The following is a 68,969-nucleotide window of genomic DNA, read 5'->3' as shown; positions in this document are numbered from 1 at the left end:
TGAAATTACAATCTATTTATATATTTTTAAGTTTAAAAATTATTCATTCCTCCAAATTATTTTCGGAAATATTTTGGAGGAAAATTTTGAAATTACAATCTATTTATATATTTTTAAGTTTAAAAATTATTCACTTCCTCCAAATTATTTTCGGAAATATTTTGGAGGAAAATTTTGAAATTACAATCTATTTATATATTTTTAAGTTTAAAAATTATTCACTTCCTCCAAATTATTTTCGGAAATATTTTGGAGGAAAATTTTGAAATTACAATCTATTTATATATTTTTAAGTTTAAAAATTATTCACTTCCTCCAAATTATTTTCGGAAATATTTTGGAGGAAAATTTTGAAATTACAATCTATTTATATATTTTTAAGTTTAAAAATTATTCACTTCCTCCAAATTATTTTCGGAAATATTTTGGAGGAAAATTTTGAAATTACAATCTATTTATATATTTTTAAGTTTAAAAATTATTCACTTCCTCCAAATTATTTTCGGAAATATTTTGGAGGAAAATTTTGAAATTACAATCTATTTATATATTTTTAAGTTTAAAAATTATTCACTTCCTCCAAATTATTTTCGGAAATATTTTGGAGGAAAATTTTGAAATTACAATCTATTTATATATTTTTAAGTTTAAAAATTATTCACTTCCTCCAAATTATTTTCGGAAATATTTTGGAGGAAAATTTTGAAATTACAATCTATTTATATATTTTTAAGTTTAAAAATTATTCACTTCCTCCAAATTATTTTCGGAAATATTTTGGAGGAAAATTTTGAAATTACAATCTATTTATATATTTTTAAGTTTAAAAATTATTCACTTCCTCCAAATTATTTTCGGAAATATTTTGGAGGAAAATTTGAAATTACAATCTATTTATATATTTTTAAGTTTAAAAATTATTCACTTCCTCCAAATTATTTTCGGAAATATTTTGGAGGAAAATTTTGAAATTACAATCTATTTATATATTTTTAAGTTTAAAAATTATTCACTTCCTCCAAATTATTTTCGGAAATATTTTGGAGGAAAATTTTGAAATTACAATCTATTTATATATTTTTAAGTTTAAAAATTATTCACTTCCTCCAAATTATTTTCGGAAATATTTTGGAGGAAAATTTTGAAATTACAATCTATTTATATATTTTTAAGTTTAAAAATTATTCACTTCCTCCAAATTATTTTCGGAAATATTTTGGAGGAAAATTTTGAAATTACAATCTATTTATATATTTTTAAGTTTAAAAATTATTCACTTCCTCCAAATTATTTTCGGAAATATTTTGGAGGAAAATTTTGAAATTACAATCTATTTATATATTTTTAAGTTTAAAAATTATTCACTTCCTCCAAATTATTTTCGGAAATATTTTGGAGGAAAATTTTGAAATTACAATCTATTTATATATTTTTAAGTTTAAAAATTATTCACTTCCTCCAAATTATTTTCGGAAATATTTTGGAGGAAAATTTTGAAATTACAATCTATTTATATATTTTTAAGTTTAAAAATTATTCACTTCCTCCAAATTATTTTCGGAAATATTTTGGAGGAAAATTTTGAAATTACAATCTATTTATATATTTTTAAGTTTAAAAATTATTCACTTCCTCCAAATTATTTTCGGAAATATTTTGGAGGAAAATTTTGAAATTACAATCTATTTATATATTTTTAAGTTTAAAAATTATTCACTTCCTCCAAATTATTTTCGGAAATATTTTGGAGGAAAATTTTGAAATTACAATCTATTTATATATTTTTAAGTTTAAAAATTATTCACTTCCTCCAAATTATTTTCGGAAATATTTTGGAGGAAAATTTTGAAATTACAATCTATTTATATATTTTTAAGTTTAAAAATTATTCACTTCCTCCAAATTATTTTCGGAAATATTTTGGAGGAAAAATTTGAAATTACAATCTATTTATATATTTTTCAGTTTAAAAATTATTCACTTCCTCCAAATTATTTTCGGAAATATTTTGGAGGAAAAAATTGAAATTACAATCTATTTATATATTTTTCAGTTTAAAAATTATTCATTCCTCCAAATTATTTTCGGAAATATTTTGGAGGAAAAAATTGAAATTACAATCTATTTATATATTCTTCAGTTTAAAAATTATTCACTTCCTCCAAATTATTTTCGGAAATATTTTGGAGGAAAATTTTGAAATTACAATCTATTTATATATTTTTAAGTTTAAAAATTATTCACTTCCTCCAAATTATTTTCGGAAATATTTTGGAGGAAAATTTTGAAATTACAATCTATTTATATATTTTTAAGTTTAAAATTATTCACTTCCTCCAAATTATTTTCGGAAATATTTTGGAGGAAAATTTTGAAATTACAATCTATTTATATTTTTAAGTTTAAAAATTATTCACTTCCTCCAAATTATTTTCGGAAATATTTTGGAGGAAAAATTTGAAATTACAATCTATTTATATATTTTAAGTTTAAAAATTATTCACTTCCTCCAAATTATTTTCGGAAATATTTTGGAGGAAAATTTTGAAATTACAATCTATTTATATATTTTTAAGTTTAAAAATTATTCACTTCCTCCAAATTATTTTCGGAAATATTTTGGAGGAAAATTTTGAAATTACAATCTATTTATATATTTTTAAGTTTAAAAATTATTCACTTCCTCCAAATTATTTTCGGAAATATTTTGGAGGAAAATTTTGAAATTACAATCTATTTATATATTTTTAAGTTTAAAAATTATTCACTTCCTCCAAATTATTTTCGGAAATATTTTGGAGGAAAATTTTGAAATTACAATCTATTTATATATTTTTAAGTTTAAAAATTATTCACTTCCTCCAAATTATTTTCGGAAATATTTTGGAGGAAAATTTTGAAATTACAATCTATTTATATATTTTTAAGTTTAAAAATTATTCACTTCCTCCAAATTATTTTCGGAAATATTTTGGAGGAAAATTTTGAAATTACAATCTATTTATATATTTTTAAGTTTAAAAATTATTCACTTCCTCCAAATTATTTTCGGAAATATTTTGGAGGAAAATTTTGAAATTACAATCTATTTATATATTTTTAAGTTTAAAAATTATTCACTTCCTCCAAATTATTTTCGGAAATATTTTGGAGGAAAATTTTGAAATTACAATCTATTTATATATTTTTAAGTTTAAAAATTATTCACTTCCTCCAAATTATTTTCGGAAATATTTTGGAGGAAAATTTTGAAATTACAATCTATTTATATATTTTTAAGTTTAAAAATTATTCACTTCCTCCAAATAATTTTCGGAAATATTTTGGAGGAAAATTTTGAAATTACAATCTATTTATATATTTTTAAGTTTAAAAATTATTCACTTCCTCCAAATTATTTTCGGAAATATTTTGGAGGAAAATTTTGAAATTACAATCTATTTATATATTTTTAAGTTTAAAAATTATTCACTTCCTCCAAATTATTTTCGGAAATATTTTGGAGGAAAATTTTGAAATTACAATCTATTTATATATTTTTAAGTTTAAAATTTATTCACTTCCTCCAAATTACTTTAGGAAATATTTTGGAGGAAAAAATTGAAATTAAAATCTATTTATATATTTTTAAGTTTAAAAATTATTCACTTCCTCCAAATTATTTTCGGAAATATTTTGGAGGAAAATTTTGAAATTACAATCTATTTATATATTTTTAAGTTTAAAAATTATTCACTTCCTCCAAATTATTTTCGGAAATATTTTGGAGGAAAATTTTGAAATTACAATCTATTTATATATTTTTAAGTTTAAAAATTATTCACTTCCTCCAAATTATTTTCGGAAATATTTTGGAGGAAAATTTTGAAATTACAATCTATTTATATATTTTTAAGTTTAAAAATTATTCACTTCCTCCAAATTATTTTCGGAAATATTTTGGAGGAAAATTTTGAAATTACAATCTATTTATATATTTTTAAGTTTAAAAATTATTCACTTCCTCCAAATTATTTTCGGAAATATTTTGGAGGAAAATTTTGAAATTACAATCTATTTATATATTGTTCAGTTTAAAAATTATTCACTTCCTCCAAATTATTTTCGGAAATATTTTGGAGGAAAAATTTGAAATTACAATCTATTTATATATTCTTCAGTTTAAAAATTATTCATTCCTCCAAATTATTTTCGGAAATATTTTGGAGGAAAATTTTGAAATTACAATCTATTTATATATTTTTAAGTTTAAAAATTATTCACTTCCTCCAAATTATTTTCGGAAATATTTTGGAGGAAAATTTTGAAATTACAATCTATTTATATATTTTTAAGTTTAAAAATTATTCACTTCCTCCAAATTATTTTCGGAAATATTTTGGAGGAAAATTTTGAAATTACAATCTATTTATATATTTTTAAGTTTAAAAATTATTCACTTCCTCCAAATTATTTTCGGAAATATTTTGGAGGAAAATTTTGAAATTACAATCTATTTATATATTTTTAAGTTTAAAAATTATTCACTTCCTCCAAATTATTTTCGGAAATATTTTGGAGGAAAATTTTGAAATTACAATCTATTTATATATTTTTAAGTTTAAAAATTATTCACTTCCTCCAAATTATTTTCGGAAATATTTTGGAGGAAAATTTTGAAATTACAATCTATTTATATATTTTTAAGTTTAAAAATTATTCACTTCCTCCAAATTATTTTCGGAAATATTTTGGAGGAAAATTTTGAAATTACAATCTATTTATATATTTTTAAGTTTAAAAATTATTCACTTCCTCCAAATTATTTTCGGAAATATTTTGGAGGAAAAAATTGAAATTAAAATTCTATTTATATATTCTTCAGTTTAAAACTTATTCATTCCTCCAAATTATTTTCGGAAATATTTTGGAGGAAAATTTTGAAATTACAATCTATTTATATATTTTTAAGTTTAAAAATTATTCACTTCCTCCAAATTATTTTCGGAAATATTTTGGAGGAAAATTTTGAAATTACAATCTATTTATATATTTTTAAGTTTAAAAATTATTCACTTCCTCCAAATTATTTTCGGAAATATTTTGGAGGAAAATTTTGAAATTACAATCTATTTATATATTTTTAAGTTTAAAAATTATTCACTTCCTCCAAATTATTTTCGGAAATATTTTGGAGGAAAAATTTGAAATTAAAATCTATTTATATATTTTTAAGTTTAAAAATTATTCACTTCCTCCAAATTATTTTCGGAAATATTTTGGAGGAAAATTTTGAAATTACAATCTATTTATATATTTTTAAGTTTAAAAATTATTCACTTCCTCCAAATTATTTTCGGAAATATTTTGGAGGAAAATTTTGAAATTACAATCTATTTATATATTTTTAAGTTTAAAAATTATTCACTTCCTCCAAATTATTTTCGAAAATATTTTGGAGGAAAAATTTGAAATTACAATCTATTTATATATTTTTCAGTTTAAAAATTATTCACTTCCTCCAAATTATTTTCGGAAATATTTTGGAGGAAAAAATGAAATTAAAATTTATTTATATATTCTTCAGTTTAAAACTTATTCATTGCCTCCAAATTATTTTCGGAAATATTTTGGAGGAAAAAAATGAAATTAAAATTTATTTATATATTCTTCAGTTTAAAACTTATTCATTGCCTCTAAATTATTTTCGGAAATATTTTGGAGGAAAATTTTGAAATTGCAATCTATTTATATATTTTTAAGTTTAAAAATTATTCACTTCCGCCAAATTATTTTCGGAAATATTTTGGAGGAAAATTTTGAAATTACAATCTATTTATATATTTTTAAGTTTAAAAATTATTCACTTCCTTCAAATTATTTTCGGAAATATTTTGGAGGAAAATTTTGAAATTACAATCTATTTATATATTTTTAAGTTTAAAAATTATTCACTTCCTCCAAATTATTTTCGGAAATATTTTGGAGAAAAATTTTGAAATTACAATCTATTTATATATTTTTAAGTTTAAAAATTATTCACTTCCTTCAAATTATTTTCGGAAATATTTTGGAGGAAAATTTTGAAATTACAATCTATATATTTTTAAGTTTAAAAATTATTCACTTCCTTCAAATTATTTTCGGAAATATTTTGGAGGAAAATTTTGAAATTACAATCTATTTATATATTTTTAAGTTTAAAAATTATTCACTTCCTCCAAATTATTTTCGGAAATATTTTGGAGAAAAATTTTGAAATTACAATCTATTTATATATTTTTAAGTTTAAAAATTATTCACTTCCTCCAAATTATTTTCGGAATTATTTTGGAGGAAAATTTTGAAATTACAATCTATTTATATATTCTTCAGTTTAAAACTTATTCATTCCTCCAAATTATTTTCGGAAATATTTTGGAGAAAAAAATGAAATTAAAATTTATTTATATATACTTCAGTTTAAAACTTATTCATTGCCTCTAAATTATTTTCGGAAATATTTTGGAGGAAAATTTTGAAATTGCAATCTATTTATATATTTTTAATTTAAAAATTATTCACTTCCACCAAATTATTTTCGGAAATATTTTTGAGGAAAATTTTGAAATTACAATCTATTTATATATTTTTAAGTTTAAAATTATTCACTTCCTTCAAATTATTTTCGGAAATATTTTGGAGGAAAATTTTGAAATTACAATCTATTTATATATTTTTAAGTTTAAAAATTATTCACTTCCTCCAAATTATTTTCGGAAATATTTTGGAGAAGAATTTTGAAATTACAATCTATTTTTATATTTTTAAGTTTAAAAATTATTCACTTCCTCCAAATTATTTTCGGAAATATTTTGGAGGAAAATTTTGAAATTACAATCTATATATTTTTAAGTTTAAAAATTATTCACTTCCTTCAAATTATTTTCGGAAATATTTTGGAGGAAAATTTTGAAATTACAATCTATTTATATATTTTTAAGTTTAAAAATTATTCACTTCCTCCAAATTATTTTCGGAAATATTTTGGAGAAAAATTTTGAAATTACAATCTATTTATATATTTTTAAGTTTAAAAATTATTCACTTCCTCCAAATTATTTTCGGAATTATTTTGGAGGAAAATTTTGAAATTACAATCTATTTATATATTCTTCAGTTTAAAACTTATTCACTTCCTCCAAATTATTTTCGGAAATATTTTGGAGGAAAAAAATGAAATTAAAATTTATTTATATATCTTCAGTTTAAAACTTATTCATTGCCTCTAAATTATTTTCGGAAATATTTTGGAGGAAAATTTTGAAATTGCAATCTATTTATATATTTTTAAGTTTAAAAATTATTCACTTCCACCAAATTATTTTCGGAAATATTTTGGAGGAAAATTTTGAAATTACAATCTATTTATATATTTTTATGTTTAAAAATTATTCACTTCCTTCAAATTATTTTCGGAAATATTTTGGAGGAAAATTTTGAAATTACAATCTATTTATATATTTTTAAGTTTAAAAATTATTCACTTCCTCCAAATTATTTTCGGAAATATTTTGGAGGAAAATTTTGAAATTACAATCTATTTATATATTTTTAAGTTTAAAAATTATTCACTTCCTCCAAATTATTTTCGGAATTATTTTGGAGGAAAATTTTGAAATTACAATCTATTTATATATTCTTCAGTTTAAAACTTATTCATTGCCTCCAAATTATTTTCGGAAATATTTTGGAGAAAAAAATGAAATTAAAATTTATTTATATATTCTTCAGTTTAAAACTTATTCATTGCCTCTAAATTATTTTCGGAAATATTTTGGAGGAGAATTTTAAATTGCAATCTATTTATATATTTTTAAGTTTAAAAATTATTCACTTCCACCAAATTATTTTCGGAAATATTTTGGAGGAAAATTTTGAAATTACAATCTATTTATATATTTTTAAGTTTAAAAATTATTCACTTCCACCAAATTATTTTCGGAAATATTTTGGAGGAAAATTTTGAAATTACAATCTATTTATATATTCTACAGTTTAAAACTTATTCATTGCCTGTAAATTATTTTGGGAAATATTTTGGGGGAAAATTTTAAAATTGCAATCTATTTATATATTTTTAAGTTTAAAAATTATTCACTTCCACCAAATTATTTTCGGAAATATTTTGGAGGAAAATTTTGAAATTACAATCTATTTATATATTTTTATGTTTAAAAATTATTCACTTCCTTCAAATTATTTTCGGAAATATTTTGGAGGAAAATTTTGAAATTACAATCTATTTATATATTTTTAAGTTTAAAAATTATTCACTTCCTCCAAATTATTTTCGGAAATATTTTGGAGGAAAATTTTTAAATTACAATCTATTTATATATTTTTAAGTTTAAAAATAATTCACTTCCTCCAAATTATTTTCGGAAATATTTTGGAGGAAAATTTTGAAATTACAATCTATTTATATATTTTTAAGTTTAAAAATTATTCACTTCCTCCAAATTATTTTCGGAAATATTTTGGAGGAAAATTTTCAAATTACAATCTATTTATATATTTTTAAGTTTAAAAATTATTCACTTCCTCCAAATTATTTTCGGAATTATTTTGGAGGAAAAAAATGAAATTAAAATTTATTTATATATTTTTAAGTTTAAAAATTATTCACTTCCTCCAAATTATTTTCGGAAATATTTTGGAGGAAAATTTTGAAATTACAATCTATTTATATATTTTTAAGTTTAAAAATTATTCACTTCCTCCAAAATATTTTCGGAAATATTTTGGAGGAAAATTTTGAAATTACAATCTATTTATATATTTTTAAGTTTAAAAATTATTCACTTCCTCCAAATTATTTTCGGAATTATTTTGGAGGAAAATTTTGAAATTACAATCTATTTATATATTCTTCAGTTTAAAACTTATTCATTGCCTCCAAATTATTTTCGGAAATATTTTGGAGAAAAAAATGAAATTAAAATTTATTTATATATTCTTCAGTTTAAAACTTATTCATTGCCTCTAAATTATTTTCGGAAATATTTTGAAGGAGAATTTTAAATTGCAATCTATTCATATATTTTTAAGTTTAAAAATTATTCACTTCCACCAAATTATTTTCGGAAATATTTTGGAGGAAAATTTTGAAATTACAATCTATTTATATATTTTTAAGTTTAAAAATTATTCACTTCCTTCAAATTATTTTCGGAAATATTTTGGAGGAAAATTTTGAAATTACAATCTATTTATATATTTTTAAGTTTAAAAATTATTCACTTCCTCCAAATTATTTTCGGAAATATTTTGGAGGAAAATTTTGAAATTACAATCTATTTATATATTTTTAAGTTTAAAAATTATTCACTTCCTCCAAATTATTTTCGGAATTATTTTGGAGGAAAATTTTGAAATTACAATCTATTTATATATTCTTCAGTTTAAAACTTATTCATTGCCTCCAAATTATTTTCGGAAATATTTTGGAGGAAAAAAATGAAATTAAAATTTATTTATATATTCTTCAGTTTAAAACTTATTCATTGCCTCTAAATTATTTTCGGAAATATTTTGGAGGAAAATTTTTAAATTGCAATCTATTTATATATTTTTAAGTTTAAAAATTATTCACTTCCACCAAATTATTTTCGGAAATATTTTGGAGGAAAATTTTGAAATAACAATCTATTTATATATTTTTAAGTTTAAAAATTATTCACTTCCTTCAAATTATTTTCGGAAATATTTTGGAGGAAAATTTTGAAATTACAATCTATTTATATATTTTTAAGTTTAAAAATTATTCACTTCCTCCAAATTATTTTCGGAAATATTTTGGAGGAAAATTTTGAAATTACAATCTATTTATATATTTTTAAGTTTAAAAATTATTCACTTCCTCCAAATTAGTTTCGGAAATATTTTGGAGGAAAATTTTGAAATTACAATCTATTTATATATTTTTAAGTTTAAAAATTATTCACTTCCTTCAAATTATTTTTGGAAATATTTTGGAGGAAAATTTTGAAATTACAATCTATTTATATATTTTAAAGTTTAATAATTATTCACTTCATCCAAATTATTTTCGGAAATATGCTGGAGGAAAATTTTGAATTTACAATCTATTTATATATTTTTAAGTTTAAAAATTATTCACTTCCTCCAAATTATTTTCGAAAATATTGTGAAGGAAAAAAATGAAATTAAAATTTATTTATATATTCTTCAGTTTAAAACTTATTCATGCCTCCAAATTATTTTCGGAAATATTTTGGAGGAAAATTTTGAAATTACAATCTATTTATATATTTTTATGTTTAAAAATAATTCACTTCCTCCAAATTATTTTCGGAAATATTTTGGAGGAAAATTTTGAAATTACAATCTATTTTTATATTTTTAAGTTTAAAAATTATTCACTTCCTCCAAATTATTTTCGGAAATATTTTGGAGGAAAATTTTCAAATTACAATCTATTTATATATTTTTAAGTTTAAAAATTATTCACTTCCTCCAAATTATTTTCAGAATTATTTTGGAGGAAAAAAATGAAATTAAAATTTATTTATATATTTTTAAGTTTAAAAATTATTCACTTCCTTCAAATTATTTTAGGAAATATTTTGGAGGAAAATTTTGAAATTACAATCTATTTATATATTTTTAAGTTTAAAAATTATTCACTTCCTCCAAATTATTTTCGGAATTATTTTGGAGGAAAATTTTGAAATTACAATCTCTTTATATATTTTTAAGTTTAAAAGTTATTCACTTCCTCCAAAATATTTTCAAAAATATTTTGGAGGAAAAAATTGAAATTAAAATTTATTTATATATTTTTCAGTTTAAAAATTATTCACTTTCTCCAAATTATTTTCGAAAATATTGTGAAGGAAAAAAATGAAATTAAAATTTATTTATATATTCTTCAGTTTAAAACTTATTCATTGCCTCCAAATTATTTTCGGAAATATTTTGGAGGAAAAAAATGAAATTAAAATTTATTTATATATTCTTCAGTTTAAAACTTATTCATTGCCTCTAAATTATTTTCGGAAATATTTTAAAGGAAAATTTTGATATTGCAATCTATTTATATATTTTTAAGTTTAAAAATTATTCACTTCCACCAAATTATTTTCGGAAATATTTTTGAGGAAAATTTTGAAATTACAATCTATTTATATATTTTTAAGTTTAAAATTATTCACTTCCTTCAAATTATTTTCGGAAATATTTTGGAGGAAAATTTTGAAATTACAATCTATTTATATATTTTTAAGTTTAAAAATTATTCACTTCCTCCAAATTATTTTCGGAAATATTTTGGAGAAAAATTTTGAAATTACAATCTATTTATATATTTTTAAGTTTAAAAATTATTCACTTCCTTCAAATTATTTTCGGAAATATTTTGGAGGAAAATTTTGAAATTACAATCTATATATTTTTAAGTTTAAAAATTATTCACTTCCTTCAAATTATTTTCGGAAATATTTTGGAGGAAAATTTTGAAATTACAATCTATTTATATATTTTTAAGTTTAAAAATTATTCACTTCCTCCAAATTATTTTCGGAAATATTTTGGAGAAAAATTTTGAAATTACAATCTATTTATATATTTTTAAGTTTAAAAATTATTCACTTCCTCCAAATTATTTTCGGAATTATTTTGGAGGAAAATTTTGAAATTACAATCTATTTATATATTCTTCAGTTTAAAACTTATTCATTGCCTCCAAATTATTTTCGGAAATATTTTGGAGAAAAAAATGAAATTAAAATTTATTTACATATACTTCAGTTTAAAACTTATTCATTGCCTCTAAATTATTTTCGGAAATATTTTAAAGGAAAATTTTGATATTGCAATCTATTTATATATTTTTAAGTTTAAAAATTATTCACTTCCACCAAATTATTTTCGGAAATATTTTTGAGGAAAATTTTGAAATTACAATCTATTTATATATTTTTAAGTTTAAAATTATTCACTTCCTTCAAATTATTTTCGGAAATATTTTGGAGGAAAATTTTGAAATTACAATCTATTTATATATTTTTAAGTTTAAAAATTATTCACTTCCTCCAAATTATTTTCGGAAATATTTTGGAGAAAAATTTTGAAATTACAATCTATTTATATATTTTTAAGTTTAAAAATTATTCACTTCCACCAAATTATTTTTGGAAATATTTTGGAGGAAAATTTTGAAATTACAATCTATTTATATATTTTTATGTTTAAAAATTATTCACTTCCTTCAAATTATTTTCGGAAATATTTTGGAGGAAAATTTTGAAATTACAATCTATTTATATATTTTTAAGTTTAAAAATTATTCACTTCCTCCAAATTATTTTCGGAAATATTTTGGAGGAAAATTTTGAAATTACAATCTATTTATATATTTTTAAGTTTAAAAATTATTCACTTCCTCCAAATTATTTTCGGAATTATTTTGGAGGAAAGTTTTGAAATTACAATCTATTTATATATTCTTCAGTTTAAAACTTATTCATTGCCTCCAAATTATTTTCGGAAATATTTTGGAGAAAAAAATGAAATTAAAATTTATTTATATATTCTTCAGTTTAAAACTTATTCATTGCCTCTAAATTATTTTCGGAAATATTTTGGAGGAAAATTTTAAATTGCAATCTATTTATATATTTTTAAGTTTAAAAATTATTCACTTCCACCAAATTATTTTCGGAAATATTTTGGAGGAAAATTTTGAAATTACAATCTATTTATATATTTTTAAGTTTAAAAATTATTCACTTCCACCAAATTATTTTCGGAAATATTTTGGAGGAAAATTTTGAAATTACAATCTATTTATATATTCTACAGTTTAAAACTTATTCATTGCCTGTAAATTATTTTGGGAAATATTTTGGGGGAAAATTTTAAAATTGCAATCTATTTATATATTTTTAAGTTTAAAAATTATTCACTTCCACCAAATTATTTTCGGAAATATTTTGGAGGAAAATTTTGTAATTACAATCTATTTATATATTTTTATGTTTAAAAATTATTCACTTCCTTCAAATTATTTTCGGAAATATTTTGGAGGAAAATTTTGAAATTACAATCTATTTATATATTTTTAAGTTTAAAAATTATTCACTTCCTCCAAATTATTTTCGGAAATATTTTGGAGGAAAATTTTTAAATTACAATCTATTTATATATTTTTAAGTTTAAAAATTATTCACTTCCTCCAAATTATTTTCGGAAATATTTTGGAGGAAAATTTTGAAATTACAATCTATTTATATATTTTTAAGTTTAAAAATTATTCACTTCCTCCAAATTATTTTCGGAAATATTTTGGAGGAAAATTTTGAAATTACAATCTATTTATATATTTTTAAGTTTAAAAATTATTCACTTCCTCCAAATTATTTTCGGAATTATTTTGGAGGAAAAAAATGAAATTAAAATTTATTTATATATTTTTAAGTTTAAAAATTATTCACTTCCTTCAAATTATTTTCGGAAATATTTTGGAGGAAAATTTTGAAATTACAATCTATTTATATATTTTTAAGTTTAAAAATTATTCACTTCCTCCAAATTATTTTCGGAAATATTTTGGAGGAAAATTTTGAAATTACAATCTCTTTATATATTTTTAAGTTTAAAAGTTATTCACTTCCTCCAAAATATTTTCAAAAATATTTTGGAGGAAAAAATTGAAATTAAAATTTATTTATATATTTTTCAGTTTAAAAATTATTCACTTTCTCCAAATTATTTTCGAAAATATTGTGAAGGAAAAAAATGAAATTAAAATTTATTTATATATTCTTCAGTTTTAAACTTATTCATTGCCTCCAAATTATTTTCGGAAATATTTTGGAGGAAAAAAATGAAATTAAAATTTATTTATATATTCTTCAGTTTAAAACTTATTCATTGCCTCTAAGTTATTTTCGGAAATATTTTAAAGGAAAATTTTGATATTGCAATCTATTTATATATTTTTAAGTTTAAAAATTATTCACTTCCACCAAATTATTTTCGGAAATATTTTTGAGGAAAATTTTGAAATTACAATCTATTTATATATTTTTAAGTTTAAAATTATTCACTTCCTTCAAATTATTTTCGGAAATATTTTGGAGGAAAATTTTGAAATTACAATCTATATATTTTTAAGTTTAAAAATTATTCACTTCCTCCAAATTATTTTCGGAAATATTTTGGAGGAAAAAAATGAAATTAAAATTTATTTATATATTCTACAGTTTAAAACTTATTCATTGCCTGTAAATTATTTTGGGAAATATTTTGGGGGAAAATTTTAAAATTGCAATCTATTTATATATTTTTAAGTTTAAAAATTATTCACTTCCACCAAATTATTTTCGGAAATATTTTGGAGGAAAATTTTGTAATTACAATCTATTTATATATTTTTATGTTTAAAAATTATTCACTTCCTTCAAATTATTTTCGGAAATATTTTGGAGGAAAATTTTGAAATTACAATCTATTTATATATTTTTAAGTTTAAAAATTATTCACTTCCTCCAAATTATTTTCGGAAATATTTTGGAGAAAAATTTTGAAATTACAATCTATTTATATATTTTTAAGTTTAAAAATTATTCACTTCCTCCAAATTATTTTCGGAATTATTTTGGAGGAAAATTTTGAAATTATAATCTATTTATATATTCTTCAGTTTAAAACTTATTCATTGCCTCCAAATTATTTTCGGAAATATTTTGGAGAAAAAAATGAAATTAAAATTTATTTATATATTCTTCAGTTTAAAACTTATTCATTGCCTCTAAATTATTTTCGGAAATATTTTGGAGGAGAATTTTTAAATTGCAATCTATTTATATATTTTTAAGTTTAAAAATTATTCACTTCCACCAAACTATTTTCGGAAATATTTTGGAGGAAAATTTTGAAATTACAATCTATTTATATATTTTTATGTTTAAAAATTATTCACTTCCTTCAAATTATTTTCGGAAATATTTTGGAGGAAAATTTTGAAATTACAATCTATTTATATATTTTTAAGTTTAAAAATTATTCACTTCCTCCAAATTATTTTCGGAAATATTTTGGAGAAAAATTTTGAAATTACAATCTATTTATATATTTTTAAGTTTAAAAATTATTCACTTCCTCCAAATTATTTTCGGAATTATTTTGGAGGAAAATTTTGAAATTACAATCTATTTATATATTCTTCAGTTTAAAACTTATTCATTGCCTCCAAATTATTTTCGGAAATATTTTGGAGAAAAAAATGAAATTAAAATTTATTTACATATACTTCAGTTTAAAACTTATTCATTGCCTCTAAATTATTTTCGGAAATATTTTAAAGGAAAATTTTGATATTGCAATCTATTTATATATTTTTAAGTTTAAAAATTATTCACTTCCACCAAATTATTTTCGGAAATATTTTTGAGGAAAATTTTGAAATTACAATCTATTTATATATTTTTAAGTTTAAAATTATTCACTTCCTTCAAATTATTTTCGGAAATATTTTGGAGGAAAATTTTGAAATTACAATCTATTTATATATTTTTAAGTTTAAAAATTATTCACTTCCTCCAAATTATTTTCGGAAATATTTTGGAGAAAAATTTTGAAATTACAATCTATTTATATATTTTTAAGTTTAAAAATTATTCACTTCCTTCAAATTATTTTCGGAAATATTTTGGAGGAAAATTTTGAAATTACAATCTATATATTTTTAAGTTTAAAAATTATTCACTTCCTTCAAATTATTTTCGGAAATATTTTGGAGGAAAATTTTGAAATTACAATCTATTTATATATTTTTAAGTTTAAAAATTATTCACTTCCTCCAAATTATTTTCGGAAATATTTTGGAGAAAAATTTTGAAATTACAATCTATTTATATATTTTTAAGTTTAAAAATTATTCACTTCCTCCAAATTATTTTCGGAATTATTTTGGAGGAAAATTTTGAAATTACAATCTATTTATATATTCTTCAGTTTAAAACTTATTCATTGCCTCCAAATTATTTTCGGAAATATTTTGGAGAAAAAAATGAAATTAAAATTTATTTACATATACTTCAGTTTAAAACTTATTCATTGCCTCTAAATTATTTTCGGAAATATTTTGGAGGAGAATTTTTAAATTGCAATCTATTTATATATTTTTAAGTTTAAAAATTATTCACTTCCACCAAATTATTTTTGGAAATATTTTGGAGGAAAATTTTGAAATTACAATCTATTTATATATTTTTATGTTTAAAAATTATTCACTTCCTTCAAATTATTTTCGGAAATATTTTGGAGGAAAATTTTGAAATTACAATCTATTTATATATTTTTAAGTTTAAAAATTATTCACTTCCTCCAAATTATTTTCGGAAATATTTTGGAGGAAAATTTTGAAATTACAATCTATTTATATATTTTTAAGTTTAAAAATTATTCACTTCCTCCAAATTATTTTCGGAATTATTTTGGAGGAAAGTTTTGAAATTACAATCTATTTATATATTCTTCAGTTTAAAACTTATTCATTGCCTCCAAATTATTTTCGGAAATATTTTGGAGAAAAAAATGAAATTAAAATTTATTTATATATTCTTCAGTTTAAAACTTATTCATTGCCTCTAAATTATTTTCGGAAATATTTTGGAGGAGAATTTTAAATTGCAATCTATTTATATATTTTTAAGTTTAAAAATTATTCACTTCCACCAAATTATTTTCGGAAATATTTTGGAGGAAAATTTTGAAATTACAATCTATTTATATATTTTTAAGTTTAAAAATTATTCACTTCCACCAAATTATTTTCGGAAATATTTTGGAGGAAAATTTTGAAATTACAATCTATTTATATATTCTACAGTTTAAAACTTATTCATTGCCTGTAAATTATTTTGGGAAATATTTTGGGGGAAAATTTTAAAATTGCAATCTATTTATATATTTTTAAGTTTAAAAATTATTCACTTCCACCAAATTATTTTCGGAAATATTTTGGAGGAAAATTTTGTAATTACAATCTATTTATATATTTTTATGTTTAAAAATTATTCACTTCCTTCAAATTATTTTCGGAAATATTTTGGAGGAAAATTTTGAAATTACAATCTATTTATATATTTTTAAGTTTAAAAATTATTCACTTCCTCCAAATTATTTTCGGAAATATTTTGGAGGAAAATTTTTAAATTACAATCTATTTATATATTTTTAAGTTTAAAAATAATTCACTTCCTCCAAATTATTTTCGGAAATATTTTGGAGGAAAATTTTGAAATTACAATCTATTTATATATTTTTAAGTTTAAAAATTATTCACTTCCTCCAAATTATTTTCGGAAATATTTTGGAGGAAAATTTTCAAATTACAATCTATTTATATATTTTTAAGTTTAAAAATTATTCACTTCCTCCAAATTATTTTCGGAATTATTTTGGAGGAAAAAAATGAAATTAAAATTTATTTATATATTTTTAAGTTTAAAAATTATTCACTTCCTTCAAATTATTTTCGGAAATATTTTGGAGGAAAATTTTGAAATTACAATCTATTTATATATTTTTAAGTTTAAAAATTATTCACTTCCTCCAAATTATTTTCGGAAATATTTTGGAGGAAAATTTTGAAATTACAATCTCTTTATATATTTTTAAGTTTAAAAGTTATTCACTTCCTCCAAAATATTTTCAAAAATATTTTGGAGGAAAAAATTGAAATTAAAATTTATTTATATATTTTTCAGTTTAAAAATTATTCACTTTCTCCAAATTATTTTCGAAAATATTGTGAAGGAAAAAAATGAAATTAAAATTTATTTATATATTCTTCAGTTTTAAACTTATTCATTGCCTCCAAATTATTTTCGGAAATATTTTGGAGGAAAAAAATGAAATTAAAATTTATTTATATATTCTTCAGTTTAAAACTTATTCATTGCCTCTAAGTTATTTTCGGAAATATTTTAAAGGAAAATTTTGATATTGCAATCTATTTATATATTTTTAAGTTTAAAAATTATTCACTTCCACCAAATTATTTTCGGAAATATTTTTGAGGAAAATTTTGAAATTACAATCTATTTATATATTTTTAAGTTTAAAATTATTCACTTCCTTCAAATTATTTTCGGAAATATTTTGGAGGAAAATTTTGAAATTACAATCTATATATTTTTAAGTTTAAAAATTATTCACTTCCTCCAAATTATTTTCGGAAATATTTTGGAGGAAAAAAATGAAATTAAAATTTATTTATATATTCTACAGTTTAAAACTTATTCATTGCCTGTAAATTATTTTGGGAAATATTTTGGGGGAAAATTTTAAAATTGCAATCTATTTATATATTTTTAAGTTTAAAAATTATTCACTTCCACCAAATTATTTTCGGAAATATTTTGGAGGAAAATTTTGTAATTACAATCTATTTATATATTTTTATGTTTAAAAATTATTCACTTCCTTCAAATTATTTTCGGAAATATTTTGGAGGAAAATTTTGAAATTACAATCTATTTATATATTTTTAAGTTTAAAAATTATTCACTTCCTCCAAATTATTTTCGGAAATATTTTGGAGAAAAATTTTGAAATTACAATCTATTTATATATTTTTAAGTTTAAAAATTATTCACTTCCTCCAAATTATTTTCGGAATTATTTTGGAGGAAAATTTTGAAATTATAATCTATTTATATATTCTTCAGTTTAAAACTTATTCATTGCCTCCAAATTATTTTCGGAAATATTTTGGAGAAAAAAATGAAATTAAAATTTATTTATATATTCTTCAGTTTAAAACTTATTCATTGCCTCTAAATTATTTTCGGAAATATTTTGAAGGAGAATTTTAAATTGCAATCTATTTATATATTTTTAAGTTTAAAAATTATTCACTTCCACCAAATTATTTTCGGAAATATTTTGGAGGAAAATTTTGAAATTACAATCTATTTATATATTTTTAAGTTTAAAAATTATTCACTTCCTTCAAATTATTTTCGGAAATATTTTGGAGGAAAATTTTGAAATTACAATCTATTTATATATTTTTAAGTTTAAAAATTATTCACTTCCTCCAAATTATTTTCGGAAATATTTTGGAGGAAAATTTTGAAATTACAATCTATTTATATATTTTTAAGTTTAAAAATTATTCACTTCCTCCAAATTATTTTCGGAATTATTTTGGAGGAAAATTTTGAAATTACAATCTATTTATATATTCTTCAGTTTAAAACTTATTCATTGCCTCCAAATTATTTTCGGAAATATTTTGGAGGAAAAAAATGTAATTAAAATTTATTTATATATTCTTCAGTTTAAAACTTATTCATTGCCTCTAAATTATTTTCGGAAATATTTTGGAGGAAAATTTTTAAATTGCAATCTATTTATATATTTTTAAGTTTAAAAATTATTCACTTCCACCAAATTATTTTCGGAAATATTTTGGAGGAAAATTTTGAAATAACAATCTATTTATATATTTTTAAGTTTAAAAATTATTCACTTCCTTCAAATTATTTTCGGAAATATTTTGGAGGAAAATTTTGAAATTACAATCTATTTATATATTTTTAAGTTTAAAAATTATTCACTTCCTCCAAATTATTTTTGGAAATATTTTGGAGGAAAATTTTGAAATTACAATCTATTTATATATTTTTAAGTTTAAAAATTATTCACTTCCTCCAAATTAGTTTCGGAAATATTTTGGAGGAAAATTTTGAAATTACAATCTATTTATATATTTTTAAGTTTAAAAATTATTCACTTCCTCCAAATTATTTTCGGAAATATTTTGGAGGAAAAAAATGAAATTAAAATTTATTTATATATTCTACAGTTTAAAACTTATTCATTGCCTGTAAATTATTTTGGGAAATATTTTGGGGGAAAATTTTAAAATTGCAATCTATTTATATATTTTTAAGTTTAAAAATTATTCACTTCCACCAAATTATTTTCGGAAATATTTTGGAGGAAAATTTTGTAATTACAATCTATTTATATATTTTTATGTTTAAAAATTATTCACTTCCTTCAAATTATTTTCGGAAATATTTTGGAGGAAAATTTTGAAATTACAATCTATTTATATATTTTTAAGTTTAAAAATTATTCACTTCCTCCAAATTATTTTCGGAATTATTTTGGAGGAAAATTTTGAAATTACAATCTATTTATATATTCTTCAGTTTAAAACTTATTCATTGCCTCCAAATTATTTTCGGAAATATTTTGGAGAAAAAAATGAAATTAAAATTTATTTATATATCCTTCAGTTTAAAACTTATTCATTGCCTCTAAATTATTTTCGGAAATATTTTGGAGGAGAAGTTTAAATTGCAATCTATTTATATATTTTTAAGTTTAAAAATTGAGGAGCCGGATCGTAGAACCGATTCTTCGCTCGAACTCACGCAGAAGTATTGTCCGCCCCTCCACTATACCATCAAATTTTAAAACTCATAAATAAAATATTTAAAAAATATTAGGTTATGCAGAAGAAAAAAATACATATTTTATCTATTTGAAACTTTTTTCTAAAATGTAATTTATTAGTACTAAAAAATTAAAACTGAAAAATTTTTTTTTCGAAAATAAATTACTTTTTAATAAATATATCGTCCTTTTTCGGTCAAATATTGACGAAATTTTGTGAAATTTTTTAAGCATACACAATATACACAACACAAGCCTACAAGCTATAAAAAATAAGAAAAATCACATTATTTATTTATTAAAAAATTTTAAAAGACGTCATTTACAAATAGAGGAATTTCACTTTTCAACACAAAAAAGTATGCGATGAATTTTCAAATTATGAAAACTTCTCGCGAGAAAGTTTTTCATTTACTAATCAGGAAGTTTTTCCCACAATTTCAAATTGATTCGAATATAAATAAAGAAAATACGAGGAAAATAGCGAAACCGTACTTTCGTTCGCAACGAGAATGTAAAAAGGCAGCCATGTTTGTCGTCGCAATGACACGCGCGCACACACACACACAGCAGCAACTAAGGCTCCCTCAAGTTGTTTACATATATGTGTGTGTGTGCGCGCGCGTGACGTTGCGACGACAAACATGTCATGGCTGCCTTTTTACATTCTCGTTGCGAACGAAAGTACGGTTTCGCTATTTTCCTCGTATTTTCTTTATTTATATTCGAATCAATTTGAAATTGTGGGAAAAACTTCCTGATTAGTAAATGAAAAACTTTCTCGCGAGAAGTTTTCATAATTTGAAAATTCATCGCATACTTTTTTGTGTTGAAAAGTGAAATTCCTCTATTTGTAAATGACGTCTTTTAAAATTTTTTAATAAATAAATAATGTGATTTTTCTTATTTTTTATAGCTTGTAGGCTTGTGTTGTGTATATTGTGTATGCTTAAAAAATTTCACAAAATTTCGTCAATATTTGACCGAAAAAGGACGATATGTTTATTAAAAAGTAATTTATTTTCGAAAAAAAAATTTTTCAGTTTTAATTTTTTAGTACTAATAAATTACATTTTAGAAAAAAGTTTCAAATAGATAAAATATGTATTTTTTTCTTCTGCATAACCTAATATTTTTTAAATATTTTATTTATGAGTTTTAAAATTTGATGGTATAGTGGAGGGGCGGACAATACTTCTGCGTGAGTTCGAGCGAAGAATCGGTTCTACGATCCGGCTCCTCAATTATTCACTTCCACCAAATTATTTTCGGAAATATTTTGGAGGAAAATTTTGAAATTACAATCTATTTATATATTTTTAAGTTTAAAAATTATTTACTTCCTTCAAATTATTTTCGGAAATATTTTGGAGGAAAATTTTGAAATTACAATCTATTTATATATTTTTAAGTTTAAAAATTATTCACTTCCTCCAAATTATTTTCGGAAATATTTTGGAGGAAAATTTTGAAATTACAATCTATTTATATATTTTTAAGTTTAAAAATTATTCACTTCCTCCAAATTATTTTCGGAATTATTTTGGAGGAAAATTTTGAAATTACAATCTATTTATATATTTTTAAGTTTAAAAATTATTCACTTCCTCCAAATTATTTTCGGAATTATTTTGGAGGAAAAAAATGAAATTAAAATTTATTTATATATTTTTAAGTTTAAAAATTATTCACTTCCTCGAAATTATTTTCGTAAATATTTTGGAGGAAAATTTTGAAATTACAATCTATTTATATATTTTTAAGTTTAAAAATTATTCACTTCCTCCAAATTATTTTCGGAAATATTTTGGAGGAAAATTTTGAAATTACAATCTCTTTATATAATTTAAGTTTAAAAGTTATTCATTGCCTCTAAAATATTTTCGGAAATATTTTGGAGGAGAATTTTAAATTGCAATCTATTTATATATTTTTAAGTTTAAAAATTATTCACTTCCACCAAATTATTTTCGGAAATATTTTGGAGGAAAATTTTGAAATTACAATCTATTTATATATTTTTAAGTTTAAAAATTATTCACTTCCTTCAAATTATTTTCGGAAATATTTTGGAGGAAAATTTTGAAATTACAATCTATTTATATATTTTTAAGTTTAAAAATTATTCACTTCCTCCAAATTATTTTCGGAAATATTTTGGAGGAAAATTTTGAAATTACAATCTATTTATATATTTTTAAGTTTAAAAATTATTCACTTCCTCCAAATTATTTTCGGAATTATTTTGGAGGAAAATTTTGAAATTACAATCTATTTATATATTCTTCAGTTTAAAACTTATTCATTGCCTCCAAATTATTTTCGGAAATATTTTGGAGGAAAAAAATGAAATTAAAATTTATTTATATTGAGACGGAATAATTTATTATTACGAGAAATATATTAAAATTAAAATAAATGATCAAAGTTTAAAATTATTCCTCACCCAGCGCGACCGGGTTCAGAGTTGCTGGGGCTCTATTTGACAAAATAAAATAAAATAAAGATTTAATTGCACGCGGACGCCAGTTAATTTATTAATTAAAATTAACAAAAGACTTGATCACAGGGAGGGAAGTTGGTGAACCCAAATACAAAATATAAAAATAAAATATTAAGCGACTTCCAGGAATATTGAGTTTATTACAAGAAAATAAAATAAAAGGTACATTAATCACTTACTTGTGTGTGATCAAATATGATCAAATATCGACTCTTTCCAATTTTGTTCAACAATATATAATTTGGTTAATGTCGATCTTTAAATACAATATAATTCCAATATTCGATCGGTCAAACAACTCAATACAATTTCTTATAATTTAACAAACAAGGAGATATACTCCAGCACATTAGACGTACGGACAAAGAGTGAGGAACGGACCCGACGATTTTCGGTAATGCGCCAATATATTGAACTATTGGCGCTTAGATCGATGTAAGGTCACAGGGGCGAGTTATTGACCTTTTTTCCCCAACCCTTATCCTAGGATATTTGATCATTTATTTCTCAAAATAATGTCAAGAAATATTTTCCCGTCACATTCTCCCCCTTCGGACTTGACGTTAGTTTGAGAAAGAAAACTGAATCTGAAATAACTCAAACAATCTGTAAATAATATCATTAACAAAACATTTTATAAAATAAACAAATAAAATAATAAATAAAAGTGATTAATGTCTGAAAAGAAATAATTAGTTGTCATGTTTGATTCTAAATTTATTTCAAGAAAAGAAAAAAAACAATTCCTGGAAGTTTCCTAATAATTGTTGTCGATTTTTAATTTTCTTTATTTATTGAAAAGAACTTACGTCGTAAATTACAATTATAGTATCAAAAATAAAACTTTCCTTTTAAGAAGGGTAAAACAAAGTAATACTATTTTTGCTTTGGTTCAGATCAATAAGTCATAAATGTAAATTAAGATAAGATCAAAGTTATTTAAAACAAAATTTGTACTCTCGTTTCGAGATCAGTCTTTGATCAGTCTATATGTCTAATTTTTGGGGTTCTTCTTGTACTTAGTTGGCACGATGACCTTGTATTCCTCTCCATCGGACAATTCAGGTCGAAGAGCCATCACCTCGTCAAGAGATTGATCAGCAAACTCGGTCGTCAATGATTGAACAGCTTGGCGACGTTTTTCCTCCGACAGATCTTTCTTTGAAGGTGTCATGTTGTTCGCTGGTTTTTCGATAAGAGAAAGAGCGTTCTCCCTGATCAAAAATGCCCTCACACGATTGACATAATCGTTTTGATTCGCAAAGTTTGCCTTGATCTTCCGGCGAAGCTGCTCCTCCGTATGCTCATTGATCAAATATTTATGATCAGATGGTATTGCCCAAGCTGGCAAGGTGACGTAGTTCAACCGAAGCCAGTCGACAAGTCCAGCGTAACGAATATTGCAATCCGGACATTCAGGACAATAGATGCACAGATCGTTAGAGCATCCTACGCATTTGTTTAGAGCCAACTCGTGCTCAACTCCATGAGGATATATGCAGTCAATGGTCTCGAATCCATCTGCTCCACAGATCAAGCAAAATCCAGGTCTCATCGGCATCTTGCACTCCGTGAAACGATGCTCGCGTGACCTGCAGTTCACGCACGCAGCAGTTCTTTGTTTGCCCGTCACAGAAACAAAGGTCTGAGTACCTCGATCAACTTTCTTAGCTTCCATCTTTTTAAGAAAGATCTCAGCTCTCTTCGTGATCAAATTTTTGAGCAGCTTTTCCGACAGCATCCTGCAGTCCACCATGTAAAGAGGCTGGAATTGATTTTCAGAATCAACCAAAGTCGGAACTCCCAATTCCTTCATGACATCCTGGAAAGTTGGAATGTCATTGATCGTATATGGCAAAGGTTCCACCTTTACCGAAGGAGCGATGACAGAATCAGTTCTATCGGTCATCCTCATCTGCTGACCATCCTTCCTCAGCATTGGCTTTACATCAGGAATGCGATTCCTCTTCTTATTTTCTGATCGAATATCAAATGGAGTCACCCTGACAGTATTTGTCAACTCGATCTTGGGTGGTTTCCGATTACGGAACTCGTTGATCAATTGTTGAGCATCCGCAGAAATCTCGTCAATGCGCCGCTCGCTCGTTGTACTTGACGAAGTTAAGTTCTCGTCAAAAAGCGAAGCATTGTCATTAAAGATCTGATCAATTTGGTCATCTTGACCCTTGAAGTCAGACACCTTCAAAGTCATTTCTCGCATCAGATCGTCCATCTGTTTTTTACAACGGACTAGTTTGTCCCATTGTTCTCCAAGATCACCTGCTTCTTCTGGATCAAAATTCGCAGCCATATCTCTGCTCATCCTTCCCTCAACAAGCAACCAATCAGACCTGAACTGTCCAAATTCGTGATGACCTCAGTCCTCCAGATGAATGCGCGCAGTTGATCGATCTACAAATAAATTTCATGACAATCGCAAACTTCGACGTGGTATTTTCAAATTAGAGACTGAATATTTGCCAACAACTTTACCATCTCTGTCTGACAGTTGGACTGTACCCGGACCATAAACTTTAGAAATAATAACTGGACCTACGTAACGGTGAGCCAACTTAGAGGAATAATTTTCAGCCCTATTGCTTAGCTTTTTGTTCGGATAATAAACCTCCATTCCCACCTCAAGTTCAACTGACAGTTTTCTATCGGCATTCGACTTGGCAAGCCGCTTTTCAGAATAATTCTGCAATTTACTTTCGACTTTATGACGTAACTCGTCGATTATTTTCATGCGATCAACCCAAGCCTTCGTCGCGTCATCAGCAATTTCGTCAGTACCCACCTCACAGTCGGTTGATTTTAATTCTCGTCTCGCGATAGCCTCATAACCATGATTCAAGAAAAATGGCGAAACGCGAGTACCAGTATGAGGTACGGTGTTACATGCAAATTGTACTTTAGACAAATTCTCGTCCCATTCTCTATGATCTTGATTTATATAAGCGGAAATTATAGGTTTTATCGTTCGATTTACTCGCTCTACCGGATTGCACTGAGGGTGAGCCAACGGGGTAGTGATATGCCTAACGCCTCTGGCCAATAAGTACGCTTTGACATCTTTATTTATAAATTCTTTCCCGTTATCTGTCACGATAGACTCCGGTATTCCCCAACGATCGAAAACGGTGTCAAGTATATTGACAACAATTTTTCCTGTTCGATGTCGGACCGCAAACAGTTCAATAAACTTTGTATATAAATCATGAACGACAATAATATCAGAATTTCCCTTTTTAGTTCGAGTTTGAGACACTATTGTGTCGATCGATAATTGAGCCCACGGTAACCGTAAGGATCGTGTAGTTAACCTAGCTTTAATAGGGTTTTGATTAAACTTTACCTTGATACATACTTCGCAATCTGAAACATAAGATTTGACATCTTGCGTCATGCCTGGCCAATAATAACTTTGACGAATTCTGTCAAGAGTTTTATGTGAGCCGAGATGACCTGCTTGAGGTAAATCATGATTCTCCCGAAGTACTGTCAATATATTTGAAGGCTTTACTACTTTCTTCCAAGGATTCTCATCATCGATCACAGCCTTTTCGAAATCTGGACGAAAATAGAACAATTCGTTATTTTCAATTTTCCAATCATCAAATCGACTGGGATGATTCTTTACTAAGTCAAATTTGGTTTCATACCAATTCTGATCGCAAATCGAAGCTAATTGAATTCGACCCTGTACAGCATCTTCTACAACTTTTTCCCAACCAGACGGATCTACATCTATATCAAACATACGCGAGAGAGCATCTGGCGCCTCATTTAAAGTACCCTTACGATGTTCAACAGTCATATCATGCTGATATAAATAACTTGCCCATCTAGCTAGACGACCTACAGGATTCTTGAGCCCATGCAACCATTGCAAAGCCTGGTGATCTGTGATGACGGTAAATGGCATGCCTTCCAAATAACACCTAAGCTTCTCAACAGCCCAAACAACTGCTAAGCATTCTTTTTCCGTAGTCGTATAGTGAAGTTCCGCACCTCTTAATGGACGACTCAAAACCTCGATCAATATTTCCCTTCCAGAATCAGGATCCTTCTGAACAAGGATCGCACCTAGACCAAAATCACTAGCATCAGTATATAAAATAAACGGCTGTCCCGGTAGAGGAACATAAAGACGAGGAGCATTAATCAGAGCCTTCTTTACTTCGTCAAAAGATTTTTGTTCAACTTCTGTCCATTTCCATGGAACTTTGACGCTAGTAAGCTTATTTAATGGACCCTGTATCCTAGCGATATTCCTTAAATGCCTGTGATACCAATTAACTAAACCGTTAAACTGACGCAACTTAGTCCTATCTGTTGGAACAGGAAAATTAATAATTGGTTCTACCTTCTCGGGATTGGGTCTCATTCCCAACTCGTCAACAATATATCCGAGAAACTTAACTTCTTTGCAGGCAAAACCGCTTTTCTCTCGATTGATTTGCAATTTAGCCTCGCGAAAAACATCAAAGACAAGAGACAAAATTTCGAGATGATCGTCGAAAGTCTCAGTCACAATGATCCAATCGTCAAGATAGGTAAATACCTGATCAACCCACTTATTCGGGAGTTTCCTTTCCACAAGAAGATCACGAAAACGCCTTTTCAATGTGTCCATCAATTTTTGAAAGGTTGATGGGGCTCCTGTGAGTCCATACGGCATTCTATTCCATTCTAATAACCCCTTCCCTTCAACGACAAAAGCAGTATACTTTCGACTATCTTCATTCATAGGGATTTGATGAAAAGCCTCACTCATGTCAATAGTCGAGATAAATTTAGCTTGATGTAATTGCGAAAGGATTGATCTCATATTATGCAAAGGATAAGCTGGCTTTTTGGTTTTACGATTGAGGGGTTGATAATTAATACAAAACCTCAATCCGCCATTGGCTTTCGGAGCAACGACTGGCGAAAAGGCCCAATCACTATTACTCCATCTTATATACCCTTTTTCTAACAAACGATCAACTTCCTGTTCTAAATACTTCCGAACGATCTCACTTCTTCGATAGGGTTTTTGACGATGTGGAATACTATCTTCCAATTCAATTACGTGTTCAACCAAATCAGTCAAACCAGTACTCTCTCTATCAAATTTTATAAATTCCTCATCAAGAAAATTCTTCAATCTCCCTGATTCATCTGTCGAAAGACTCTGAAGAAAACTAGAACCTGTGCGACGATGCGATAATGAATAGACATGTTTACCACCTGCTAAACTCCAACTCCTGTCAAAAGGATCAAGTTTGACTTTGAAATTCAACCAAAAGTCCATTCCAAGAATCAAATCACTTGATAACCCCGGCAAGATACTGAACCACTGAGGTCCATAAACATCGCCTATGTCAATCACAAATAATGTCCCACCTTTAGTTTTGACCACCGATCTATCACCTAACCTAACTCCCTTCTCAGAAGAAGAATCAGGAGTCAAGTCCTGTACCTGATAATGCTTCACGCGATTATAAGCTGTTTCGCTCAGAAATGATCTCTCACTACCACTGTCTATAATACCCAAAATCTTTTCCCCAAAAATGGAAACCGTAACCGGGATCCTGACAGTTTTTACCGGTTCTGAAAGAGAATCGCAAGGGCAATATACCCTCCTCTGGGCAAGACGATGCACCACGTGAGACGGCAATCCGAAAGGTTTCCAATTCCTTATCGCCTCGTGATCAATTTCGTTCGAAGGTGCGCCCTCTTCTAATTGATCACAATAAATAGTTGACAGATTTATGGAATTCTCAATTTCATTTTCTAACTCTTCGCAAACCAAGTCATCAAACTCATTCTCTGACTCAGAAGAACTAACCGAGTCACTATCAAACAAACTAAGTTTAATCACGGCTTGACGTGAGGTATCAAGCCGAGAGACTATGTCATCTGATCCTCTAGTCAATTCAACGCTCGTCGAAAAACAACAAGTCTTATCAAGATCCTTGGTCTGACCTATATTAGATGAAGAATTAAAATTCTTATCCTCCTCAAGTACGCCCTTTGGTTCAATAATTGGAGGTTCAACTACTGAGGGCTTTTGTCGTTTCCCTGATTATCGGGACAATCTACATTGGAATGACCTGTTTTTCGACAAAGACAGCAAACCAGTTGTGGTTTGGTTTTACAATAGGGGACTGTGTGACCTGTTTGACCACAATTTTGACAGAAAAACCTACTTTTATCCAATGGTTTAGAAGGTTCCCTACTATCACGCGATAATTGATCTTGTGTATTTGTCTTAGTCGAATGACTTGACTTTTCAAATTTCTTTAAATTCTGATCAAGTTTTTGTCGATTAATGGATTGGGTATTCCGTAACCCAGACTTGCTCTTTAAGCGATCGGATTCCCTACCATAAACAGCATTTAAACCAACTTCTTGATCACTATCAGAATGATCTTCAGAAGCATCAGTTGACTGTTCATTGTCAGAATCACTTTCGTCTCGAACAGCACACAAGTCCGACCTAGGTTTCGATCTAATTTTCTGCACGTCTGCTGAGCGATTGTAAATATAATTACGCTCATTGACATAGTGCAAGAATTCCCGATAATTCTTTAATGACAAATTCAAAATTTCAAATGTTAAACGAGGGTTAAATTTAGACAAGATCTGTTTTAACTGTTCCCTAAATCCTGGGGGATATTGCATTCTCTCAAAAACAAGACGCGCTTTACATGCAAACTCGGCTAAACTCTCTCCCTTGTCGACTTTTAAATCGCGAACCTCGAGAAGGAGATCGGCGTCATCCTTTTTGACGCCCCACTCAAAGCGAAACGCACGAGCAAAATCTTTCCATGAACGCCAATTTTTCTTGTTTACGAGGTACCAAGATCTGTACGATCCTTCAAATATTTTTGAAAGACAGGGGACAAACAGATTCCGATCTATTCCACTCGTACTCAGATAGTCTTTGAGGATTAGCAAGAACTGCTCTGGGTCTTTTTCTGTTTTTGGAAAAGAAATTTTCCATGAATTGACAATTCGACCGATTTGAATAGCGTTCGAATTCTCCGCACGAGGCTGCGGATGTAAGGAATTCAAACCATCCCGCGGTCTACTTGACAAATGACCTACAGATCTTGATTGATCAATTGACGAAAAACGATTTCGTACTTGTTGATCATCCTCACTAAAATCACTATCATTCCATGAAAATAATGAACCTACCCTACGGGCATTAGGTCCTATCGAATCACGATCTACTGTGTTTTCTCTATCACGGGACGGATTCAAATCACGTGGGTAACCGAAATTAAAATTGCCACCACCGACCCGCATGACATCACCCTGAGAAGATGTTAACATTTGTCGGTACTGTTCCTCAGTCACGTAAACTTCTTCGTCTATAAGTGTCCCGTCGGCCAGAGGTTTGCCGATTGTTATTTTTATTAATCGCGGAGGAACGATATTATTATTATTTATTCCTGCACGTAGGGGAATATTTCGACCGTTATTAATTTCATTGCCCGCTGGTTGTGGAATCTCATTCGAAAAACCAGGATCGCTATTGAAACGAACGCGTCTAGACTCATCCCCGACTTGAGTTTCATGAGGATACAAAGTTCCATTCTCGCGATTTGGACCAATATTTTGATCATCGAAAACCTCAGGAGTAACTGGAGGTTTATTTTGACGCGTATCTAACTCATTCAATTCTTCATCGGAAGAAATGGATTGCTGATTTGTTCGCGTCCCTCCCCCTTCAGAGCGTAAGTTACCCTGATTAGTTGCGAGATCAATTACGGTGTTACATTTGACAGTTAACGTATCTAAAGCCTGTTCCAATGCATCCATTCTTCGATGCATGGTTGACGTAATATACAACGGTGGCGTTTTACCCCTTCTCCTTCCAATGGACGAATGCATCGAAAAACCGTGAAAACTCCCTACACTATTCTGCGATGACGGTCTTGAAGTTCCCGGATTTTGATCAAATTGATCTCCCGAATTTATCGCGCCTGCGTTTGTAAGGGTCTCCAAAGGAGGATTTTCAATTTCCCGATTTGACGAATGTCCACTTGAAACTTGTTCAGTTGATCTTAAATTATCAGTTGTATTATTTTGTTCCCTTAACAACTGATTTCTATTTGGATTTCGTTTTGGGGGGGAAATAAACATTGACGTCATTGTAAGCAAAATTTACGTTATGCCAAGTCGATAACCGAATAAAAAAAAATTTCTTATTGATAAATAAATAAAAGCTTAGAAAAAAAAATTGCTTTTATTAAAAAAAATTTTTAATAATAAAATTTTTAAAGACAAGTCCCACAAAAGTTCGAGGTATATTATCCGATCCTTTTAAAATAATAAACAAAAAAAAAATTGTTGTTCAATAATAAATATTCGACAATACACTCAAAACAATAAAATAGAACTTTGCCTTAATAATAATTGTTAAGTTCAAAAAAAATCAATAACTTGACAATTTAAAAAAAATTTTATAAGTTATAAACAACAATTAATGAAAACAAGTCAAATAAATTATAAATTAATATATAAATAAAAAAATTAAATATTCTCTCTCAACAATTAGTCTGTGAGCAAGAGCAAGATCTTGTACTGTCAAAACAAAAATGAGGAGAACTAAATACCAAAAAAAAAAAAATTTTAAGTTATAATATTTTTAAAAAAAAAATTTTAAGTTATAATATTTTTAAAAAAAAATTTTAAGTTATAATATTTTTAAAAAAAAATTTATTATAACAATTCTTCAAGCAATCGACAAAACTATTAACAAGAGCAAGATCTTGAATTAATAGTACCGACCGCGAGAGAAAAAAAATCTTTCAAATTTATTAAAAAGATTACTTGACAGCAGAGCAAGATCTTATTGACAAGTAAAATACTTTGATCAAAATATACGTATGTTGAGCAGAAGATATACTTTGCGGAACACACAAAAAAAATTTTAATACAAGCAATTTATCTTGATCAAAATACCTATATGTAAAGCAGAAGATATACTTTGCAAAACATAAAACAATGGCAATATTCAAAAAAACTAACAAACATCGACAAGAGCAAGATCTTGAATCGGCAAAGTTCTATTGAATATTACGCTTAAAATTTTCAAAGGCCGATTTACGATCAACGCAAAATTTCGACACTTTGACAATACAAAAAAAAATTTCAAAGCAACAATGGCAACATTCAAAAAACTAACAAACATCGACAAGAGCAAGATCTTGAATCGGCATAGTTCTATTGAATGCTACACTTAAAACTTTCAAAAAGCTGGCCCACGATCAACGTGAAATTTCCAACAATTTAAACAAACACAAAAAATATTTCAAAAAGTTAGTTCGCGATCGACGCAGAAATTCTAACAATTTTGACAAAAAATTTTCCAATAATATTGTCGACAATAGCAAGATATTGTATCGACAAAATTTGGACAAAAACAAAAAAAAATTTTACAAGACAAAAATTTTCATCAAATTTAATTATTTTCTTGATGTAACAAGATACGATCACGAAAACAAAAATACAAAACTTTATTCAACGAAAATTTTGTCAAATCAAAATTATTATTTCGACAGAGCAAGATCTAATCGAAACAAAACAAATAAAATATGACTCTTTGTCCAACACTTTAAAATATACGTCACAATAATAAAATTTCAAAAAAAAAATTTTCACAAAATTTTTGTCAATTCACAAAAAAAAATAAAATTTCGTTATAAACAATTATAAAAAAAAATATTCAAAATTTCTAGAAAGTAGACTTTCAAAAAAAAAAAATTTTGACAAAATTATCAATTTGTTCAATATATTATTCAGTCCAATTGTCAACAGAATTACGAACTAAACACAAATAAATATTTCAACAATTCAAAATATAATTCACACAAAATATAAAATTAAAATCAAAATTGACGAAAAAAAAATTATTAAAATAAATCGTCGTTATTCCCAGTATGTCGCTGTGTACATAAGGCAAGTTTAGACCTGAGTCTGTCAAGGTCGCTCACACAAAAGAAATGTAAACACTCTGATCGCTTCCCGTTCAAACTCGCACTTTCTAATTTTCAAAATTTTTCACACAAATAAATTATAATTTTACTTTTCACACTTTAAGATAAAATTATTGGCAAAATTTACAATAAAAAAATCCAACGTCGCCCCACGTTGGGCGCCAAATGAGACGGAATAATTTATTATTACGAGAAATATATTAAAATTAAAATAAATGATCAAAGTTTAAAATTATTCCTCACCCAGCGCGACCGGGTTCAGAGTTGCTGGGGCTCTATTTGACAAAATAAAATAAAATAAAGATTTAATTGCACGCGGACGCCAGTTAATTTATTAATTAAAATTAACAAAAGACTTGATCACAGGGAGGGAAGTTGGTGAACCCAAATACAAAATATAAAAATAAAATATTAAGCGACTTCCAGGAATATTGAGTTTATTACAAGAAAATAAAATAAAAGGTACATTAATCACTTACTTGTGTGTGATCAAATATGATCAAATATCGACTCTTTCCAATTTTGTTCAACAATATATAATTTGGTTAATGTCGATCTTTAAATACAATATAATTCCAATATTCGATCGGTCAAACAACTCAATACAATTTCTTATAATTTAACAAACAAGGAGATATACTCCAGCACATTAGACGTACGGACAAAGAGTGAGGAACGGACCCGACGATTTTCGGTAATGCGCCAATATATTGAACTATTGGCGCTTAGATCGATGTAAGGTCACAGGGGCGAGTTATTGACCTTTTTTCCCCAACCCTTATCCTAGGATATTTGATCATTTATTTCTCAAAATAATGTCAAGAAATATTTTCCCGTCACAATATATTCTTCAGTTTAAAACTTATTCATTGCCTCTAAATTATTTTCGGAAATATTTTGGAGGAAAATTTTTAAATTGCAATCTATTTATATATTTTTAAGTTTAAAAATTATTCACTTCCACCAAATTATTTTCGGAAATATTTTGGAGGAAAATTTTGAAATTACAATCTATTTATATATTTTTAAGTTTAAAAATTATTCACTTCCTTCAAATTATTTTCGGAAATATTTTGGAGGAAAATTTTGAAATTACAATCTATTTATATATTTTTAAGTTTAAAAATTATTCACTTCCTCCAAATTATTTTCGGAAATATTTTGGAGGAAAATTTTGAAATTACAATCTATTTATATATTTTTAAGTTTAAAAATTATTCACTTCCTCCAAATTAGTTTCGGAAATATTTTGGAGGAAAATTTTGAAATTACAATCTATTTATATATTTTTAAGTTTAAAAATTATTCACTTCCTTCAAATTATTTTCGGAAATATTTTGGAGGAAAATTTTGAAATTACAATCTATTTATATATTTTAAAGTTTAATAATTATTCACTTCATCCAAATTATTTTCGGAAATATGCTGGAGGAAAATTTTGAAATTACAATCTATTTATATATTTTTAAGTTTAAAAATTATTCACTTCCTCCAATTTTTTTTCGGAAATATTTTGGAGGAAAATTTTGAAATTACAATCTATTTATATATTTTTAAGTTTAAAAATTATTCACTTCCTCCAAATTATTTTCGGAATTATTTTGGAGGAAAATTTTGAAATTACAATCTATTTATATATTCTTCAGTTTAAAACTTATTCATTGCCTCCAAATTATTTTCGGAAATATTTTGAAGGAAAAAAATGAAATTAAAATTTATTTATATATTCTTCAGTTTAAAACTTATTCATTGCCTCTTAATTATTTTCGGAAATATTTTGGAGGAAAATTTTGAAATTGCAATCCTTTTGTATATTTTTAAGTTTAAAAATTATTCACTTCCACCAAATTATTTTCGGAAATATTTTGGAGGAAAATTTTGAAATTACAATCTATTTATATATTTTTAAGTTTAAAAATTATTCACTTCCTTCAAATTATTTTCGGAAATATTTTGGAGGAAAATTTTGAAATTACAATCTATTTATATATTTTTAAGTTTAAAAATTATTCACTTCCTCCAAATTATTTTCGGAAATATTTTGGAGGAAAATTTTTATATTACAATCTCTTTATATATTTTTAAGTTTAAAAATTATTCACTTCCTCCAAATTATTTTCGGAAATATTTAGGAGGAAAATTTTGAAATTACAATCTATTTATATGTTCTTGAGTTTAAAACTTATTCACTTCCTCCAAATTATTTTCGGAATTATTTTGGAGAAAAATTTTGAAATTACAATCTATTTATATATTTTTCAGTTTAAAACTTATTCATTGCCTCTAAATTATTTTCGGAAATATTTTGGAGGAAAATTTTAAAATTGCAGTCTATTTATATATTTTTGAGTTCAAAAATTATTCACTTCCTCCATAATATTTTCGAAAATATTTTGGAGGAAAAAATTGAAATTACAATCTATTTATATATTTTTAAGTTTAAAAATTTATCACTTCCTCCAAATTATTTTCGGAAATATTTTGGAGGAAAATTTTGAAATTTCAATCTATTTATATATTTTTAAGTTTAAAAATTATTCACTTCCACCAAATTATTTTCGGAAATATTTTGGAGGAAAATTTTGAAATTACAATCTATTTATATATTTTTAAGTTTAAAAATTATTTACTTCCTTCAAATTATTTTCGGAAATATTTTGGAGGAAAATTTTGAAATTACAATCTATTTATATATTTTAAAGTTTAATAATTATTCACTTCCTCCAAATTATTTTCGAAAATATGCTGGAGGAAAATTTTGAAATTACAATCTATTTATATATTTTTAAGTTTAAAAATTATTCACTTCCTCCAAATTATTTTCGGAAATATTTTGGAGGAAAATTTTGAAATTACAATCTATTTATATATTTTTAAGTTTAAAAATTATTCACTTCCTCCAAATTATTTTCGGAATTATTTTGGAGGAAAATTTTGAAATTACAATCTACTTATATATTCTTCAGTTTAAAACTTATTCATTGCCTCCAAATTATTTTCGGAAATATTTTGAAGGAAAAAAATGAAATTAAAATTTATTTATATATTCTTCAGTTTAAAACTTATTCATTGCCTCTAAATTATTTTCGGAAATATTTTGGAGGAAAATTTTGAAATTGCAATCCTTTTGTATATTTTTAAGTTTAAAAATTATTCACTTCCACCAAATTATTTTCGGAAATATTTTGGAGGAAAATTTTGAAATTACAATCTATTTATATATTTTTAAGTTTAAAAATAGTTCACTTCCTTCAAATTATTTTCGGAAATATTTTGAAGGAAAATTTTGAAATTACAATCTATTTATATATTTTTAAGTTTAAAAATTATTCACTTCCTCCAAATTATTTTCGGAAATATTTTGGAGGAAAATTTTTATATTACAATCTCTTTATATATTTTTAAGTTTAAAAATTATTCACTTCCTTTAAATTATTTTCGGAAATATTTAGGAGGAAAATTTTGAAATTACAATCTATTTATATGTTCTTCAGTTTAAAACTTATTTATTTTCTCCAAATTGTTTTCGGAAATATTTTGGAGGTAAAAAATGAAATTAAAATTTGTTTATATATTCTTCAGTTTAAAACTTATTCATTGCCTCTAAATTATTTTCGGAAATATTTTGGAGGAAAATTTTGAAATTACAATCTATTTATATGTTTTTAAGTTTAAAAATTATTCACTTCCTCCAAATTATTTTCGGAAATATTTTGGAGGAAAATTTTGAAATTACAATCTATTTATATATTTTTAAGTTTAAAAATTATTCACTTCCTTCAAATTATTTTCGGAAATATTTTGGAGGAAAATTTTGAAATTACAATCTATATATTTTTAAGTTTAAAAATTATTCACTTCCTCCAAATTATTTTCGGAAATATTTTGGAGGAAAAAAATGAAATTAAAATTTATTTATATATTCTACAGTTTAAAACTTATTCATTGCCTGTAAATTATTTTGGGAAATATTTTGGGGGAAAATTTTAAAATTGCAATCTATTTATATATTTTTAAGTTTAAAAATTATTCACTTCCACCAAATTATTTTCGGAAATATTTTGGAGGAAAATTTTGTAATTACAATCTATTTATATATTTTTATGTTTAAAAATTATTCACTTCCTTCAAATTATTTTCGGAAATATTTTGGAGGAAAATTTTGAAATTACAATCTATTTATATATTTTTAAGTTTAAAAATTATTCACTTCCTCCAAATTATTTTCGGAAATATTTTGGAGGAAAATTTTGAAATTACAATCTATTTATATATTTTTAAGTTTAAAAATTATTCACTTCCTCCAAATTATTTTCGGAATTATTTTGGAGGAAAATTTTGAAATTACAATCTATTTATATATTCTTCAGTTTAAAACTTATTCATTGCCTCCAAATTATTTTCGGAAATATTTTGGAGGAGAATTTTTAAATTGCAATCTATTTATATATTTTTAGGTTTAAAAATTATTCACTTCCACCAAATTATTTTCGGAAATATTTTGGAGGAAAATTTTGAAATTACAATCTATTTATATATTTTTATGTTTAAAAATTATTCACTTCCTTCAAATTTTTTTCGGAAATATTTTGGAGGAAAATTTTGAAATTACAATCTATTTATATATTTTTAAGTTTAAAAATTATTCACTTCCTCCAAATTATTTTCGGAAATATTTTGGAGGAAAATTTTGAAATTACAATCTATTTATATATTTTTAAGTTTAAAAATTATTCACTTCCTCCAAATTATTTTCGGAATTATTTTGGAGAAAAATTTTGAAATTTAAATCTATTTATATATTCTTCAGTTTAAAACTTATTCATTGCCTCCAAATTATTTTCGGAAATATTTTGAAGGAAAAAAATGAAATTAAAATTTATTTATATATTCTTCAGTTTAAAACTTATTCATTGCCTCTAAATTATTTTCGGAAATATTTTGGAGGAAAATTTCGAAATTGCAATCCTTATGTATATTTTTAAGTTTAAAAATTATTCACTTCCACCAAATTATTTTCGGAAATATTTTGGAGGAAAATTTTGAAATTACAATCTATTTATATATTTTTAAGTTTAAAAATTATTCACTTCCTCCAAATTATTTTCGGAAATATTTTGGAGAAAAATTTTGAAATTACAATCTATTTATATATTTTTAAGTTTAAAAATTATTCACTTCCTTCAAATTATTTTCGGAAATATTTTGGAGGAAAATTTTGAAATTACAATCTATTTATATATTTTTAAGTTTAAAAATTATTCACTTCCTCCAAATTATTTTCGGAAATATTTTGGAGGAAAATTTTGAAATTACAATCTATTTATATATTTTTAAGTTTAAAAATTATTCACTTCCTCCAAATTATTTTCGGAAATATTTTGGAGGAAAATTTTGAAATTACAATCTATTTATATATTTTTAAGTTTAAAAATTATTCACTTCCTCCAAATTATTTTCGGATTTATTTTGGAGGAAAATTTTGAAATTACAATCTATTAATATATTCTTCAGTTTAAAACTTATTCATTGCCTCCAAATTATTTTCGGAAATATTTTAGAGGAAAAAAATGAAATTAAAATTTATTTATATATTCTTCAGTTTAAAACTTATTCATTGCCTCTAAATTATTTTCGGAAATATTTTGGAGGAAAATTTTTAAATTGCAATCTATTTATATATTTTTAAGTTTAAAAATTATTCACTTCCACCAAATTATTTTCGGAAATATTTTGGAGGAAAATTTTGAAATTACAATCTATTTATATATTTTTAAGTTTAAAAATTATTCACTTCCTCCAAATTAGTTTCGGAAATATTTTGGAGGAAAATTTTGAAATTACAATCTATTTATATATTTTTAAATTTAAAAATTATTCACTTCCTTCAAATTATTTTTGGAAATATTTTGGAGGAAAATTTTGAAATTACAATCTATTTATATATTTTAAAGTTTAATAATTATTCACTTCATCCAAATTATTTTCGGAAATATGCTGGAGGAAAATTTTGAAATTACAATCTATTTATATATTTTTAAGTTTAAAAATTATTCACTTCCTCCAAATTATTTTCGGAAATATTTTGGAGAAAAATTTTGAAATTACAATCTATTTATATATTTTTAAGTTTAAAAATTATTCACTTCCTTCAAATTATTTTCGGAAATATTTTGGAGGAAAATTTTGAAATTACAATCTATATATTTTTAAGTTTAAAAATTATTCACTTCCTCCAAATTATTTTCGGAAATATTTTGGAGGAAAAAAATGAAATTAAAATTTATTTATATATTCTACAGTTTAAAACTTATTCATTGCCTGTAAATTATTTTGGGAAATATTTTGGGGGAAAATTTTAAAATTGCAATCTATTTATATATTTTTAAGTTTAAAAATTATTCACTTCCACCAAATTATTTTCGGAAATATTTTGGAGGAAAATTTTGTAATTACAATCTACTTATATATTTTTATGTTTAAAAATTATTCACTTCCTTCAAATTATTTTCGGAAATATTTTGGAGGAAAATTTTGAAATTACAATCTATTTATATATTTTTAAGTTTAAAAATTATTCACTTCCTCCAAATTATTTTCGGAAATATTTTGGAGAAAAATTTTGAAATTACAATCTATTTATATATTTTTAAGTTTAAAAATTATTCACTTCCTCCAAATTATTTTCGGAATTATTTTGGAGGAAAATTTTGAAATTACAATCTATTTATATATTCTTCAGTTTAAAACTTATTCATTGCCTCCAAATTATTTTCGGAAATATTTTGGAGAAAAAAATGAAATTAAAATTTATTTATATATTCTTCAGTTTAAAACTTATTCATTGCCTCTAAATTATTTTCGGAAATATTTTGGAGGAGAATTTTGAAATTACAATCTATTTATATATTTTTAAGTTTAAAAATTATTCACTTCCTCCAAATTATTTTCGGAAATATTTTGGGGGAAAATTTTGAAATTACAATCTATATATTTTTAAGTTTAAAAATTATTCACGTCCTCCAAATTATTTTCGGAAATATTTTGGAGGAAAATTTTGAAATTACAATCTATTTATATATTTTTAAGTTTAAAAATTTATCACTTCCTCCAAATTATTTTCGGAAATATTTTGGAGGAAAATTTTGAAATTACAATCTATTTATATATTTTTAAGTTTAAAAATTATTCACTTCCACCAAATTATTTTCGGAAATATTTTGGAGGAAAATTTTGAAATTACAATCTATTTATATATTTTTATGTTTAAAAATTATTCACTTCCTTCAAATTATTTTCGGAAATATTTTGGAGGAAAATTTTGAAATTACAATCTATTTATATATTTTTAAGTTTAAAAATTATTCACTTCCTCCAAATTATTTTCGGAAATATTTTGGAGGAAAATTTTGAAATTACAATCTATTTATATATTTTTAAGTTTAAAAATTATTCACTTCCTCCAAATTATTTTCGAAAATATTGTGAGGGAAAAAAATGAAATTAAAATTTATTTATATATTCTTCAGTTTAAAACTTATTCATGCCTCCAAATTATTTTCGGAAATATTTTGGAGGAAAAAAATGAAATTAAAATTTATTTATATATTCTTCAGTTTAAAACTTATTCATTGCCTCTAAATTATTTTCGGAAATATTTTAAAGGAAAATTTTGATATTGCAATCTATTTATATATTTTTAAGTTTAAAAATTATTCACTTCCACCAAATTATTTTCGGAAATATTTTTGAGGAAAATTTTGAAATTACAATCTATTTATATATTTTTAAGTTTAAAATTATTCACTTCCTTCAAATTATTTTCGGAAATATTTTGGAGGAAAATTTTGAAATTACAATCTATTTATATATTTTTAAGTTTAAAAATTATTCACTTCCTCCAAATTATTTTCGGAAATATTTTGGAGAAAAATTTTGAAATTACAATCTATTTATATATTTTTAAGTTTAAAAATTATTCACTTCCTTCAAATTATTTTCGGAAATATTTTGGAGGAAAATTTTGAAATTACAATCTATATATTTTTAAGTTTAAAAATTATTCACTTCCTCCAAATTATTTTCGGAAATATTTTGGAGGAAAAAAATGAAATTAAAATTTATTTATATATTCTACAGTTTAAAACTTATTCATTGCCTGTAAATTATTTTGGGAAATATTTTGGGGGAAAATTTAAAAATTGCAATCTATTTATATATTGTGACGGGAAAATATTTCTTGACATTATTTTGAGAAATAAATGATCAAATATCCTAGGATAAGGGTTGGGGAAAAAAGGTCAATAACCCCCCCCTGTGACCTTACATCGATCTAAGCGCCAATAGTTCAATATATTGGCGCATTACCGAAAATCGTCGGGTCCGTTCCTCACTCTTTGTCCGTACGTCTAATGTGCTGGAGTATATCTCCTTGTTTGTTAAATTATAAGAAATTGTATTGAGTTGTTTGACCGATCGAATATTGGAATTATATTGTATTTAAAGATCGACATTAACCAAATTATATATTGTTGAACAAAATTGGAAAGAGTCGATATTTGATCATATTTGATCACACACAAGTAAGTGATTAATGTACCTTTTATTTTATTTTCTTGTAATAAACTCAATATTCCTGGAAGTCGCTTAATATTTTATTTTTATATTTTGTATTTGGGTTCACCAACTTCCCTCCCTGTGATCAAGTCTTTTGTTAATTTTAATTAATAAATTAACTGGCGTCCGCGTGCAATTAAATCTTTATTTTATTTTATTTTGTCAAATAGAGCCCCAGCAACTCTGAACCCGGTCGCGCTGGGTGAGGAATAATTTTAAACTTTGATCATTTATTTTAATTTTAATATATTTCTCGTAATAATAAATTATTCCGTCTCATTTGGCGCCCAACGTGGGGCGACGTTGGATTTTTTTATTGTAAATTTTGCCAATAATTTTATCTTAAAGTGTGAAAAGTAAAATTATAATTTATTTGTGTGAAAAATTTTGAAAATTAGAAAGTGCGAGTTTGAACGGGAAGCGATCAGAGTGTTTACATTTCTTTTGTGTGAGCGACCTTGACAGACTCAGGTCTAAACTTGCCTTATGTACACAGCGACATACTGGGAATAACGACGATTTATTTTAATAATTTTTTTTCGTCAATTTTGATTTTAATTTTATATTTTGTGTGAATTATATTTTGAATTGTTGAAATATTTATTTGTGTTTAGTTCGTAATTCTGTTGACAGTTGGACTGAATAATATATTGAACAAATTGATAATTTTGTCAAAATTTTTTTTTTTTTTTGAAAGTCTACTTTCTAGAAATTTTGAATATTTTTTTTTATAATTGTTTATAACGAAATTTTATTTTTTTTTGTGAATTGACAAAAATTTTGTGAAAATTTTTTTTTTGAAATTTTATTATTGTGACGTATATTTTAAAGTGTTGGACAAAGAGTCATATTTTATTTGTTTTGTTTCGATTAGATCTTGCTCTGTCGAAATAATAATTTTGATTTGACAAAATTTTCGTTGAATAAAGTTTTGTATTTTTGTTTTCGTGATCGTATCTTGTTACATCAAGAAAATAATTAAATTTGATGAAAATTTTTGTCTTGTAAAATTTTTTTTTGTTTTTGTCCAAATTTTGTCGATACAATATCTTGCTATTGTCGACAATATTATTGGAAAATTTTTTGTCAAAATTGTTAGAATTTCTGCGTCGATCGCGAACTAACTTTTTGAAATATTTTTTGTGTTTGTTTAAATTGTTGGAAATTTCACGTTGATCGTGGGCCAGCTTTTTGAAAGTTTTAAGTGTAACATTCAATAGAACTATGCCGATTCAAGATCTTGCTCTTGTCGATGTTTGTTAGTTTTTTGAATGTTGCCATTGTTGCTTTGAAATTTTTTTTTTGTATTGTCAAAGTGTCGAAATTTTGCGTTGATCGTAAATCGGCCTTTGAAAATTTTAAGCGTAATATTCAATAGAACTTTGCCGATTCAAGATCTTGCTCTTGTCGATGTTTGTTAGTTTTTTTGAATATTGCCATTGTTTTATGTTTTGCAAAGTATATCTTCTGCTTTACATATAGGTATTTTGATCAAGATAAATTGCTTGTATTAAAATTTTTTTTGTGTGTTCCGCAAAGTATATCTTCTGCTCAACATACGTATATTTTGATCAAAGTATTTTACTTGTCAATAAGATCTTGCTCTGCTGTCAAGTAATCTTTTTAATAAATTTGAAAGATTTTTTTTCTCTCGCGGTCGGTACTATTAATTCAAGATCTTGCTCTTGTTAATAGTTTTGTCGATTGCTTGAAGAATTGTTATAATAAATTTTTTTTTTAAAAATATTATAACTTAAAATTTTTTTTTTAAAAATATTATAACTTAAAATTTTTTTTTTTAAAATATTATAACTTAAAATTTTTTTTTGGTATTTAGTTCTCCTCATTTTTGTTTTGACAGTACAAGATCTTGCTCTTGCTCACAGACTAATTGTTGAGAGAGAATATTTAATTTTTTTATTTATATATTAATTTATAATTTATTTGACTTGTTTTCATTAATTGTTGTTTATAACTTATAAAATTTTTTTTAAATTGTCAAGTTATTGATTTTTTTTGAACTTAACAATTATTATTAAGGCAAAGTTCTATTTTATTGTTTTGAGTGTATTGTCGAATATTTATTATTGAACAACAATTTTTTTTTTGTTTATTATTTTAAAAGGATCGGATAATATACCTCGAACTTTTGTGGGACTTGTCTTTAAAAATTTTTATTATTAAAAATTTTTTTTAATAAAAGCAATTTTTTTTTTCTAAGCTTTTATTTATTTATCAATAAGAAATTTTTTTTATTCGGTTATCGACTTGGCATAACGTAAATTTTGCTTACAATGACGTCAATGTTTATTTCCCCCCCAAAACGAAATCCAAATAGAAATCAGTTGTTAAGGGAACAAAATAATACAACTGATAATTTAAGATCAACTGAACAAGTTTCAAGTGGACATTCGTCAAATCGGGAAATTGAAAATCCTCCTTTGGAGACCCTTACAAACGCAGGCGCGATAAATTCGGGAGATCAATTTGATCAAAATCCGGGAACTTCAAGACCGTCATCGCAGAATAGTGTAGGGAGTTTTCACGGTTTTTCGATGCATTCGTCCATTGGAAGGGGAAGGGGTAAAACGCCACCGTTGTATATTACGTCAACCATGCATCGAAGAATGGATGCATTGGAACAGGCTTTAGATACGTTAACTGTCAAATGTAACACCGTAATTGATCTCGCAACTAATCAGGGTAACTTACGCTCTGAAGGGGGAGGGACGCGAACAAATCAGCAATCCATTTCTTCCGATGAAGAATTGAATGAGTTAGATACGCGTCAAAATAAACCTCCAGTTACTCCTGAGGTTTTCGATGATCAAAATATTGGTCCAAATCGCGAGAATGGAACTTTGTATCCTCATGAAACTCAAGTCGGGGATGAGTCTAGACGCGTTCGTTTCAATAGCGATCCTGGTTTTTCGAATGAGATTCCACAACCAGCGGGCAATGAAATTAATAACGGTCGAAATATTCCCCTACGTGCAGGAATAAATAATAATAATAATATCGTTCCTCCGCGATTAATAAAAATAACAATCGGCAAACCTCTGGCCGACGGGACACTTATAGACGAAGAAGTTTACGTGACTGAGGAACAGTACCGACAAATGTTAACATCTTCTCAGGGTGATGTCATGCGGGTCGGTGGTGGCAATTTTAATTTCGGTTACCCACGTGATTTGAATCCGTCCCGTGATAGAGAAAACACAGTAGATCGTGATTCGATAGGACCTAATGCCCGTAGGGTAGGTTCATTATTTTCATGGAATGATAGTGATTTTAGTGAGGATGATCAACAAGTACGAAATCGTTTTTCGTCAATTGATCAATCAAGATCTGTAGGTCATTTGTCAAGTAGACCGCGGGATGGTTTGAATTCCTTACATCCGCAGCCTCGTGCGGAGAATTCGAACGCTATTCAAATCGGTCGAATTGTCAATTCATGGAAAATTTCTTTTCCAAAAACAGAAAAAGACCCAGAGCAGTTCTTGCTAATCCTCAAAGACTATCTGAGTACGAGTGGAATAGATCGGAATCTGTTTGTCCCCTGTCTTTCAAAAATATTTGAAGGATCGTACAGATCTTGGTACCTCGTAAACAAGAAAAATTGGCGTTCATGGAAAGATTTTGCTCGTGCGTTTCGCTTTGAGTGGGGCGTCAAAAAGGATGACGCCGATCTCCTTCTCGAGGTTCGCGATTTAAAAGTCGACAAGGGAGAGAGTTTAGCCGAGTTTGCATGTAAAGCGCGTCTTGTTTTTGAGAGAATGCAATATCCCCCAGGATTTAGGGAACAGTTAAAACAGATCTTGTCTAAATTTAACCCTCGTTTAACATTTGAAATTTTGAATTTGTCATTAAAGAATTATCGGGAATTCTTGCACTATGTCAATGAGCGTAATTATATTTACAATCGCTCAGCAGACGTGCAGAAAATTAGATCGAAACCTAGGTCGGACTTGTGTGCTGTTCGAGACGAAAGTGATTCTGACAATGAACAGTCAACTGATGCTTCTGAAGATCATTCTGATAGTGATCAAGAAGTTGGTTTAAATGCTGTTTATGGTAGGGAATCCGATCGCTTAAAGAGCAAGTCTGGGTTACGGAATACCCAATCCATTAATCGACAAAAACTTGATCAGAATTTAAAGAAATTTGAAAAGTCAAGTCATTCGACTAAGACAAATACACAAGATCAATTATCGCGTGATAGTAGGGAACCTTCTAAACCATTGGATAAAAGTAGGTTTTTCTGTCAAAATTGTGGTCAAACAGGTCACACAGTCCCCTATTGTAAAACCAAACCACAACTGGTTTGCTGTCTTTGTCGAAAAACAGGTCATTCCAATGTAGATTGTCCCGATAATCAGGGAAACGACAAAAGCCCTCAGTAGTTGAACCTCCAATTATTGAACCAAAGGGCGTACTTGAGGAGGATAAGAATTTTAATTCTTCATCTAATATAGGTCAGACCAAGGATCTTGATAAGACTTGTTGTTTTTCGACGAGCGTTGAATTGACTAGAGGATCAGATGACATAGTCTCTCGGCTTGATACCTCACGTCAAGCCGTGATTAAACTTAGTTTGTTTGATAGTGACTCGGTTAGTTCTTCTGAGTCAGAGAATGAGTTTGATGACTTGGTTTGCGAAGAGTTAGAAAATGAAATTGAGAATTCCATAAATCTGTCAACTATTTATTGTGATCAATTAGAAGAGGGCGCACCTTCGAACGAAATTGATCACGAGGCGATAAGGAATTGGAAACCTTTCGGATTGCCGTCTCACGTGGTGCATCGTCTTGCCCAGAGGAGGGTATATTGCCCTTGCGATTCTCTTTCAGAACCGGTAAAAACTGTCAGGATCCCGGTTACGGTTTCCATTTTTGGGGAAAAGATTTTGGGTATTATAGACAGTGGTAGTGAGAGATCATTTCTGAGCGAAACAGCTTATAATCGCGTGAAGCATTATCAGGTACAGGACTTGACTCCTGATTCTTCTTCTGAGAAGGGAGTTAGGTTAGGTGATAGATCGGTGGTCAAAACTAAAGGTGGGACATTATTTGTGATTGACATAGGCGATGTTTATGGACCTCAGTGGTTCAGTATCTTGCCGGGGTTATCAAGTGATTTGATTCTTGGAATGGACTTTTGGTTGAATTTCAAAGTCAAACTTGATCCTTTTGACAGGAGTTGGAGTTTAGCAGGTGGTAAACATGTCTATTCATTATCGCATCGTCGCACAGGTTCTAGTTTTCTTCAGAGTCTTTCGACAGATGAATCAGGGAGATTGAAGAATTTTCTTGATGAGGAATTTATAAAATTTGATAGAGAGAGTACTGGTTTGACTGATTTGGTTGAACACGTAATTGAATTGGAAGATAGTATTCCACATCGTCAAAAACCCTATCGAAGAAGTGAGATCGTTCGGAAGTATTTAGAACAGGAAGTTGATCGTTTGTTAGAAAAAGGGTATATAAGATGGAGTAATAGTGATTGGGCCTTTTCGCCAGTCGTTGCTCCGAAAGCCAATGGCGGATTGAGGTTTTGTATTAATTATCAACCCCTCAATCGTAAAACCAAAAAGCCAGCTTATCCTTTGCATAATATGAGATCAATCCTTTCGCAATTACATCAAGCTAAATTTATCTCGACTATTGACATGAGTGAGGCTTTTCATCAAATCCCTATGAATGAAGATAGTCGAAAGTATACTGCTTTTGTCGTTGAAGGGAAGGGGTTATTAGAATGGAATAGAATGCCGTATGGACTCACAGGAGCCCCATCAACCTTTCAAAAATTGATGGACACATTGAAAAGGCGTTTTCGTGATCTTCTTGTGGAAAGGAAACTCCCGAATAAGTGGGTTGATCAGGTATTTACCTATCTTGACGATTGGATCATTGTGACTGAGACTTTCGACGATCATCTCGAAATTTTGTCTCTTGTCTTTGATGTTTTTCGCGAGGCTAAATTGCAAATCAATCGAGAGAAAAGCGGTTTTGCCTGCAAAGAAGTTAAGTTTCTCGGATATATTGTTGACGAGTTGGGAATGAGACCCAATCCCGAGAAGGTAGAACCAATTATTGATTTTCCTGTTCCAACAGATAGGACTAAGTTGCGTCAGTTTAACGGTTTAGTTAATTGGTATCACAGGCATTTAAGGAATATCGCTAGGATACAGGGTCCATTAAATAAGCTTACTAGCGTCAAAGTTCCATGGAAATGGACAGAAGTTGAACAAAAATCTTTTGACGAAGTAAAGAAGGCTTTGATTAATGCTCCTCGTCTTTATGTTCCTCTACCGGGACAGCCGTTTATTTTATATACTGATGCTAGTGATTTTGGTCTAGGTGCGATCCTTGTTCAGAAGGATCCTGATTCTGGAAGGGAAATATTGATCGAGGTTTTGAGTCGTCCATTAAGAGGTGCGGAACTTCACTATACGACTACGGAAAAAGAATGCTTAGCAGTTGTTTGGGCTGTTGAGAAGCTTAGGTGTTATTTGGAAGGCATGCCATTTACCGTCATCACAGATCACCAGGCTTTGCAATGGTTGCATGGGCTCAAGAATCCTGTAGGTCGTCTAGCTAGATGGGCAATTTATTTATATCAGCATGATATGACTGTTGAACATCGTAAGGGTACTTTAAATGAGGCGCCAGATGCTCTCTCGCGTATGTTTGATATAGATGTAGATCCGTCTGGTTGGGAAAAAGTTGTAGAAGATGCTGTACAGGGTCGAATTCAATTAGCTTCGATTTGCGATCAGAATTGGTATGAAACCAAATTTGACTTAGTAAAGAATCATCCCAGTCGATTTGATGATTGGAAAATTGAAAATAACGAATTGTTCTATTTTCGTCCAGATTTCGAAAAGGCTGTGATCGATGATGAGAATCCTTGGAAGAAAGTAGTAAAGCCTTCAAATATATTGACAGTACTTCGTGAGAATCATGATTTACCTCAAGCAGGTCATCTCGGCTCACATAAAACTCTTGACAGAATTCGTCAAAGTTATTATTGGCCAGGCATGACGCAAGATGTCAAATCTTATGTTTCAGATTGCGAAGTATGTATCAAGGTAAAGTTTAATCAAAACCCTATTAAAGCTAGGTTAACTACACGATCCTTACGGTTACCGTGGGCTCAATTATCGATCGACACAATAGTGTCTCAAACTCGAACTAAAAAGGGAAATTCTGATATTATTGTCGTTCATGATTTATATACAAAGTTTATTGAACTGTTTGCGGTCCGACATCGAACAGGAAAAATTGTTGTCAATATACTTGACACCGTTTTCGATCGTTGGGGAATACCGGAGTCTATCGTGACAGATAACGGGAAAGAATTTATAAATAAAGATGTCAAAGCGTACTTATTGGCCAGAGGCGTTAGGCATATCACTACCCCGTTGGCTCACCCTCAGTGCAATCCGGTAGAGCGAGTAAATCGAACGATAAAACCTATAATTTCCGCTTATATAAATCAAGATCATAGAGAATGGGACGAGAATTTGTCTAAAGTACAATTTGCATGTAACACCGTACCTCATACTGGTACTCGCGTTTCGCCATTTTTCTTGAATCATGGTTATGAGGCTATCGCGAGACGAGAATTAAAATCAACCGACTGTGAGGTGGGTACTGACGAAATTGCTGATGACGCGACGAAGGCTTGGGTTGATCGCATGAAAATAATCGACGAGTTACGTCATAAAGTCGAAAGTAAATTGCAGAATTATTCTGAAAAGCGGCTTGCCAAGTCGAATGCCGATAGAAAACTGTCAGTTGAACTTGAGGTGGGAATGGAGGTTTATTATCCGAACAAAAAGCTAAGCAATAAGGCTGAAAATTATTCCTCTAAGTTGGCTCACCGTTACGTAGGTCCAGTTATTATTTCTAAAGTTTATGGTCCGGGTACAGTCCAACTGTCAGACAGAGATGGTAAAGTTGTTGGCAAATATTCAGTCTCTAATTTGAAAATACCACGTCGAAGTTTGCGATTGTCATGAAATTTATTTGTAGATCGATCAACTGCGCGCATTCATCTGGAGGACTGAGGTCATCACGAATTTGGACAGTTCAGGTCTGATTGGTTGCTTGTTGAGGGAAGGATGAGCAGAGATATGGCTGCGAATTTTGATCCAGAAGAAGCAGGTGATCTTGGAGAACAATGGGACAAACTAGTCCGTTGTAAAAAACAGATGGACGATCTGATGCGAGAAATGACTTTGAAGGTGTCTGACTTCAAGGGTCAAGATGACCAAATTGATCAGATCTTTGATGACAATGCTTCGCTTTTTGACGAGAACTTAACTTCGTCAAGTACAACGAGCGAGCGGCGCATTGACGAGATTTCTGCGGATGCTCAACAATTGATCAACGAGTTCCGTAATCGGAAACCACCCAAGATCGAGTTGACAAATACTGTCAGGGTGACTCCATTTGATATTCGATCAGAAAATAAGAAGAGGAATCGCATTCCTGATGTGAAGCCAATGCTGAGGAAGGATGGTCAGCAGATGAGGATGACCGATAGAACTGATTCTGTCATCGCTCCTTCGGTAAAGGTGGAACCTTTGCCATATACGATCAATGACATTCCAACTTTCCAGGATGTCATGAAGGAATTGGGAGTTCCGACTTTGGTTGATTCTGAAAATCAATTCCAGCCTCTTTACATGGTGGACTGCAGGATGCTGTCGGAAAAGCTGCTCAAAAATTTGATCACGAAGAGAGCTGAGATCTTTCTTAAAAAGATGGAAGCTAAGAAAGTTGATCGAGGTACTCAGACCTTTGTTTCTGTGACGGGCAAACAAAGAACTGCTGCGTGCGTGAACTGCAGGTCACGCGAGCATCGTTTCACGGAGTGCAAGATGCCGATGAGACCTGGATTTTGCTTGATCTGTGGAGCAGATGGATTCGAGACCATTGACTGCATATATCCTCATGGAGTTGAGCACGAGTTGGCTCTAAACAAATGCGTAGGATGCTCTAACGATCTGTGCATCTATTGTCCTGAATGTCCGGATTGCAATATTCGTTACGCTGGACTTGTCGACTGGCTTCGGTTGAACTACGTCACCTTGCCAGCTTGGGCAATACCATCTGATCATAAATATTTGATCAATGAGCATACGGAGGAGCAGCTTCGCCGGAAGATCAAGGCAAACTTTGCGAATCAAAACGATTATGTCAATCGTGTGAGGGCATTTTTGATCAGGGAGAACGCTCTTTCTCTTATCGAAAAACCAGCGAACAACATGACACCTTCAAAGAAAGATCTGTCGGAGGAAAAACGTCGCCAAGCTGTTCAATCATTGACGACCGAGTTTGCTGATCAATCTCTTGACGAGGTGATGGCTCTTCGACCTGAATTGTCCGATGGAGAGGAATACAAGGTCATCGTGCCAACTAAGTACAAGAAGAACCCCAAAAATTAGACATATAGACTGATCAAAGACTGATCTCGAAACGAGAGTACAAATTTTGTTTTAAATAACTTTGATCTTATCTTAATTTACATTTATGACTTATTGATCTGAACCAAAGCAAAAATAGTATTACTTTGTTTTACCCTTCTTAAAAGGAAAGTTTTATTTTTGATACTATAATTGTAATTTACGACGTAAGTTCTTTTCAATAAATAAAGAAAATTAAAAATCGACAACAATTATTAGGAAACTTCCAGGAATTGTTTTTTTCTTTTCTTGAAATAAATTTAGAATCAAACATGACAACTAATTATTTCTTTTCAGACATTAATCACTTTTATTTATTATTTTATTTGTTTATTTTATAAAATGTTTTGTTAATGATATTATTTACAGATTGTTTGAGTTATTTCAGATTCAGTTTTCTTTCTCAAACTAACGTCAAGTCCGAAGGGGGAGAATGTGACGGGAAAATATTTCTTGACATTATTTTGAGAAATAAATGATCAAATATCCTAGGATAAGGGTTGGGGAAAAAAGGTCAATAACCCCCCCCTGTGACCTTACATCGATCTAAGCGCCAATAGTTCAATATATTGGCGCATTACCGAAAATCGTCGGGTCCGTTCCTCACTCTTTGTCCGTACGTCTAATGTGCTGGAGTATATCTCCTTGTTTGTTAAATTATAAGAAATTGTATTGAGTTGTTTGACCGATCGAATATTGGAATTATATTGTATTTAAAGATCGACATTAACCAAATTATATATTGTTGAACAAAATTGGAAAGAGTCGATATTTGATCATATTTGATCACACACAAGTAAGTGATTAATGTACCTTTTATTTTATTTTCTTGTAATAAACTCAATATTCCTGGAAGTCGCTTAATATTTTATTTTTATATTTTGTATTTGGGTTCACCAACTTCCCTCCCTGTGATCAAGTCTTTTGTTAATTTTAATTAATAAATTAACTGGCGTCCGCGTGCAATTAAATCTTTATTTTATTTTATTTTGTCAAATAGAGCCCCAGCAACTCTGAACCCGGTCGCGCTGGGTGAGGAATAATTTTAAACTTTGATCATTTATTTTAATTTTAATATATTTCTCGTAATAATAAATTATTCCGTCTCAATATTTTTAAGTTTAAAAATTATTCACTTCCACCAAATTATTTTCGGAAATATTTTGGAGGAAAATTTTGTAATTACAATCTACTTATATATTTTTATGTTTAAAAATTATTCACTTCCTTCAAATTATTTTCGGAAATATTTTGGAGGAAAATTTTGAAATTACAATCTATTTATATATTTTTAAGTTTAAAAATTATTCACTTCCTCCAAATTATTTTCGGAAATATTTTGGAGGAAAATTTTGAAATTACAATCTATTTATATATTTTTAAGTTTAAAAATTATTCACTTCCTCCAAATTATTTTCGGAATTATTTTGGAGGAAAATTTTGAAATTACAATCTATTTAAATATTCTTCAGTTTAAAACTTATTCATTGCCTCCAAATTATTTTCGGAAATATTTTGGAGAAAAAAATGAAATTAAAATTTATTTATATATTCTTCAGTTTAAAACTTATTCATTGCCTCTAAATTATTTTCGGAAATATTTTGGAGGAGAATTTTTAAATTGCAATCTATTTATATATTTTTAAGTTTAAAAATTATTCACTTCCACCAAATTATTTTCGGAAATATTTTGGAGGAAAATTTTGAAATTACAATCTATTTATATATTTTTATGTTTAAAAATTATTCACTTCCTTCAAATTATTTTCGGAAATATTTTGGAGGAAAATTTTGAAATTACAATCTATTTATATATTTTTAAGTTTAAAAATTATTCACTTCCTCCAAATTATTTTCGGAAATATTTTGGAGGAAAATTTTGAAATTACAATCTATTTATATATTTTTAAGTTTAAAAATTATTCACTTCCTCCAAATTATTTTCGGAATTATTTTGGAGGAAAATTTTGAAATTACAATCTATTTATATATTCTTCAGTTTAAAACTTATTCATTGCCTCCAAATTATTTTCGGAAATATTTTGGAGAAAAAAATGAAATTAAAATTTATTTATATATTCTTCAGTTTAAAACTTATTCATTGCCTCTAAATTATTTTCGGAAATATTTTGGAGGAGAAGTTTAAATTGCAATCTATTTATATATTTTTAAGTTTAAAAATTATTCACTTCCTCCAAATTATTTTCGGAAATATTTTGGAGGAAAATTTTGAAATTACAATCTATTTATATATTTTTAAGTTTAAAAATTATTCACTTCCTCCAAATTATTTTCGGAAATATTTTGGAGAAAAAAATGAAATTAAAATTTATTTATATATTCTTCAGTTTAAAACTTATTCATTGCCTCTAAATTATTTTCGGAAATATTTTGGAGGAGAAGTTTAAATTGCAATCTATTTATATATTTTTAAGTTTAAAAATTATTCACTTCCACCAAATTATTTTCGGAAATATTTTGGAGGAAAATTTTGAAATTACAATCTATTTATATATTTTTAAGTTTAAAAATTATTCACTTCCTCCAAATTATTTTCGGAATTATTTTGGAGGAAAAAAATGAAATTAAAATTTATTTATATATTTTTAAGTTTAAAAATTATTCACTTCCTCCAAATTATTTTCGGAAATATTTTGGAGAAAAAAATGAAATTAAAATTTATTTATATATTCTTCAGTTTAAAACTTATTCATTGCCTCTAAATTATTTTCGGAAAAATTTTGGAGGAAAATTTTAAAATTGCAATCTATTTATATATTTTTAAGTTTAAAAATTATTCACTTCCACCAAATTATTTTCGGAAATATTTTGGAGGAAAATTTTGAAATTACAATCTATTTATATATTTTTAAGTTTAAAAATTATTCACTTCCTTCAACTTATTTTCGGAAATATTTTGGAGGAAAATTTTGAAATTACAATCTATATATTTTTAAGTTTAAAAATTATTCACTTCCTCCAAATTATTTTCGGAAATATTTTGGAAGAAAAAAATGAAATTAAAATTTATTTATATATTCTACAGTTTAAAACTTATTCATTGCCTGTAAATTATTTTGGGAAATATTTTGGGGGAAAATTTTAAAATTGCAATCTATTTATATATTTTTAAGTTTAAAAATTATTCACTTCCACCAAATTATTTTCGGAAATATTTTGGAGGAAAATTTTGAAATTACAATCTATTTATATATTTTTAAGTTTAAAAATTATTCACTTCCTCCAAATTGTTTTCGGAATTATTTTGGAGGAAAATTTTGAAATTACAATCTATTTATATATTCTTCAGTTTAAAACTTATTCATTGCCTCTAAATTATTTTCGGAAATATTTTGGAGGAGAATTTTTAAATTGCAATCTATTTATATATTTTTAAGTTTAAAAATTATTCACTTCCACCAAATTATTTTCGGAAATATTTTGGAGGAAAATTTTGAAATTACAATCTATTTATATATTTTTATGTTTAAAAATTATTCACTTCCTTCAAATTATTTTCGGAAATATTTTGGAGGAAAATTTTGAAATTACAATCTATTTATATATTTTTAAGTTTAAAAATTATTCACTTCCTCCAAATTATTTTCGGAAATATTTTGGAGGAAAATTTTGAAATTACAATCTATTTATATATTTTTAAGTTTAAAAATTATTCACTTCCTCCAAATTATTTTCGGAATTATTTTGGAGGAAAATTTTGAAATTACAATCTATTTATATATTCTTCAGTTTAAAACTTATTCATTGCCTCCAAATTATTTTCGGAAATATTTTGGAGAAAAAAATGAAATTAAACTTTATTTATATATTCTTCAGTTTAAAACTTATTCATTGCCTCTAAATTATTTTCGGAAAAATTTTGGAGGAAAATTTTAAAATTGCAATCTATTTATATATTTTTAAGTTTAAAAATTATTCACTTCCACCAAATTATTTTCGGAAATATTTTGGAGGAAAATTTTGAAATTACAATCTATTTATATATTTTTAAGTTTAAAAATTATTCACTTCCTCCAAATTGTTTTCGGAATTATTTTGGAGGAAAATTTTGAAATTACAATCTATTTATATATTCTTCAGTTTAAAACTTATTCATTGCCTCCAAATTATTTTCGGAAATATTTTGGAGGAAAATTTTGAAATTGCAATCTACTTATATATTTTTAAGTTTAAAAATTATTCACTTCCACCAAATTATTTTCGGAAATATTTTGGAGGAAAATTTTGAAATTACAATCTATTTATATATTTTTAAGTTTAAAAATTATTCACTTCCTTCAAATTATTTTCGGAAATATTTTGGAGGAAAATTTTGAAATTACAATCTATTTATATATTTTTAAGTTTAAAAATTATTCACTTCCACCAAATTATTTTCGGAAATATTTTGAAGGAAAATTTTGAAATTGCAATCTATTTATATATTTTTAAGTTTTAAAATTATTCACTTCCACCAAATTATTTTCGGAAATATTTTGGAGGAAAATTTTGAAATTACAATCTATTTATATATTTTTAAGTTTAAAAATTATTTACTTCCTTCAAATTATTTTCGGAAATATTTTGGAGGAAAATTTTGAAATTACAATCTATTTATATATTTTAAAGTTTAATAATTATTCACTTCCTCCAAATTATTTTCGGAAATATGCTGGAGGAAAATTTTGAAATTACAATCTATTTATATATTTTTAAGTTTAAAAATTATTCACTTCCTCCAATTTTTTTTCGGAAATATTTTGGAGGAAAATTTTGAAATTACAATCTATTTATATATTTTTAAGTTTAAAAATTATTCACTTCCTCCAAATTATTTTCGCAATTATTTTGGAGGAAAATTTTGAAATTACAATCTATTTATATATTCTTCAGTTTAAAACTTATTCATTGCCTCCAAATTATTTTCGGAAATATTTTGGAGAAAAAAATGAAATTAAAATTTATTTATATATTCTTCAGTTTAAAACTTATTCATTGCCTCTAAATTATTTTCGGAAATATTTTGGAGGAGAATTTTTAAATTGCAATCTATTTATATATTTTTAAGTTTAAAAATTATTCACTTCCACCAAATTATTTTCGGAAATATTTTGGAGGAAAATTTTGAAATTACAATCTATTTATATATTTTTATGTTTAAAAATTATTCACTTCCTTCAAATTATTTTCGGAAATATTTTGGAGGAAAATTTTGAAATTACAATCTATTTATATATTTTTAAGTTTAAAAATTATTCACTTCCTCCAAATTATTTTCGGAAATATTTTGGAGGAAAATTTTGAAACTACAATCTATTTATATATTTTTAAGTTTAAAAATTATTCACTTCCTCCAAATTATTTTCGGAATTATTTTGGAGGAAAATTTTGAAATTACAATCTATTTATATATTCTTCAGTTTAAAACTTATTCACTGCCTCCAAATTATTTTCGGAAATATTTTGGAGGAAAAAAATAAAATTAAAATTTATTTATATATTCTTCTGTTTAAAACTTATTCATTGCCTCTAAATTATTTTCGGAAATATTTTGGAGGAAAATTTTTAAATTGCAATCTATTTATATATTTTTAAGTTTAAAAATTATTCACTTCCACCAAATTATTTTCGGAAATATTTTGGAGGAAAATTTTGAAATTACAATCTATTTATATATTTTTAAGTTTAAAAATTATTCACTTCCACCAAATTATTTTCGGAAATATTTTGGAGGAAAATTTTGAAATTACAATCTATTTATATATTTTTATGTTTAAAAATTATTCACTTCCTTCAAATTATTTTCGGAAATATTTTGGAGGAAAATTTTGAAATTACAATCTATTTATATATTTTTAAGTTTAAAAATTATTCACTTCCTCCAAATTATTTTCGGAAATATTTTGGAGGAAAATTTTTATATTACAATCTCTTTATATATTTTTAAGTTTAAAAATTATTCACTTCCTCCAAATTATTTTCGGAAATATTTAGGAGGAAAATTTTGAAATTACAATCTATTTATATGTTCTTCAGTTTAAAACTTATTCACTTCCTCCAAATTATTTTCGGAATTATTTTGGAGAAAAATTTTGAAATTACAATCTATTTATATATTTTTCAGTTTAAAACTTATTCATTGCCTCTAAATTATTTTCGGAAATATTTTGGAGGAAAATTTTGAAATTGCAATCTATTTATATATTTTTAAGTTTAAAAATTATTCACTTCCTCCAAATTATTTTCGGAAATATTTTGGAGGAAAATTTTTAAATTGCAATCTATTTATATATTTTTAAGTTTAAAAATTATTCACTTCCACCAAATTATTTTCGGAAATATTTTGGAGGAAAATTTTGAAATTACAATCTATTTATATATTTTTAAGTTTAAAAATTATTCACTTCCTTCAAATTATTTTCGGAAATATTTTGGAGGAAAATTTTGAAATTACAATCTATTTATATATTTTTAAGTTTAAAAATTATTCACTTCCTCCAAATTATTTTCGGAAATATTTTGGAGAAAAATTTTGAAATTACAATCTATTTATATATTTTTAAGTTTAAAAATTATTCACTTCCTCCAAATTAGTTTCGGAAATATTTTGGAGGAAAATTTTGAAATTACAATCTATTTATATATTTTTAAGTTTAAAAATTATTCACTTCCTCCAATTTTTTTTCGGAAATATTTTGGAGGAAAATTTTGAAATTACAATCTATTTATATATTTTTAAGTTTAAAAATTATTCACTTCCTCCAAATTATTTTCGGAATTATTTTGGAGGAAAATTTTGAAATTACAATCTATTTATATATTCTTCAGTTTAAAACTTATTCATTGCCTCCAAATTATTTTCGGAAATATTTTGAAGGAAAAAAATGAAATTAAAATTTATTTATATATTCTTCAGTTTAAAACTTATTCATTGCCTCTAAATTATTTTCGGAAATATTTTGGAGGAAAATTTTGAAATTGCAATCCTTTTGTATATTTTTAAGTTTAAAAATTATTCACTTCCACCAAATTATTTTCGGAAATATTTTGGAGGAAAATTTTGAAATTACAATCTATTTATATATTTTTAAGTTTAAAAATTATTCACTTCCTTCAAATTATTTTCGGAAATATTTTGGAGGAAAATTTTGAAATTACAATCTATTTATATATTTTTAAGTTTAAAAATTATTCACTTCCTCCAAATTATTTTCGGAAATATTTTGGAGGAAAATTTTTATATTACAATCTCTTTATATATTTTTAAGTTTAAAAATTATTCACTTCCTCCAAATTATTTTCGGAAATATTTAGGAGGAAAATTTTGAAATTACAATCTATTTATATGTTCTTCAGTTTAAAACTTATTCACTTCCTCCAAATTATTTTCGGAATTATTTTGGAGAAAAATTTTGAAATTACAATCTATTTATATATTTTTCAGTTTAAAACTTATTCATTGCCTCTAAATTATTTTCGGAAATATTTTGGAGGAAAATTTTAAAATTGCAATCTATTTATATATTTTTAAGTTCAAAAATTATTCACTTCCTCCAAAATATTTCCGAAAATATTTTGGAGGAAAAAATTGAAATTACAATCTATTTATATATTTTTAAGTTTAAAAATTTATCACTTCCTCCAAATTATTTTCGGAAATATTTTGGAGGAAAATTTTGAAATTACAATCTATTTATATATTTTTAAGTTTAAAAATTATTCACTTCCACCAAATTATTTTCGGAAATATTTTGAAGGAAAATTTTGAAATTGCAATCTATTTATATATTTTTAAGTTTAAAAATTATTCACTTCCACCAAATTATTTTCGGAAATATTTTGGAGGAAAATTTTGAAATTACAATCTATTTATATATTTTTAAGTTTAAAAATTATTCACTTCCTTCAAATTATTTTCGGAAATATTTTGGAGGAAAATTTTGAAATTACAATCTATTTATATATTTTAAAGTTTAATAATTATTCACTTCCTCCAAATTATTTTCGGAAATATGCTGGAGGAAAATTTTGAAATTACAATCTATTTATATATTTTTAAGTTTAAAAATTATTCACTTCCTCCAAATTTTTTTCGGAAATATTTTGGAGGAAAATTTTGAAATTACAATCTATTTATATATTTTTAAGTTTAAAAATTATTCACTTCCTCCAAATTATTTTCGCAATTATTTTGGAGGAAAATTTTGAAATTACAATCTATTTATATATTCTTCAGTTTAAAACTTATTCATTGCCTCCAAATTATTTTCGGAAATATTTTGGAGAAAAAAATGAAATTAAAATTTATTTATATATTCTTCAGTTTAAAACTTATTCATTGCCTCTAAATTATTTTCGGAAATATTTTGGAGGAGAATTTTTAAATTGCAATCTATTTATATATTTTTAAGTTTAAAAATTATTCACTTCCACCAAATTATTTTCGGAAATATTTTGGAGGAAAATTTTGAAATTACAATCTATTTATATATTTTTATGTTTAAAAATTATTCACTTCCTTCAAATTATTTTCGGAAATATTTTGGAGGAAAATTTTGAAATTACAATCTATTTATATATTTTTAAGTTTAAAAATTATTCACTTCCTCCAAATTATTTTCGGAAATATTTTGGAGGAAAATTTTGAAACTACAATCTATTTATATATTTTTAAGTTTAAAAATTATTCACTTCCTCCAAATTATTTTCGGAATTATTTTGGAGGAAAATTTTGAAATTACAATCTATTTATATATTCTTCAGTTTAAAACTTATTCACTGCCTCCAAATTATTTTCGGAAATATTTTGGAGGAAAAAAATAAAATTAAAATTTATTTATATATTCTTCAGTTTAAAACTTATTCATTGCCTCTAAATTATTTTCGGAAATATTTTGGAGGAAAATTTTTAAATTGCAATCTATTTATATATTTTTAAGTTTAAAAATTATTCACTTCCACCAAATTATTTTCGGAAATATTTTGGAGGAAAATTTTGAAATTACAATCTATTTATATATTTTTAAGTTTAAAAATTATTCACTTCCTTCAAATTATTTTCGGAAATATTTTGGAGGAAAATTTTGAAATTACAATCTATTTATATATTTTTAAGTTTAAAAATTATTCACTTCCTCCAAATTATTTTCGGAAATATTTTGGAGGAAAATTTTTATATTACAATCTCTTTATATATTTTTAAGTTTAAAAATTATTCACTTCCTCCAAATTATTTTCGGAAATATTTTGGAGGAAAATTTTTATATTACAATCTCTTTATATATTTTAAAGTTTAATAATTATTCACTTCCTCCAAATTATTTTCGGAAATATGCTGGAGGAAAATTTTGAAATTACAATCTATTTATATATTTTTCAGTTTAAAACTTATTCATTGCCTCTAAATTATTTTCGGAAATATTTTGGAGGAAAATTTTGAAATTACAATCTATTTATATATTTTTAAGTTTAAAAATTATTCACTTCCTCCAAATTATTTTCGCAATTATTTTGGAGGAAAATTTTGAAATTACAATCTATTTATATATTCTTCAGTTTAAAACTTATTCATTGCCTCCAAATTATTTTCGGAAATATTTTGGAGAAAAAAATGAAATTAAAATTTATTTATATATTCTTCAGTTTAAAACTTATTCATTGCCTCTAAATTATTTTCGGAAATATTTTGGAGGAGAATTTTTAAATTGCAATCTATTTATATATTTTTAAGTTTAAAAATTATTCACTTCCACCAAATTATTTTCGGAAATATTTTGGAGGAAAATTTTGAAATTACAATCTATTTATATATTTTTATGTTTAAAAATTATTCACTTCCTTCAAATTATTTTCGGAAATATTTTGGAGGAAAATTTTGAAATTACAATCTATTTATATATTTTTAAGTTTAAAAATTATTCACTTCCTCCAAATTATTTTCGGAAATATTTTGGAGGAAAATTTTGAAACTACAATCTATTTATATATTTTTAAGTTTAAAAATTATTCACTTCCTCCAAATTATTTTCGGAATTATTTTGGAGGAAAATTTTGAAATTACAATCTATTTATATATTCTTCAGTTTAAAACTTATTCACTGCCTCCAAATTATTTTCGGAAATATTTTGGAGGAAAAAAATAAAATTAAAATTTATTTATATATTCTTCAGTTTAAAACTTATTCATTGCCTCTAAATTATTTTCGGAAATATTTTGGAGGAAAATTTTTAAATTGCAATCTATTTATATATTTTTAAGTTTAAAAATTATTCACTTCCACCAAATTATTTTCGGAAATATTTTGGAGGAAAATTTTGAAATTACAATCTATTTATATATTTTTAAGTTTAAAAATTATTCACTTCCTTCAAATTATTTTCGGAAATATTTTGGAGGAAAATTTTGAAATTACAATCTATTTATATATTTTTAAGTTTAAAAATTATTCACTTCCTCCAAATTATTTTCGGAAATATTTTGGAGGAAAATTTTTATATTACAATCTCTTTATATATTTTTAAGTTTAAAAATTATTCACTTCCTCCAAATTATTTTCGGAAATATTTTGGAGGAAAATTTTTATATTACAATCTCTTTATATATTTTTAAGTTTAAAAATTATTCACTTCCTCCAAATTATTTTCGGAATTATTTTGGAGAAAAATTTTGAAATTACAATCTATTTATATATTTTTCAGTTTAAAACTTATTCATTGCCTCTAAATTATTTTCGGAAATATTTTGGAGGAAAATTTTGAAATTGCAATCTATTTATATATTTTTAAGTTTAAAAATTATTCACTTCCTCCAAATTATTTTCGGAAATATTTTGGAGGAAAATTTTGAAATTACAATCTATTTATATATTTTTAAGTTTAAAAATTATTTACTTCCTTCAAATTATTTTCGGAAATATTTTGGAGGAAAATTTTGAAATTACAATCTATTTATATATTTTTAAGTTTAAAAATTATTCACTTCCTCCAAATTATTTTCGGAATTATTTTGGAGGAAAATTTTGAAATTACAATCTATTTATATATTCTTCAGTTTAAAACTCATTCATTGTCTCCAAATTATTTTCGGAAATATTTTGGAGGAAAATTTTGAAATTACAATCTATTTATATATTTTTAAGTTTAAAAATTATTCACTTCCACCAAATTATTTTCGGAAATATTTTGGAGGAAAATTTTGAAATTACAATCTATTTATATATTTTTAAGTTTAAAAATTATTCACTTCCTCCAAATTATTTTCGGAAATATTTTGGAGGAAAATTTTGAAATTACAATCTATTTATATATTTTTAAGTTTAAAAATTATTCACTTCCACCAAATTATTTTCGGAAATATTTTGGAGGAAAATTTTGAAATTACAATCTATTTATATATTTTTAAGTTTAAAAATTTATCACTTCCTCCAAATTATTTTCGGAAATATTTTGGAGGAAAATTTTGAAATTACAATCTATTTATATATTTTTAAGTTTAAAAATTATTCACTTCCACCAAATTATTTTCGGAAATATTTTGGAGGAAAATTTTGAAATTACAATCTATTTATATATTTTTAAGTTTAAAACTTATTCATTTTCTCCAAATTGTTTTCGGAAATATTTTGGAGGAAAAAAATGAAATTAAAATTTATTTATATATTCTTCAGTTTAAAACTTATTCATTGCCTCTAAATTATTTTCGGAAATATTTTGGAGGAAAATTTTGAAATTACAATCTATTTATATATTTTTAAGTTTAAAAATTATTCACTTCCTCCAAATTATTTTCGGAAATATTTAGGAGGAAAATTTTGAAATTACAATCTATTTATATATTTTTAAGTTTAAAAATTATTCACTTCCTTCAAATTATTTTCGGAAATATTTTGGAGGAAAATTTTGAAATTACAATCTATTTATATATTTTTAAGTTTAAAAATTATTCACTTCCTCCAAAATATTTTCGAAAATATTTAGGAAGAAAAAATTGAAATTAAAATTTATTTATATATTTTTCAGTTTAAAAATTATTCACTTCCTCCGAATTATTTTCGGAAATATTGTGGAGGAAAATTTTAAAATTACAATCTATTTATATATTTTTAAGTTTAAAAATTATTCACTTCCTCCAAATTATTTTCGGAAATATTTCGGAGGAAAAAGATGAAATTAAAATTTATTTATATATTCTTCAGTTTAAAACTTATTCATTGCCTCCAAATTATATTCGGAAATATTTTGGAGGAAAATTTTGAAATTGCAATCTATTTATATATTCTTAAGTTTAAAAATTATTCACTTCCACCAAATTATTTTCGGAAAAATTTTGGAGGAAAATTTTGAAATTACAATCTATTTATATATTTTTAAGTTTAAAAATTAATCACTTCCTCCAAATTATTTTCGGAAATATTTTGGAGGAAAATTTTGAAATTACAATCTATTTATATATTTTTAAGTTTAAAAATTATTCACTTCCTCCAAATTATTTTCGGAATTATTTTGGAGGAAAATTTTGAAATTACAATCTATTTATATATTCTTCAGTTTAAAACTTATTCACTGCCTCCAAATTATTTTCGGAAATATTTTGGAGGAAAAAAATGAAATTAAAATTTATTTATATATTCTTCAGTTTAAAACTTATTCATTGTCTCTAAATTATTTTCGGAAATATTTTGGAGGAAAATTTTGAAATTTCAATCCTTATGTATATTTTTAAGTTTAAAAATTATTCACTTCCACCAAATTATTTTCGGAAATATTTTGGAGGAAAATTTTGAAATTACAATCTATTTATATATTTTTAAGTTTAAAAATTATTCACTTCCTTCAAATTATTTTCGGAAATATTTTGGAGGAAAATTTTGAAATTACAATCTATTTATATATTTTTAAGTTTAAAAATTATTCACTTCCTCCAAATTATTTTCGGAAATATTTTGGAGGAAAATTTTGAAATTACAATCTCTTTATATATTTTTAAGTTTAAAAATTATTCACTTCCTTCAAATTATTTTCGGAAATATTTAGGAGGAAAATTTTGAAATTACAATCTATTTATATGTTCTTCAGTTTAAAACTTATTCACTTCCTCCAAATTATTTTCGGAATTATTTTGGAGAAAAATTTTGAAATTACAATCTATTTATATATTTTTCAGTTTAAAACTTATTCATTGCCTCTAAATTATTTTCGGAAATATTTTGGAGGAAAATTTTGAAATTGCAATCTATTTATATATTTTTAAGTTTAAAAATTATTCACTTCCACCAAATTATTTTCGGGAATATTTTGGAGGAAAATTTTGAAATTACAATCTATTTATATATTTTTAAGTTTAAAAATTATTCACTTCCTTCAAATTATTTTCGGAAATATTTTGGAGGAAAATTTTGAAATTACAATCTATTTATATATTTTTAAGTTTAAAAATTATTCACTTCCTCCAAATTATTTTCGGAATTATTTTGGAGGAAAATTTTGAAATTACAATCTATTTATATATTCTTCAGTTTAAAACTTATTCATTGCCTCCAAATTATTTTCGGAAATATTATGAAGGAAAAAAATGAAATTAAAATTTATTTATATATTCTTCAGTTTAAAATTTATTCATTGCCTCTAAATTATTTTCGGAAATATTTTGGAGGAAAATTTTGAAATTGCAATCCTTTTGTATATTTTTAAGTTTAAAAATTATTCACTTCCACCAAATTATTTTCGGAAATATTTTGGAGGAAAATTTTGAAATTACAATCTATTTATATATTTTTTTAAGTTTAAAAATTATTCACTTCCTTCAAATTATTTTCGGAAATATTTTGGAGGAAAATTTTGAAATTACAATCTATTTATATATTTTTAAGTTTAAAAATTATTCATTTCCTCCAAATTATTTTCGGAAATATTTTGGAGGAAAATTTTTATATTACAATCTCTTTATATATTTTTAAGTTTAAAAATTATTCACTTCCTTTAAATTATTTTCGGAAATATTTAGGAGGAAAATTTTGAAATTACAATCTATTTATATGTTCTTCAGTTTAAAACTTATTCATTTTCTCCAAATTGTTTTCGGAAATATTTTGGAGGAAAAAAATGAAATTAAAATTTATTTATATATTCTTCAGTTTAAAACTTATTCATTGCCTCTAAATTATTTTTGGAAATATTTTGGAGGAAAATTTTGAAATTACAATCTATTTATATATTTTTAAGTTTAAAAATTATTCACTTCCTCCAAATTATTTTCGGAAATATTTAGGAGGAAAATTTTGAAATTACAATCTATTTATATATTTTTAAGTTTAAAAATTATTCACTTCCACCAAATTATTTTCGGAAATATTTTAGAGGAAAATTTTGAAATTACAATCTATTTATATATTTTTAAGTTTAAAAATTATTCACTTCCTCCAAATTATTTTCGGAAATATTTTGGAGGAAAATTTTGAAATTACAATCTATATATTTTTAAGTTTAAAAATTATTCACGTCCTCCAAATTATTTTCGGAATTATTTTGGAGAAAAATTTTGAAATTACAATCTATTTATATATTTTTCAGTTTAAAACTTATTCATTGTCTCCAAATTATTTTCGGAAATATTTTGGAGGAAAAAATTGAAATTAAAATTTATTTATATATTCTTCAGTTTAAAACTTATTCATTGCCTCTAAATTATTTTTGGAAATATTTTGGAGGAAAATTTTGAAATTACAATCTATTTATATATTTTTAAGTTTAAAAATTATTCACTTCCTCCAAATTATTTTCGGAAATATTTTGGAGGAAAAATTTGAAATTACAATCTATTTATATATTTTTAAGTTTAAAAATTATTCACTTCCTCCAAATTATTTTCGGAAATATTTTGGAGGAAAATTTTGAAATTACAATCTATTTATATATTTTTAAGTTTAAAAATTATTCACTTCCTCCAAATTATTTTCGGAAATATTTTGGAGGAAAATTTTGAAATTACAATCTATTTATATATTCTTAAGTTTAAAAATTATTCACTTCCTCCAAATTATTTTCGGAAATATTTTGGAGGAAAATTTTGAAATTACAATCTATTTATATATTCTTCAGTTTAAAACTTATTCACTGCCTCCAAATTATTTTCGGAAATATTTTGGAGGAAAATTTTGAAATTACAATCTATTTATATATTCTTCAGTTTAAAACTTATTCATTGCCTCCAAATTATTTTCGGAAATATTTTGGAGGAAAATTTTGAAATTACAATCTATTTATATATTTTTAAGTTTAAAAATTATTCACTTCCTCCAAATTATTTTCGGAAATATTTTGGAGGAAAATTTTGAAATTACAATCTATTTATATATTTTTAAGTTTAAAAATTATTCACTTCCTCCAAATTATTTTCGGAAATATTTTGGAGGAAAATTTTGAAATTACAATCTATTTATATATTTTTAAGTTTAAAAATTATTCACTTCCTTCAAATTATTTTCGGAAATATTTTGGAGGAAAATTTTGAAATTACAATCTATTTATATATTTTTAAGTTTAAAAATTATTCACTTCCTCCAAATTATTTTCGGAAATATTTTGGAGGAAAATTTTGAAATTACAATCTATTTATATATTTTTAAGTTTAAAAATTATTCACTTCCTCCAAATTATTTTCGGAAATATTTTGGAGGAAAATTTTGAAATTACAATCTATTTATATATTTTTAAGTTTAAAAATTATTCACTTCCTCCAAATTATTTTCGGAAATATTTTGGAGAAAAATTTTGAAATTACAATCTATTTATATATTTTTAAGTTTAAAAATTATTCACTTCCTCCAAATTATTTTCGGAAATATTTTGGAGGAAAATTTTGAAATTACAATCTATTTATATATTTTTAAGTTTAAAAATTATTCACTTCCTCCAAATTATTTTCGGAAATATTTTGGAGGAAAATTTTGAAATTACAATCTATTTATATATTTTTAAGTTTAAAAATTATTCACTTCCTCCAAATTATTTTCGGAAATATTTTGGAGGAAAATTTTGAAATTACAATCTATTTATATATTTTTAAGTTTAAAAATTATTCACTTCCTCCAAATTATTTTCGGAAATATTTTGGAGGAAAATTTTGAAATTACAATCTATTTATATATTTTTCAGTTTAAAACTTATTCATTGCTCCAAATTATTTTCGGAAATATTTTGGAGGAAAATTTTGAAATTACAATCTATTTATATATTTTTAAGTTTAAAAATTATTCACTTCCTCCAAATTATTTTCGGAAATATTTTGGAGGAAAATTTTGAAATTACAATCTATTTATATATTTTTAAGTTTAAAAATTATTCACTTCCTCCAAATTATTTTCGGAAATATTTTGGAGGAAAATTTTGAAATTACAATCTATATATTTTTAAGTTTAAAAATTATTCACTTCCTCCAAATTATTTTCGGAAATATTTTGGAGGAAAATTTTGAAATTACAATCTATTTATATATTTTTAAGTTTAAAAATTATTCACTTCCTCCAAATTATTTTCGGAAATATTTTGGAGGAAAATTTTGAAATTACAATCTATTTATATATTTTTAAGTTTAAAAATTATTCACTTCCTCCAAATTATTTTCGGAAATATTTTGGAGGAAAATTTTGAAATTACAATCTATTTATATATTTTTAAGTTTAAAACTTATTCATTTCCTCCAAATTATTTTCGGAAATATTTTGGAGGAAAAAAATGAAATTAAAATTTATTTATATATTTTTCAGTTTAAAAATTATTCATTGCCTCTAAATTATTTTCGGAAATATTTTGGAGGAAAATTTTGAAATTACAATCTATTTATATATTTTTAAGTTTAAAAATTATTCACTTCCTCCAAATTATTTTCGGAAATATTTTGGAGGAAAATTTTGAAATTACAATCTATTTATATATTTTTAAGTTTAAAAATTATTCACTTCCTCCAAATTATTTTCGGAAATATTTTGGAGGAAAATTTTGAAATTACAATCTATTTATATATTTTTAAGTTTAAAAATTATTCACTTCCTCCAAATTATTTTCGGAAATATTTTGGAGGAAAAATTTGAAATTACAATTTATTTATATATTTTTCAGTTTAAAAATTATTCACTTCCTCCAAATTATTTTCGGAAATATTTTGGAGGAAAATTTTGAAATTACAATCTATTTATATATTTTTAAGTTTAAAAATTATTCACTTCCTCCAAATTATTTTCGGAAATATTTTGGAGGAAAAATTTGAAATTAAAATCTATTTATATATTTTTCAGTTTAAAAATTATTCATTCCTCCAAATTATTTTCGGAAATATTTTGGAGGAAAATTTTGAAATTACAATCTATTTATATATTTTTAAGTTTAAAAATTATTCACTTCCTCCAAATTATTTTCGGAAATATTTTGGAGGAAAATTTTGAAATTACAATCTATTTATATATTCTTCAGTTTAAAACTTATTCACTTCCTCCAAATTATTTTCGGAAATATTTTGGAGGAAAAATTTGAAATTACAATTTATTTATATATTCTTCAGTTTAAAACTTATTCATTCCTCCAAATTATTTTCGGAAATATTTTGGAGGAAAATTTTGAAATTACAATCTATTTATATATTTTTAAGTTTAAAAATTATTCACTTCCTCCAAATTATTTTCGGAAATATTTTGGAGGAAAATTTTGAAATTACAATCTATTTATATATTTTTAAGTTTAAAAATTATTCACTTCCTTCAAATTATTTTCGGAAATATTTTGGAGGAAAATTTTGAAATTACAATCTATTTATATATTTTTAAGTTTAAAAATTATTCACTTCCTCCAAATTATTTTCGGAAATATTTTGGAGGAAAAATTTGAAATTACAATCTATTTATATATTTTTAAGTTTAAAAATTATTCA

At 25.0% G+C, this 68,969-nt stretch overlaps 2 protein-coding genes across 2 annotated transcripts; one reads left to right on the top strand and one right to left on the bottom strand.

Moving 5' to 3' along the window:
• Positions 1-23,737: 23,737 nt before the first annotated feature.
• LOC127286450 (uncharacterized) lies at positions 23,738-33,765 on the bottom strand. Its single transcript, XM_051312881.1, has 2 exons — positions 33,441-33,765; positions 23,738-25,375 (listed from the first exon to the last, which is right to left on the bottom strand). Exon 2 carries the CDS (start codon positions 25,284-25,286, stop codon positions 23,958-23,960), a length of 1,329 nt encoding a protein of 442 aa, XP_051168838.1. The 5' UTR covers positions 25,287-25,375; positions 33,441-33,765; the 3' UTR covers positions 23,738-23,957.
• A 7,516-nt stretch (positions 33,766-41,281) lies between these two features.
• LOC127286449 (uncharacterized) lies at positions 41,282-51,251 on the top strand. Its single transcript, XM_051312880.1, has 2 exons — positions 41,282-41,543; positions 49,614-51,251. The coding sequence occupies exon 2, from the start codon at positions 49,703-49,705 to the stop codon at positions 51,029-51,031; it is 1,329 nt and encodes a 442-aa protein (XP_051168837.1). The 5' UTR covers positions 41,282-41,543; positions 49,614-49,702; the 3' UTR covers positions 51,032-51,251.
• The last annotated feature ends 17,718 nt before the right edge of the window (positions 51,252-68,969 follow it).

This window comes from Leptopilina boulardi, unplaced genomic scaffold, assembly GCF_019393585.1.
Source record: "Leptopilina boulardi isolate dan_hultmark-lab unplaced genomic scaffold, ZJU_Lbou_2.1 LbouV2_356, whole genome shotgun sequence".
NCBI classification, from domain to species: Eukaryota; Metazoa; Arthropoda; class Insecta; order Hymenoptera; family Figitidae; genus Leptopilina; species Leptopilina boulardi.
This window is presented reverse-complemented; position numbering and strand designations above follow the sequence as displayed.

What these genes read in the sequence shown, in the direction of transcription:
- LOC127286450 (XM_051312881.1), bottom strand. Translation starts at nt 25,286, where the DNA reads ATGAGCAGAGATATGGCTGCGAATTTTGATCCAGAAGAAGCAGGTGAT.
- LOC127286449 (XM_051312880.1), top strand. Translation starts at nt 49,703, where the DNA reads ATGAGCAGAGATATGGCTGCGAATTTTGATCCAGAAGAAGCAGGTGAT.